Genomic DNA, 72,089 nt, shown 5'->3' with positions numbered 1-72,089 from the left:
TTGTGTCACTTCATGTGTTATCAATTGTAATTGGTTGAAAAATATATTTAAGTTAAAAAGATTATTATTTTTCTTATTAATCACAAGTAATGGTACATAGAGTAGCACAAATTATCGAACTAACAAAGTGTACACCCAAATTATTTGTATTGCCTAAAATTGATATGGATGTTACAAAAAATCTATTGAAGTGTGATATAAGTCAACCTTGGTGATTTTTAAGAAAAAATGTTTTAAAATAACATTGTATCATTTATCTTATTTTTAAATTTTAATATGATCTTTTAAGATAAAACTTCATTTTCGTCATCTATTTTTTCGATATTTATTGTTAATTTCACCATTTCATCATTACAATATTAGATTTATACCAAAATATATCAAACTTGTGAATTGTCAGAATCATCATTTTCCCATATGAAGAGATTGATTGTATGTTTTTTTGGGTTTAATTAAAATTCTTCAAAGGTGAGATGAAGAAAAGAAGAGAAATGAAAAATATGAGGTGAGAATGAAAGAAGGAAGAGAAATGTAGATTTTAGTTGTAGAAGTGGATAGCCGACAAATTTTGATATATTTTAGAGTAAATTTAACATTATTATGACAAAATAGTGAAAGTGATAAACATCAAAAATATAAAAGACTAAATTGACATTTTATTTTATTATAGTACCAAATTAAAACCTAAAAATAAGATGTCAAAAGAATATTTTAGCATAAAACATCACTCCCTCAAAAGAGAGAGAAAGGAAATATGATTTGTGTGATACTTTTGTCACTTTAGGATATTAAAATGTAGTGATGGATAAAAAAATCTATGATTTATTAACATTATAATTAAGTTTATATAAATTACACTGATATTTTGTGACTATAATTACACTAACCTATCTATATGGGAGATGAGTCTAATGTTTTAAACATATGAATGATAAGTATAATTGCACTAAAGCATATACAATGTTTGTGCAATTTACTCTTAAATTTACGATGTAAATGATCATGTTTTGTGAACACTTGATGAACATGAAAGTATAGATTTTGTTTCATCATAGTATCGAGATCAGTCAACATCGTTCGGCCACTATGAATGAGGATCATCATCGGACAAACAAAATCTGGTCCACAAAGCTATTTGTCATGATCGTGTGGTCGACCTAACTGTAAAAAAAGATGACAATGACATGGCATGGCATACTCAAGACCTCCAAACATGGAAAACCATCCTACACGCCAAAGGACAAATCATGCAATTTGACTAGTGCAAATTCTCCTTATCCATACGACAAGGATAAACTAGGTCCGCAACAATGACGGATTGAGCAAAGGTAAAGAAATGTAGTTTGTCATAATTAAAGCACGGATTCTCAGTCTAGACAAAGATAAATCAAGATGACCCATGATGATTATAGCACATACATGGAGTACACCCCATTCTACATCTCTATAAATAGAGAGAACCACCTTCAAGAGAAACTTACTTTCTCTCATACGATCTTACTTTACTTTATCTCTCTACATTAGACACTTATACTTATTCAAGCATTGAAGTCTATTTCCAGATACCCACTTAAAGTTGTTCAAAGTTATCAAGGGTCGAGTCTTACTCGAATCCACAACTAATGAACAAGTTTAATAACATATTTGAAGGTTTTCTCATAATAACAATAATATTGCTCTTCACCCTTGATATTTACAAATTATTTTTCATTTAAAAGAATTAAATCTGAATTTTATTTATGGGTGTTACATTTGTAACAATTTAACCATTTGTTTTAAATTTTAAGGTAGGTGTGTTAAAATAGGCTACTCGAATGGGTTTGGGATAGCCTATGTCAAGTTTAGGCTAAAAATCATGGATACAATTTATGTACATCAAATTGTAGCTCTCACCCGTCCTAAGCGGGTTATAGATTGTGGCGAGCCAACCTATATAATACTAAAAAATATTTATTTAAAATTAACATATTTAATCTATTTTAAATATATATCTATATATATATATATATATCTATATATATATATATATATATATCATTTGATATTAATATATAACTTTTCTAACTTAATTGTTATGCCCAATGCAATCAAACTCATAGATATAATGCCTTGAGTTTGAGTTAAGATGTGATAGCAAATCCAAGTATATGATTTTTAACATAACTCATTATTAAATCCATCATTTCTATTGGACTCTCACTCCCTAGCTAACACAATATAATTTGTGATTTCACTTTAATATATGAACCTTTGGACGCTATCAAAAACAATATTATGTTGATCTATAGTAATGATATAATAGACTAACTTCAGAATAAACTCTATGTGTCAAAGTATAACCACCATCATAGTATATGATCATCATTCTTTACTTTCTATATTAAGTTCTTGTATGATCTTTATCAACATCATCATTATAAACAATTATTTAAATTTGGTTGTATGAAGTTCTCTATGGTAAATAATTATGTTATCTTGTAGTTTTATTGTAAAAAAATATTATTTTTTATAATGTTTTTTTGTTGTAAAGGTTAAATCTAATTAAATGCACTATTAAGTCATGTTATTAAATTTGGACCGATCATCGACTTAGTCAAGATATTGGGTCAATGAGTCACTAGTCGGTCCAATGATTGAACTGGTTAACTCGGTTTCATTAATAAATTCCTAATAATATTAATAGCTAATATCATATTTGTAAAAGAAACACTTGTCATAGGGGTAACTTTTTCCAAAAACATTTTAATTATCAAATATTTCAATGTCAATAGTAAAATAATAAAGGTGCAATAATTAAAGTTTTTCATCATATCCAAAGAGACAAAGTTGCTTCTAAGGTAGACACCCCCTTCTTCAACAAATAAATCATAATCTTCTATAATATTACTTTCATTTTTATTTACATTTTCCATGATGTTATCTCGTCCATCATCATCATTCAAATTTAAATGACTTGTGACAAAACAACATTTTAAATATAATATAGCAATTAACATCAAGTGATATCAAATATCAATCAATAATTCATAAATTCTTAATCATAACATAATCAACGTACATATCAATATCGTCATAAATCAGTTTGATTGTCATATTAACAAGATCATTACATAATGCATTAACCTCCTCAATGGTTAAGAAATATGGTAATTCCTTCATTACCCAATTAGAATAGTCATCAACTACTTGAAAATTGGCAAGGTCATAACTTTGATGTCTTAGTCGGTTCAATATTTTGAAGAGGTTAACTTTTTTTTTATTGATTTATAAGTTTGTGATAAAAAGAGACAATAAACCTTATAAAACTCTTAATTTTAACGATGTAGTTTGTTATTAGTATAATCAATAGTATCCCCTCACATATGGGTCTATTTCCTTTTGGGATGTGTAAATGTATTACTAACATTATATTACTAGACCAATGTCTTTGTATTGTTAATGATATAGTTTAATATTGAATATTGTGTTTGTCAAGGAAAGTTGAGGATGATTGGGTAAACTACTTCATAGAGATTATAATTTGGGAAATGGTTAGAGATGACTTGAGAATGATCATTCTTCAAAAATTGTGGCATATTGTGGGTTAGGAGGTCCTATTATGGATGGGTTTAACTATAAGAATATCTTCATATAATTGTAATAAGTGCAATGACTCATATCTCTAGATAACAACAATACAAGTTATGGGCTTGGGCTGATGTAAGGGTTGGGGTATAGGGCTATATATATTTATGTTATGTAAACCTAACATAACAAGGAGAAGAATAGTCAAACACTAATCCTCATTCTCTAATACTATATAGTGGTAGCCGCTCAACGCTCTCGGGGACGTAGGCAGAATTGGCCGAACCTCGTTACCAAATTTCTTGTGTTATTCTTTTGTCTCTGTACTCTTTACAATTTGATTGTTCACTTGTTCCCAACAATTGGTATCAGATGGCTCTTAACCTAGGGGAAAATTTAAGGTGGGGAAGTTCGATAGAACTGGTAATTTCGGATTGTAGCAAATGAGGGTTAAGGATGTGTTGGCTCAATAAGGTCTATCAAAGGCGTTGCATGAGAATAAACCAGAAGGTATGGATCAACTAGATTAGGAAGAGTTGAAGGAGAAGGCTGCGGGAACCATACGTCTTTGTCTATCATATGAGGTGATGTATCATGTTATGGATCTGACGTCACCAACAGAGATATGGGAGACATTAGAGAAGCGGTTCATGTCCAAGTCTCTAACAAATAAGTTGTATTGGAAACAGAGATTGTATGGCCTGAAGATACAGGAAGGTGCTGATTTGCAACAACATCTCAACAATTTTAATCAAGTGATCAATGACTTGCAGAAACTTGATGTGAAGGTTGATGATGAGGACAAAGCAATAATATTACTGTGTTCTTTGTCGAATTCCTATGAACACTTGGTAACAACATTGACATATAGGAAAGACTCAATCAAACTGGATGAGATCACATATGCACTTCTGTTCCACACTCAAAGAAGACAGATTGTAGGTGAAGGGTCTCAGGGTGATGGTTTGTATGTAAAAGGAAGCCAAGCGCGTGGGAGGAGACAAGGTAGAGGAGGTCCTGCCAAAAGGAAAAGACCAAATTCCAGTGGAAGAACACTAGTAGAGTGCTATAAGTGCAAGGAGGTTGGGCATTACAAAAGGGATTGTCTCAATGAATGGAGTCCTAACAAGCAGGTGGGGAAAGATGGAGTATCTACATCTACAAATGTTGCACATATAGAGCAATCTGGTTACAACAGTGATGTTGATCTACTATTTGTATCATCAAATCATAGTACAGATGAGTGGATACTTAACACTGGTTGTTCCCACCACATGACACTAAACAGAGAATGGTTCATCACATACAAGGCATGCAATTTTGGTTTTGTGTATCTTAGAAATAATAAAGCATGTGAAATTATTGGTATGGGAGAACTCAAAATTATGATAGATGATGGTGTAGTGGAGACGTTATGTGAGGTTAGGCACATACCATATTTGAAGAAGAATTTGGTTTCTTTGGTGTCATTACAGGCTAAAGGATTTAGCTATAGAGCTGATGGGGACACTGATATTCTTCGAGTATGCAAAGGTGCTCCGAATGTGATGAAGGGTAAAAGGACTGCAGGGAACACTTACAAGTTGTTAAGGAGAACAGTTGTAGGTGGAGTTGCGGGAGTGGCTGAAGAGATCTGAGTGTGTGTGGCATGAGAGAACTATGCAAAAGAGGACTTTTGAGGGGAGTCATCAAATGCAAGCTAGATTTGTGCAAGTATTATGTGCTCGGGAAACAGACACGAGTTAGTTTCAAGGCTGGCCAATACAGGACTCGGGGCATTCTAGATTATGTCCACACTGATATATGGGGACCCACTCAGGAACCATCCTTAAGAGGTTCTAGGTATTTTGTTACCTTCGTTGATGACTTTTCTTGCAAGGTCTGGGTATATTTTCTGAAGCATAAGTCAAAAGTCTTTGCCAAGTTCAAGGTTTGCAAGGCGGAGGTAGAGAACCAGACTAGTAGGAAAATCAAATACATGAGGTCAGATAATGGTACGGAGTACAAAAACACACACTTTTAGAAATTTTGTGAGGAACAAGGCATTCAGAAACACTTTTCAATGAAGAAGACTCCTCAGCATAATGGTGTTGCAGATAGGATGAATAGAACTCTTACATAGAGGGTTAGATGTGTGAGACTGAATGCTAGACTTTCCAAAGGATTTTGGGCAGAGGCACTTAATATGGCATGTTATGCCATCAATAGATCACCACGGGCTTCATTGGATGGTAAAGTTGCAGAAGAAGTATGGATAGGTAACCCAGTCAGTTATAATATGTTACGCATATTTGGTTGTCCTGCTTATGTACATGTAACCAGTGATGAACGATCTAAACTTGATCCTAAGTCAAAGATGTGATTTTCATTGGATATACCAAAGGTGTGAAAGGGTTCGAGTTCTGGGATCCAGTTTCCAGAAAGGTGGTGTTGAGTAGAGATGTAGTGTTTGATGAGGATTTCATGATGAAACAATCAATTTTGACAGAGGTGCCCATGCCAAATAGAGAGACATTAGGATCACATATGATTCCAATGAGCAATGAAATGGTTCAGGTGAATAAAAGGAAGGAACCATGCACTAGTTCAAGTCAAGAACATGATGATTCTCAGGCGGAGAGTTCAGGTGTGCGGGAGTATCTACTTGCTAGAGATAGGGATAAACATCCTATCAAACCTCCAAAGAGATATGGCTTTGAGGATATGGCTTCAGTTGTTCTCCAAAGCTTTTTAGGAGATCCATGTAGCTTTCAAGAGACTATAAATAGTTAGGAGAAAGAACTATGGATAAGTGAAATGATGGAGGAGATAGAGTCTTTACAGAAGAACCAAACTTGGGAGCTTGTTCCATTGCCCCCAGACAAGCGTGCAGTTGGGTGCAAGTGGATGTACAAGAGGAAGCCAATAGTATTAGAAAAAGAAGGGGAAAAGTTTAAGGCTCGTCTTGTAGCAAAAGGGTATTCACAGCAGAAAGGGATCGAGTATAATGAGATTTTCTCCCCAGTGGTGAGACACACTTCTATCATGGTAGTGCTTGCCTTGGTAGCCAGCCGGGATATGCACTTAGAACAGATGGATGTGAAGACTGTCTTTCTCCATGGTGAATTAATGGAGAAAATTTATATGACACAACCAGAGGGTTTCAGTGCAGCTGGAAAGAGTCACTTTGTTTTCAAGTTGAAGAAGTCTCTATATGGGTTGAAGCAGTCTCCCAGATAGTGGTACAAGCAGTTTGACACTTATATGTTGAGGCTTGGTTATAAGCGTTGTGCGTATGATTGTTGTGTTTATGTTAGAAGCCTTGACGATGGTTCTTTTATTTTTCTGCTACTTTATGTTGATGATATGTTGATTGTAGCTAATCATTTGAGTGACATCAATGAGCTAAAAGTCATGTTAGCTAAGGAGTTTGACATGAAATATTTAGGGGGTGCTAGGAAGATTCTTGGGATAGAGATTCACGGGGATAGGGGAGCTACAAAACTATGGCTCTCCCAGAAAAGCTATGTTGAAAAGATCTTAGAGAGATTTGATATGAGCAATGCTAAAGTAGTGAGCACTCCATTGGCAAATCACTTCAAGCTTTCCCTAGATCAGTGTCCAAAGACAGATGAAGAGAAGAAATACATGTCAAAGGTTCCATATGCCAGTGCAGTGGGTTGCTTGATGTATGCTATGGTTTGTACTAGACCGGACTTGGCACAAGCAGTTAGTCAAGTATGCAAGTACATGTCGAAACCAAGAAAGCAGCATTAGGAAGCAGTCAAATGGATTTTCAAATATTTGAAGGGGACTAAAGGTCTCGATATCATGTTTGGCAGCCAACATAGAAAGCCTTCATTTATTGAATATTTTGATTCAGACTATGCAGGAGACTTGGATGATAGAAGGACCACAACTGGGGTTGTCTTGACCCTTGCAGGTGGACCAATTATGTGGAGATCATTAGTTCAGTCTGTTGTTGTTATGTCCACAACTGAATCAGAGTACATGGCAGTTGGTCAAGCTTCTAAGGAAGCCCTTTGGCTTATGGGGCTGATAAATGAGTTAGACACTGAGCATGTTGGAGTTCCACTTTATTGTGATAGTCAGAGTGCTATCTTCTCGCCAAAGAACCAGGTATATCATGCTAGGACCAAACATATTGATGTGAGATTTCACAAGATCAGAGAGTTGGTAGCTTGTGGGAAGATACTATTGTAGAAGGTTCACACATCAGAAAATGCAGATGATATGCTAATCAAACCGGTTATCGTCGACAAATTCAGGCATTGCCTGAGCTTGCTGAACATTCACTAATGCTGGACTATGGAGTGCCCCCAACCTAATGGCGGAAGATGGAGATTGATGATATTTGTCAAGGTGGAGATTGTTGTGCAATGACTCATATCTCTATATAATAGCAATACAAGTTATGGGCTTGGGCTGATGTAAAGGTTGGGGTAGAGGGCTATATATATTTATGTTATGTAAACCTAATGTAACAAGGAGAAGAATAGTCAAACACTAATCCTTATTCTCTAATAATATATAGTGGTAGCCGCTCAACACTCCTAGGGACGTAGGCACAATTGGTTGAACCTTATTACCACATTTCTTGTGTTATTCTCGTGTCTCTGTACTCTTTACTTTTGATTGTTCGCTTATTCCCGACACTTTGTTGATTCTTTGAGTACCTTGATCGGTGGAGAGATTTTAGACGATATGTTAAATCCAGAAGAGGTGACACTTTATATTCATTAATTTTAACTCATCATGAATGTTGGTTTAGAACTTATACTCCTAATTGCTTGTTTGAATGTTGTTGATGATATCAAAGATTGATATTGGTGAATAAATTGGATTAATATGCATTATATCATGAAAAGATAAAGCTAAAGAGATATGGATCTCTTCAAATAACATACACAGTCATGCATCATATGAATTTCCTTGACTTGATTATTAAATTAGATTGTCTGCTTTTCGAGGATATACATTGTTAATCCGCATGTCTACCCTGTTATAATTTCATACTCTTGTAATTCCACATATTTATGAATTTGGATAGGAATAAATTGACCTTAAATCAACGTGAGAGTAAACTTAAAGAGATGTAATTGTTGTGTTTATCAAAAAAATTAATATAATATGAACCTAAGCAAGTTAACTTGCTACTCAAGTAGATAGATGGTACACTAAATGCAAGCCAAATGCAGGACAGAATGTGCCTATACATCAACACGATATGGTAAGATCTAAACACAATATAATAACACTACCCAACTTTAATCATGTTTGTATGTAGGTTGTGGTTAAAACAGAAACCAAAGGCTAGAACCAGTGCAGTAAATACATAAATCAGTGGAGCAAGGACTTGGACCATTAGTGATAATTTTCACCATTTAATAAGAGAGAGACCAAAGCAATTGTTGGATTCTTTGATGAATGTATGTAATAAGGGGATGTTGGATCTTGTGCTGGATCTATTGTCAGACATGAAGGGATGATAGTAGACATTCTTGAATATAGTAGAGCTCTCTAAAGAGCTTTGATACCATTAAAAAAATAGGAACTCCCTTTGATGATGAACAAGAAACAAAGAAGGGTGTAAACAAACCGAAAGAAAACAAGAGCCTCAAAGAAATATGTGTGATGCTTATTATTGATTTAAAAATGACTAACTTGGGTTACAAAAGAAGAGTATCACTATAAATATATATACAATCAGAAGACTAACATCTAAGACACCAAAAGACAAAACAGAAAGCCTAACAACTTAACTAACTAACATGACTAACACATTTAACACATATTTAATATGCCTAAAACAGAAGAGTGAATGGCTAGCTTCTGAACTGCAAGCATTACACATAACAACCTCACAACCTTTGGGCCTAATGGACTTATGACTTAGATAAGTAAGGCTGCATAGACTAGGAGAGCCCAAAGGCATGAAATAACTTTGGCTAAGGAGGCTGCACTGAATCTGAACAAGACTGCAGTGAGAATTATAGTCTTGGCAATCTTGAATACTTGTATCCATATCCTTATTGCCTTGATCCATGTCCTTGCACTGGTTCGAGTCCAAGTCCTTGCTCCACTGATTTATATGTTTGTTGCACTGGTTCAAGCCTTTGGTTTCTGTTTTAACCACAGCCTGCGTACAAACATGATTAAAGTTAGGCAGTGTTGTTATATTGTGTTTAGATCTTACCATACCCTACTGATGTATATGCACATTTTGTCTTGCATTTGGTTTTCATGCATTTGGTGTAGCATTTGTTTGCTTGAGTAGCAAGTTAACTTTCTTAGGTTCATGTTGTATTAATTTCTTTGAGTAGCAAGTCAATGAAGATGAGTTTGATCTCAAAACAAAAGCTAGAATTTGTAGATGGAAGCATACAAGCACCTCCCAAAACAGATGCACTCTACAAACCATGGGTAAGGGCCTACAACATTGTGATCTCTTGGATCACAAGGTCTGTCACTCCTTCAATTGCCCAAAGTATCCTATGGATGGATAAAGCCCATGGTGTATGGGAGGAACTATATGAGAGATACTCTCAAGGGAACCTTCTCAAGATTGTAGATCTACAAGACAGTATAGCAAGATTCAAACAGGGTGATCTCAATGTTTCAAAATACTTCACCCAAATCAAAATTCTTTAGGATGAGTTGGATAGTATGAGGTCTATTCCATGCTACACAAGTGAAGCTCTTCTTGACATCAAGAAGCACATAATAGAGGATATGATTAATAGATTTATCAAAGGACTGAATGAATCATACTCAGGTGTAAAGTCTCAAATCATGATGATTGGTCCTCTTCCAAGTATGAGGAAAGTCTTTGCTTTGGTCATCCAAGAAGAAAGACAGTTATATGGTCCATATTTTGACTCAAAGGCCATGGTGGCTTCAGGAAATTGGAAAATATGAGGGAATCTTGGTAGGAACAGCAACCAAGGTAGGCCAAATAACCCTGGAATAGGCAACAATTATGGGAGAAACTCTTGGAACAAGCCTAACAATTCTGGAAAATACTGCACTCATTGCAAAAAGGAGTGGACACACAGTGGATACCTGTTACAAGCTCCATGGTTTTCCAACAACTACCAAAACAGCAAGAATCAACAATCCAACTCTATTATGGCTGCAAATATCACAAATCCTGATGACAATGATAATCAATCACCAGACAATCAAGAAGCTCAACACAATGACACCATTTTTGGACTCAACAAACAACAATACCAAAGATTAGTTAGTTTACTTCAATAGCAAGCTAACACAAAGACAACAAAGTCTGATGAAGCAAATGTACTAACTGCAACATCAGTTGCTCTTCGTGAACAGATTCCAGGTATCTCTAAACTTAGATATCAGTTTATAACTTGGATATTAGATAGTGGTGCAACAAACCATATAAATTCTAGTTTGTCTAATTTTTCAACACATAAGAAGATAAATCCAGTAAGGATAAAACTGCAAAATGGAAATAAGGTAGTGTCTCATATTGCAGGCAATATTGTCATCACATATACTCTCACTATTCATGATGTATTATACTTACCTACTTTCAACTATAATTTACTTTCCATAGCAAAGCTCATTTCCAAATCATGTTGCATCCTATCTTTTGACACTTCTTCATGTTTGATACATGAGAAGAATTCATTGAAGAGGATTGGTACAGTTAGGCTAACTAATGGATTATATGTGTTGAAGACCTCTAGATTTCACCAACATATTAATATCTCTATTGCCAACTATCCAAGTATTCCTAATTCAAGTCTTTAGCATTATAGACCTGGACATCCATCCTCTACTTGTATGGATACAATAAGGACTGGTTTTCAATTTATTTCTTTTAATAAGGATCATATATGTGATATTTGTCATCTATCAAAACAAAAGAAACTTCATTTTCCTTTAATTCATAGTAACTCTTTACAATGTTTTGACATAATACATGTTGATATATGGGGGCCATTGGCCATCCCCTCTGTACAAGGTCACAAGTACTTCATGACTATAGTAGATGATTATGCTAGATTTACTTGGATTTATTTGATGAAAACCAAATGAGAAACTTCTAACAACTTACAAAGCTTTATCAATATGATTCATACCCAATTTAATGCCTAGATCAAAGTTGTTATAAGTGATAATGGACCTGAATTTGCCATGAAATCCTTTTACTCTAATAAAGGCATATTACGTCAAACTTCATGCATTTACACTCCTCAACAAAATGGCATTGTTGAGAGAAAACACCAACATCTAGGACATCTTAGGACCAAGTTAAATTGTAGGGCTGACAAGGGTGTTTTCCTTGGTTTCAAGGAAGGTGTAAAAGGCTTCATAATTTTGAATCTGAAAACTAAAGCCTTAAAAGTTAGTACAACTGATATATTTTATGAGAATGTCTTCCCTTATAAGTCTGCTCAAGGCTCTGAGCTCCTAAAAAATCTGTCCAGTGAACTTCCTAATGAAACTATATATTAAGATGTCTTCTTCATCCCTAAGGAATTTGAAAATATGGATCAAACTGTCAATGACACCTCTTCTCATCAGAACTATCATAACCCTCAAACCTTGCCACATAACTCGGGCATTGGACACCCTGATGAAACTCAAAATGATTAGGAAAACCAACCTACTAGTGTTAGAAGAAGTAGTAGGGCCACTAGAATGCCTAATTATATGCATGATTATCACTATGCTCTTCTAAGTGATACCAGTATCCCTCAAACCAATACCAAGTATCACTTATCTTGATATCTCAATTATAAGTCTTTTTCCTCATCTTACAAAGCAAGGATCTTATCCCTTACCATTCAGAGAGAACCTAAAACCTATCACCAAGCCATTAAATACCCTTATTGGCAGGTTGCTATAGATAAAGAACTTTTAGCTTTGCAACAGAATAATGCTTAGTTTTTGACTGATTTACCTTATGATAAGATTGCTATTGGATGTAAGTGGGTTTTCAAAATAAAATATAAGGTAGATGGGAGCATAGAAATGTACAAAGCAAGGTTGGTAGCAAAGGGGTTCACACAAACAGAAGGGGTAGACTATATGGAGACTTTCTCATAGTTCCAAAGATCACCACTGTAAGATTACTCTTATCCCTAGCTTCTATTCATAATTGGCTTCTTAAACAATTAGATGTTAACAATGCATTCTTGCATGGTGACCTAATTGAAGAAGTCTATATGGTTGTTCCTCCTAGCCTTAAAACTCACAATTCCAATCAAGTTTGTAAATTAGAAAAATCTTTGTATGGTTTAAAATAAGCTAGTAGACAATGGTTTCCTAAGCTCTCAACCTTTCTTTTAAAGTATGGATATCACAAAGCCAAAGTGGGTCACTCTTTATTTATAAAGTGGACCTCAAAGAACTCTACTACAGTTATTCTTGTCTTTGTAGATGATATAATATTAGCTGGTAACAACATCGGTGAGATTGATAATCTCAAAATTGTCCTAGACAAAACCTTTAAAACAAGATTTAGGAGATCTCAAGTTTTTCCTTGGCTTTGAGATTGCAAGAAACCAATCTGGGATAACTATGAACCAGAGAAAGTATGCTTTAGAAATCATTTCAGATGCTGGAATGATTGGTTGTAAGCTAGCCTCAACCCCTATGGTTAATGGTACTCACTTATGTCAAGATAATGGCAATGCATACTCTAGTCCCTCAGCCTATAAAAGACTCATTGGCAGGCTAATATACCTAACCAATACTAGGCTAGACATAAGTTTTTCCATCCACTAACACACATCACAATACAGCCTTGAGAGTCTTAAGGTATCTTAAAGGATCACCAGCCTTAGGTTTATTTTTCCCTCATAGTTCATATGTCCATATCAAGGCTTACATTGATAGTGATTGGTCTTCTTGCCCAGACACTAGGAGATCTATTAGTGGTTACTGTATTTACTTGGAAGATTCTTTAATATCCTAGAAGGCTAAGAAACAGAGAATTGTATCAAGAAGTTCTTGTGAGGCAGAGTACAGAGCCATGACCATTACCTCTTGTGAAATCACTTGGATTACTTATTTCTTAGAAGATTTGTAAGATTCTTTTCATACCTCTGCCTTACCTTATTGTGATAACCAATCTGCCATATACATTGCCTCTAACCCTGTGTTTCATGAAAGAACAAAACACATAAAGGTGGGTTGTCACACAATAAGAGAAAAATGTTGTGTAGGATTTATCAAATTATTGTATATTCCTTCTAATATTCAATTGGTAGATGCTTTGACAAAGGCTTCAGGAGTTCAAGAATACCTCGCCATTCACTCCAAGCTGGGACTCATAGATATATGTGCCCCATCTTGTGGGGGTATCAAAGAAATTAATACAGCATGAACCTAAGCAAGTTAACTTGCTACTCAAGCAAACAGACGCTACACCAAAGGTTGTACATCACTACCTAACTTTAATCATGTGTGTATGTAGGTTGTGGTTAAAACATAAACCAAAGGCTCGAACCAATGTAGCAAAGACATAAATCAGTGGAGCAATGACTTGGACTCGAACCAGTGCAAGGATATGGATCAAGGCAATAAGGATATGGATACAAGTATTCAAGATTGCCAAGACTGCAATTCTCACTGCAGTTTTGTTCAGATTCAGTGTAGTCTCATTGGCCAAAGTTATTTCATGCATTTGGGTTCTCCTAGTCTATGCAGCCTTAGTTATCTAAGTCATAAGTCCATTAGACCTAGAGATTGTGAGGTTGTTATGTGTAATGCTTGCAATTCAGAAGTTAGTCATTCACTCTTCTGTTTTAGGCATATTAAACATGTGTTAAGTGTGTTAGTCATGTTAGTCAATAAGTTAAGTTGTTAGGCTTTCTATTTTGGCTTTAGGTGTTTTAGATGTTAGTCTTCTGATTGTATATATATTTGTAGAGAGACTCTTCTTTTGTAACCCAAATTATTCATTTTTCAATCAATAATAAGCATCAAGAATATTTCTTTGTGGCTCTTATTTTCTTTCGGGTTGTTTACACCCTTCTATTTCTTGTTCACATCAAAAGGAATTTCTATTTCTTTGAGTGTTTAATGAGTAAATGCAATATATAAGAATGGACGAGAACTGAATGTTTGAAATAAAATTTGACTACCTTCTATTGTACCCAAGTAAGAGAGTAAACAAAGGGAATAGTTATCCACTTACTAAAGACAAAAGAAGGCTAAGAACAAATTATAAGTAAACAAATAAAGAAAGACTTAAATATTAACAAACATAATTATGATTTAAACATTATAATTTTGTTTGGGTAATTAACGCAATCCAATAAAAATAAGGCTTAATTATTGTTATTATATATTTCAATTTTCAAGTGTCAATAGTTGTATAGTCTATAAACAAGACCATTAATGCAGCCGGTAGTTAATTATTTGATAAAATTGGGAAATAAGTGTATCCTGCTAAGGAAAATGTCAAGGTGTCCTATTTCTATTCGTGCATGAATCCTATGCATTGCATCAAATTAACCTCTCCGAGACCTCTTGTACTCCATCAATAAAAACTTTTGCTGATAAAAAATAAGAGTAATATAAAAAGAGGGGAATTGATGATAAAAAATAAACAAATAATAAATGATTAAAAAATGTCGTGTGGAAACTCTCTCCATTTTTCTCTATTTTTTTGTATGTTTTTTCTGTTTGATGGTCAACAATTTTTTCAAACAAAATTAATTTTAGTATTTTACCATCATAGAGGTTGCGGTTATTTCAATTTGTTAAGGAAATAAAGAGATTCTGAATTAAAATAGAGAGATGGAGAATAAGATGAAATCCATAGGAGAATGGCTTTATTAATAAATTGTAAATAACATATTTCTATTAATTCATAAACTGATATCTACGTTAAACTAACATGACATAAATGACATAAGGAGTATATATTTTACTAATAATTTAAGATATTTTGAAATTTTAACCTAAAAGTATTTCTATTTCTAAATTAAGAATGAATTGAACATTTTTTATATTTCCAATATACTGAATTTAATACTTCTTTTATTTAGTATTAACTGTTAAATAATTTAGACTAAAATATTTGAAGGATTTAACATTACACTACTCATGCATATCTCTAATTCTGTCATATTAAGTAGAAACTACAAATATCTTTTTTGGCTAATTTATTTATTCGCTAGAGATGAAAAAGACATAGGTGAATGAGGTCCTCTATAAAGGCTGGGCCATTATGGAGTTATGGTCACATGTTTCACTTTAAATTAAAGCAAAGTGCATATTAGCACACAATACTCTTTGAGGAGAAAAAAACACTTGTGTGTATGCTACCTCTTTTCTTCTCTCTCAAAAAATTCAAAGAATAAAAGAGAGTGAGATTTCACTAAAGATTATTGAACCAATGGAAGAGGGGAGGGTAGTGATGAGTGACTACACACAAGATGGAAGTGTGGATCTTAAAGGGAAACCTGTTCTCAAATCCAAAAGAGGTGGTTGGAAAGCTTGTTCCTTTCTTGTTGGTAATTAACCATTCTCTCTCCATCTTTCTATATTGTCGTTTTCACATGTTTCAATTCATAACTAATTTCCTCAAACCTTGGAAGTATGATGTTTTGATAATGGGTAACTCTGAAAAAAGAAGATAATATTAAAGATAAATTTGTTCTTAAAATGAATAAGTAGAATATGACAAATATTGTCTCGCGAAAACATATCATGTGAATTAAAAAATTTAAATATTTTTTATTTTTTATGTTTTTGCTTCATTATCATTGAGCGATAACAAGATTTGGGATAAAAGATTTATGTTCGAATGAGTAAATATATCTTAGTGTGAGATTTCAACCTTAGCCATGTTTGCTTCTTAGCATAAGCTCATGTGTTTTCAAAACTATATACACAAAGCGACATACATGCTTTTTGTCTATATTTAATTAACTTGGTACCTAAACTTCAGCTACTTTTGCAGCTCTCTTCATCATCTATAACACGTAGTTGAGAAGTAGGTTTTGTAACTTGCTCCATTTTTTAACCTCTTTCTAGTAATAGGCATGAACGAGCAAAAGTGTATTGAGTAACATCAAGTAGTTTAGAAGAAAGTCGTACACATAAAATATATTGGCTTGTGATTATGATTTTGTTATAAGAAAATAATGTGAAGGGACTATTTTCATCCAAATAGGCACATTTTCATGCATAAATCAAATATGGAATCCTTCCTTAGGATGTAACAATATAGTTTTAAACTACACTCCATAATTATAATTGTGTTGTAATATTATGATTTTAGAAGTCTCAATTACGACATAGTAATAGTAATTATGGTCTTATCGGATGTATTTCAATAAACGTAATGTAACACAATTGCAGTTTAGAACACAGTATGTACCTAAAATCTGCCTATTGATTTGGTAGAATGCTTTCATGTTGCAATGCAGTGTATGAGATATTTGAAAGAATGGCATATTATGGGATATCATCAAATTTGATACTATATTTGACAAAGAAGCTTCACCAAGGTACAATCACTTCATCAAACAATGTCACAAATTGGGCTGGTACCATTTGGTTAACTCCCATAATAGGTGCCTATGTTGCTGATGCTCACCTTGGTAGATATTGGACTTTTGTTGTTGCCTCCATCATTTATCTATTGGTATATTATGCCTTTCTCTCACATTTTAACTCTCTCTCTCTAATCCTTTTTGAAAATATTGAAATATCATAGTATAGAAGATTAACAACTACAGTTTTTATACTAATAACATCATTATTTGTGTAAAGAAGCAACTAATCTTTCATATACCAACAACGAGTAACCTAGTTATCGAGATATATTATCATTATATTGGTTCGAGTTGTCCTTTTTTGAATGTCTTTAAATTTTCTAACGAACATAGATTGTTTTTTCTCTTAATTTTATTCTGTTCATCAATGAGAAAAAATAATATTTTTTAGATTTTTGAAGGAGACTTAAGATTGTATAATTATAATGTTATTTAAAAAAACTAGGCAGAGTGAGACTCATCCCAAGTAATAGAAAAGTAAGTTCTTTTTTTTTTAGTTTTAATGGTAAAACTGTAATCTAAATTTAACTAATAAGAATATAAAATTCATTTTAATTTGTGTATTTTTTTTGTTTAACTATCTCTCCATTATTGAATATGAGTCTTCACTCTCTGCTTATTAGTATGTGTAATTTGGTTAAAGGGTCTTACAATAAAAAACAGAGAGACTATATGGTATCATATTTATTTTATTTTTGAAAATGATCTTCTCATTTATTTAGTACCTAAAAAACCATTGCATTTACTACATTCCTTCAGGTCCTTTTTGTAAGATCATCTTCATATTGATTTTTGTCCTTTTTATAGGACTCATTTTAAATTTCTAAGCACTTTAATTTAGTCTGTTACTAAATACGTAGAGAGAACATGGGTGATAAATATTTATGAAGATCTTTTTGGTGCACCTAATTTTAGACACATTAAATTAAAATTATCACATTTACTTCTCTTTCTAATCTTCATGAAACAACACAAAAGTATATTATAAAAATCAGGTCAGACTATTCTCTATTAATGCAGAGGGAATTATTATTTTTCTCTTTAATTTTAATGATAAAATTATCTTTTTATAATAGATATAAAAATATAAGTGTAATTGCATATGACTTTTTCTTTATTTTTTGATACCATTTCTTTCTTCAATATTGAAGAGAAGTCTCATTAATAAAAAAAAGGAGCAACTACTACTCTGACTTTCCCTCGGAGGTTTTCTAATAAATGTTTCTTCAACCAACACCAATAGTGAACAGATAAATTAGATAGGATTTAATGACATTTTTCTTTCTAATAAATGCTCACAATTGAATTTTGCAACCACCAATTGTGTACAGACAACCGAGATAGGACTTCATAATGTATTGCCTGATTTTCAACTCCATCCTTAAACTTATTAAAACCTATTAATGTTTTGAAAAAACACATTAAGAAATAATTATGTGATTTAAATTTTTGGTATATTCCCACTAAATATACATTAAATCATAACCGAATCATATTCATCATTTTATATTATATATTATACATAAAGTTTCTATAAAAAATTTATCTATGTGTATTAAAATTCAAAAGAGAATAATATATTAATTATAAGATTAATACTGAGATATGAAGGACTAAATTGGAAATAATATATTAGATAAAATAAATAAAGGTATAATTGAATAAAAAATATTTAAATATTAAGTTTCTAAAACATCAAGACATGTCAAAGAAAAGTTGCATGATAAAACATCAATCTTTGAGAAAAGATTAGAGTAATTGCATTATGGATGCAAAAGAACATCTTTAGCAATATAAGACACATGTTAACGAACTATAACAGCGAAGTTTCATTGAAGAATTATAGGTTTATCATTTTTTAAATATGAGACACTTTGTTTTTTTCATAAAGATATGTTTTTAATGATATTTTAGCATGTGCGTCATGGCACACACTATAAAAAGTTTGTAGAGATATTTGAATTTTCTGAGAAAGTTTGTAGAGATATTATTAGTGTAAATTATTTTAAACTAATAATATAATCAACACATTCAATAATTATTTTTGAGTTGTATATATTATGTTAAGGTGATAATTAAAATGGGGTTTCCTAGAATATTAGTTTTTCAAAATCTACATAAGATAGCTTTTGGTGTAAGGATCGAGACGGCGTGAGCATAGTCTGCATAGATAGTGTATACTTGTATTTATACTTGTACTATTTGCATATCTACTAATACCCAATAATTTTCAATTTTAATTATATTTTTATACATTTTATAATAATTAATATATAAAAATAATTACTACTTGGATAATATGATATGTATATGATAATTTTATAATTATAGTTCCATCACTAAAATTTATTATGAAATAATAATAAAATAGACAAAATATAATATTAAATAATAAAAAAAGTATAAAATATATGAAATATGTAATTAAAATATATATGTGGGTATCTACAAGGTAGGTAATATGATACTCATTTTTATTCCTAAGTTATTTTTGTGGGTATCCAATTTTAACTGATACCATTTTTCCATTCCATAGAGTTGTCAATAATTATTTCCCAATGCTTTCTTAAAATTTAATTGAATGACTAGTTAAGTCAACTAAATTTTCAAACAACTCATTAAATAATTTAGCTATATAACTATAGGTATTTAACAACAAACTCATAACTTTAGCTTCAAAATTATAAGTTATAATATGATTGATGATATACTATATACACAAAGCTTGTTTGAGAATAACATAAAATAATACTAGGACAAGAGTATCCACTTAACAGAGAATTTCAAGCTCATTTTCCTCTCAAATCTCACAAATCATAAAATATATATATATATAAACAATGAACGATAAATTCATAATATAAAAAAGATACACAGAAAGTATATATATATATATATATATATATATAAACAATGAACGATAAATTCATAATATAAAAAAGATACACAGAAAGTACATAACATTGCTTCTCCGTTATCAATTAGAAAATACTAGCATTGCATAATTTATTTAAAATTAATATAAACTCAAACTTTGAATTTACTACATTATTTAGAACTGAACTTAAATAATCACATACTTTTTAACTCATAATTGAATTACTTTCCAGTCTCTTTTTTGCAAAACTAATTACATTGAAAATAAGTCATGTCATATACTCATATTCTTAATTTCATTTTTTTATCACATTGAACTTCATTGTTCCAACTTTCAAGTCAAGTTAGGAGTAAAATAAAAGATTAGCAAATCTCAACTTAAATATTATTATTTTTATTATTAAATAAAATATAAAAATTAAAAGATATAAATTAAGTTCATGTTGTAGCGGAAGATCCATGAAGAAAATATAATGGAGAAAATGTAATAGAGAAAATGACACCGAGAATTTTATGTGGTTCAGCAAATTGCATACGTTCACGGCTGAAGAGCAACAAGAATATTTCACTATGATAAAAAGAAATACAATTGTTTTACTCACTTCCCAAAACTCAAGTACACTCAATTTCACTCTCACTCAAGTATTTCTCAAACATTCAAATATTTCTCACAATATTAGAATAAGAGAAAAAGAAGAGAGAATATGCACTAAGCTAAGTATTTGATATGTCTTACAATGGCTTGGAGCACTCCTATATATAGTCAAAGTTCTTGAAGATTATGTGGCCCAAACGAAAATAACATTAATGTTGATTTAACCATAACCACTTCCTTTTTTATTGGCTCAAGAAAGTTTTTTCATTATCTTTTTTCTTTTAACTAATATTCAATAAATCTCCACCTTGTCTGGACTTGGTAGTTGGAACTGACTTCATCATCATGTCCGTCGGATTATTTGCAATGGGTATTTTCTCCATTGTCACAATTCTTTTCTCCACGATATCTCTGATAAAGTGCATCCAAACATCAATATGTTTAGTTCTTTCATAATACATTGGACTCTTTGTCAGATGTATAGCACTTTGACTATCGTAGTAGATAATTGTTTCTTCGAGTTGTATATCCAACTCTTCAATTAGTCCATTCTCCCAGATGGTTTCCTTTACAGCTTATGTTACTGCAATGTACTTCGCTTTAGTTGTAGACAAAGCAACAATTGATTGTAGTGTTGCTTTCCAATTGATGGTACAACCACACAGTGTAAAGACATATTCGGTGAGCGGTCTTCGCTTATCAAAATCTCCGGCATAATCCAAGTCAATGTATCTGATGATCTTGCCTCCAACATGTTTGACTTTTCCATATAAAAGCCTTATATTGGAGGTATCTTTCAGGTAGCGCATAATCCACTTCACAACTTTCCATTGAACTTTACTAGAACTTGTCATATATGTGCTTATCGCACTTACTGCATGTGTAATATCTGATCTAATGCATACAATGACATACATGAGACTGTCAACCGTACTAGCATAAGGTACACTTTATATCTCCTCTTTTTCATTCTCAGTTTATGGACACAAGATCATTGAAATTTTAAAATGAGTCGCCAATGGAGTAGTGATTGGTTTAGCATTTTGTATGTCAAAGTGTTCCAATACCTTCTCAATGTACTTTTGTGACAGAATGAGTGTCCCCTCTTTTCTATCCCTCTGAATCTCCATTCCCATAATTTTCTTTCCAGCTCCTAAGTCCTTCATTTCAAACTCTGAGCTCAATTGAGCTTTCAAGTTTCTAATTTCTGACATATTCTTGCATGCGATCAACATGTCATCAACCTATAAAAACAAATATATGAATGACTTATCTGCAAGCTTATTTTAGTAGATGCAACTATCATGTTCACTTATGGAATAGCCCTTTTCAAGCATGAATGTGTCAAATCGTCGATACCATTGTATGGAAGATTGTTTTAGGCCATATAAAGATTTCTTCAGCAAGAAAATATGATCTTTCATCCCATGAACTTCAAATCCTTCAAGTTGTTTTTTGTAGATTTGTTCCTCCAACTCACCATGTAAGAATTTTCGTTTTGACATCTAGTTGCCCAAGTTCTAGATCAAATTGAGCTACAACGACAAGTAGGACGCAAATAGAGCTATATTTTACTATAAGAGAGAAAACTTCATTGAAATCAATGTCTTCTCTTTGTGCAAAACCTTTGGCCACTAATCGCGCCTTGAATCTTGCATCTTCAACTCCAAGGATTTCTTCCTTCTTCTTAAACACTCATTTATATCCAACAATCTTTTAAGCGTTCGACCACTTCACAAGAACCCAAGTATGATTCTTATGAAGAGACTCAATTTCCTCTATCAAGGCAAAAATCCATTTGGAAGCTTATTTGTTGTTAATAGCTTCTTCATATGATTGTGGTTCACAATTGCTGATATTATCAGCAACATTTAGAGCGTATGACACTAGATCAGCATAGCCATATATATCTGCAGGTTTTATATGTCTCCTTTGTTTAACCCTAGCCAAATGTTAATGCTGCAATTAGGAGATATCAGTATCAATACATACATCATGGACTTCTTCTTCTTGATCAAGTATTTTTTTCTTTTGTTGGCTCCCCCTCAAACTCCACCTTCTCCAAGATATTAGGATCTTCATTTTCATTTGATGAATATGTATGAGGCTTTAGCATTTCAGATTCATAAAAAGTAACATCTCTACTAATAATGAACTTTTTTTCTTTGGTCACCATAACTTATATCCTTTCACACCATCAGGATATCCAAGAAAAATATATTTCAATGCTCTTGCTGATTTTTCCTTCTTAGTTATGAGTATATGCAGGACAACCAAATATCCTCAAATTTTCATAATTTGCCGGAATACCCGGCCATATCTCTTCTGAAGTTTTGAAACTAATGGTCATTGATGGACATCTGTTGATTAAGTAACAAGTTATATTGGCAGTTTCCGCCTAAAATTATTTTGGCAATCAAACATTTGACAATATACATCTTGTCCTTTCAAGTAAGGTTCTGTTCATTCGTTCTACAAGTCTATTTGTTGTGGAGTGTGGCTCACGGTATAATACCTGACAATACCGTGATCCATGCAAAAATTTCTGAATTCCCACCGCAGAATTCTAGACCATTGTCAGTTCTCAGTCTCTTGATCGTTCTCTCAGTTTGTTTTTCGATCAAGGTTTTTCATTGTTTGAACTTGACAAATGCTGCACTTTTATGTTTCAAAATGAAGATCCACACCTTCCTTGAATAATCATCAATTAAATGTTAACATGTATCTGCCACCACCATGAGAAAGTACTTGGGGAGGACCCCACAAGTCAGAATGTACATGATCCAACATGTCTCTTATTCAATGAACTGCAATATTGAATTTTATCTGACACTGCTTTCCAAAAACACAGTGTTCACAAACATGACCATACAGTAATCCTTGTTTGGCCAACTCGGCTAGACCTCTTTCACTAACATGATCCATTCTCAGATGCTATAGTTTGGTGACATCATAATCAGATATTGAGGAGATAGTAAAACACTCGTGATTGTGTTTTCTTGTAACATATAGAGACTATTCTCTTTCTTTCCTTTCATTACAACCATATCGCCTTTAGATATTCTTATAGCTCCACCTTCACCTTTGTATCTATAAACTTTTGAATCTAGCGTTCCTAAGGAAATCATATTTTTATTTAATTCTGAAACATGTCATGCATCTCGCAACATCCTTACCATTCTGTCGAACATCTTGATTCTAATTGTATCGATGCTAATGACCTTGTAGGGAGCATTATTTCCCATAAGGACCTTGCCCCCATATAAGGGTTGGTAAGTGGAAAACCAACCCTTAATGGGACACATGTAATACGAGCATCCAGAATCAAGTATTCATTCATCTTTTGAGTCATGCTCTGAGACTATTAATGCATCTACATTATCATAGCCATTTGCTACAGCTGCATCTCCATATTCATAAATATTTTCCTTGCCTTTGGGCTCTGGGCAATTCTTTCTTATATGCCCCTCCTTGTGACAGTGAAAACATTTATACTTTCTAGGTTTCGCTTTAGACTTCGACCTAGATTTCCCTATTTCACCAAATTCATTTCGTCTATCTATTCTTCCTCTAGCAAAGAGACTTTCACCTGAGGCTTTAGATCTTGAATCTGATACTCTTTTCTTTAGTTCTTTCGAGTGCAATGCCGCCTTTACTTCATCCAAGGTCAGATCTTCTCGACCATACATCATGGTGTTGATGAAGTGCTCGTAAGAACTTGGAAGGAAATATAGTAGAAGAATTGTTTGGTCTTCATCTTCAATTTTAATATCGATATTCTTTAGATCAAGAATAATTTTGTTAAAATCAACCAAATGATCTTTTATGGGCTTTCCTTCCTGCATTTGAAGAGTATATATTCTTTTCTTCAAATACAGCATGTTGGTAAATGACTTCGTCATGTACAGGCTTCCCAACTTCAAATATAATGAAGCAGCTGTAGTTTCATCTAACATTTCCCGCAAAACTTCATCTCTCAAACACAACAAAATTGCACTATAAGCTTTTCCAATGTTTCATCATTCTCGTCATCGATCAGACTCTATGGTAGCTTGTTTCTACCTTCCAAGGCTTTGCTCAAGCCTTGATGAACTAGCAGAGCTTTCATCTTCAATTGCCAGAGGTTGAAATCATTTCCTCCATTAAATTTCTCCAAATCAAATTTAGCACACGCCATGATAACCGTACACTAGAACAATGTTGTAGTCCATGAATATACACCAGGAAAATTCCCAGGAAAGAGAGGTGGGTCTTAACAGACACACTTAAATATCGGGTCTTTCTTATGACAGAACTTTCCTAGACATACACTTTCACACTACTATACTTTTCTAGTAACAAGAATAATTCTTTTCTAGTGTGCAAGATCAAACAATGATGCGAACATAGAGTATACTAAGAATTTTCTTTTAGATTGTACGACTTAGCATGCAAGAGCTCTACAAGTTCTGATACCACTTGTTAGACCAGACTGCGACCGGGGAGCCTCCAACCACCAGGGAGTTCCATTGTTACCAGGGTATGGGAAGAGCCACATGTGAGACACCACATCTTGAACCAAAACCTTAAGGCATTAGTTTCATAGGTCATTCCTACTTATAAATTTTTTCACTCCTCCTTGCATATCCAATTTAGGACTTCACACTTGAATAAACTCAACAATCTCCCCCTCAAGTGTGGGTACCACACACTTTCCAATCTGCCCCATCTTAAGTCCACCATGTCCAAGCTGAACCATCAGCTTTGATACCAGTTTGTTGGAGCGAAAGACTCATAGAGAAAATGACACCGAGAATTTAATGTGGTTCAGCAATTTGCCTATGTCCACTATTGAAGAGCAACAAGAATATTTCACTACGATAAAAAAAATTACAAGTGTTTCACTCACTTCCCAAAATCCAAGTACACCTAATTTTACTCTCCTCAATTATTTCTCAAACACTCAAATATTCCTCACAATATTAGAACAAGAGAACAAGAAGAGAGAATATGTACTAAGCTAAGTATTTGGTGTGTCCTTTAATGACTTGGAACACTCCTATTTATAGTCAAAGCTAAGATTATATGGTCAGAGGAAAAGAACATTAATGTTGGTTTCACCATAGTCACTTCATTTTTGTTTGACACAAGAAAGTCTTTTCATTATCTTTTTCTTTTAGTCAATATTCAAAAGTTCCAATTTGAATATTATTAAATAATATCAATGATTTATTAAATTTAAAATATAAAAATTTTGAGTTTTGATGTTAAAAGTAACATATGGAGGATAGATAATTCCTAAAATTGCTTTCATTCATGAATGTCATCACGCAATTAATAAATTAGTAAAATATTAATTTGGTCCTCCAAATAAAATGACTATTAAATAAGCCTTGAAATTCTAAAATGGCTATTTGTTTTTCTATAGAACTTTTTCGCATAAAAATAATTGTAATTTGAAGGTTTTTATTAATATTATTATTGTAAAACTAAATACATAAATCTATTTATTCCTCAAATGTATTATTTCCTACTAAAACTAAGTTTGTTTTTTAATGTGCACCAATGTCATATTTTTAGTAATAAATAAAAAAGTCAAGTTTTAGTGAGAAAATTAAATAAATATAGCAGTTCTCAAAATTATAATCTACCACTTTTCAACGAAAAATTCCTTTGTATTGCTAAAAATTACCCTTTTGATCACACATTAAAAATCCCAAAAAATATTCTTTTTAATTTCTTATTTTAAGCCATTAGAATTGAGATAAACAATATCATATTTCAAAGAAACTGAGACTTGACCCAGTGAGCGAAAGTGTATTGCAAGCAATATATTAAAAAGTGTATTAAACTTGGCTGCAATAATTTTCCCCAGCTATGTTACTTGGATCAAGAATTGCTCTCTTAATTTTGTTCTAAAAATAATTTCGGTACATAATAGCCACCATTAAACAAATACAAAATTCCTTCTATATGGATTCTATCCTTTTTAAACAAATTTCAAACATGTAGTTAGAAACACTTTTTAAAATTTGGTTATGGTTGCAATAGTGATTACGGTTATTATAATTATGATCATGATTGTAATTATGATAATTGTGGTTATTGTAATGTAAATTTCTGTGATTAAAATAATATTTTTAAATTTGATACTGTTCGATGAAGTTTAGGAATAGCAACATGACAGATGAGGGTCGGGTTTGTATTTATCCAACTTTGAACCCGAAATCCAAAATACGAAATCCAAAACCAGAATCTGAATTAAGCAAGGTTAAAAATAATGTTATAATCCCCAAATCAATCGGATTTTGTGTAACCCGAACCCAATGACAACCCACCTGAAACATATATTTATATATATATATAGGTTCTACTTATGTGTCAAATTTCTACAGGTTTTATATATGAATTTATGTTACTTTTATAATTTAACATATATTAATTGGGTTTGGGGAAGGTTCGGGTAGAGTATCAACTATAATGAACCCAAACCCAAATTCAGTTACATCAGGTTCCTGTTAAATTCGAGTTTGGTTTAGACGGGTACCGTGAGTTCGGCTTTCATTTATAATCCCTAATGAAATTGTGTTGTAGTAATTGCACCATTGTGATCAATGTCACTCCGCAATTGTGGTGTGATTCGATTGTGACGATCACTGCAACTGTAATATTGTAAACAAGTAATGCGATCCGCAATTTAAAACAATGGTTACAAATAGTTAGTGTTTGATAAAAGTTAACTTCTTGAAGCTTTGTTAATGTTGGTTCAATGAATCATGTGTATTGGCATTGCAGGGTATGTTTCTACTCACATTATCAGTTTCCCTTCCCAGCCTAAAGCCACCTCAATGCCTAGAAGCTGATGTGACAAAGTGCAAAAAAGCCTCCACACTTCATCTTGCTGTGTTCTATGGTGCACTTTACACTCTAGCAGTAGGAACAGGTGGAACCAAGCCCAACATTTCAACCATTGGTGCTGACCAGTTTGATGATTTTGACCCCAAAGAAAAGAGCCATAAACTCTCATTCTTCAATTGGTGGTTTTTCAGCATCTTTATTGGGACACTTTTTGCAAACACTGTTCTTGTCTATATTCAAGATAATGTAGGGTGGACTCTAGGCTATGCTCTTCCAACTCTAGGCCTTGCAATCTCAATCATTATATTCTTAGTAGGCACACCCTTTTATAGACACAAGTTTCCCACAGGGAGTCCTTTTACTAAAATGGCTCAGGTCATAGTTGCAGCTTTAAGGAAATGGAAGGTGCCTGTTCCTACTGATTCTAAAGAACTATATGAGCTTGAGTTGGAAGAGTATGCTAAGAAAGGAAAATTCAGAATTGACCCAACTCCAACATTGAGGTATAAATTCTATCTCGCTTTCTTATATGTTTGGTGAGTTAAAATCATGGAAATAGTCTTTTTACTTTTTGGGGTAAAACTCTTACATCCGTCCTCCCCAGACCTTGCTAGTTGGAAGCTTCACTACAACATTCTTTATTTACAACAACAGTTAGAAACCGTTCCCAAATTTAGAAAAACTGTTCTCTTTATTATAGGCAATAGTTTTGTAACTGTGGTAATCTAAGGCGTTACCAAGTGACGATTTTTTTATCCACTTGATGTGAATATAATTTTGTTAATGTGCTTATAAATGCATATGTAGGTTCCTTAGCAAGGCCAGTGTCAATACTGGTTCAAGTAGTAAATGGATGCTATGTCCAGTTACTCAAGTAGAAGAAACTAAACAAATGCTAAGGATGATACCGATCTTGGTTGTTACACTTGTTCCTAGTACAATGGTTGCTCAAATAAGCACCCTCTTTGTGAAGCAAGGAGCTACACTTGATAGAAGCATTGGAAGCTTCAATATTCCCCCAGCAAGTTTGGGTGCATTTGTAACTCTATCCATGCTTATCTGTGTTGTGCTCTATGACAGTTTCTTTGTGAAGATTATGCAAAGATTGACTAAGAACCCAAGAGGGGTTACCCTTATTCAAAGAATGGGAATTGGACTCATATTCCACATAGTGATAATGATAATTGCATCTTTTACTGAAAGGTATAGGCTTAGTGTGGCAAAAGAACACGGGGTAGTAGAAAATGGAGGACTAGTCCCTTTGAGCATATTCATTTTGCTTCCACAGTATATACTTATGGGAACTGCTGATGCATTTGTAGAGATTGCAAAAGTTGAATTCTTCTATGACCAAGCCCCAGAAAGCATGAAGAGCCTAGGGACTTCATATTCAATGACTACATTAGGCATTGGAAACTTTTTAAGCACTTTTCTGCTCTCAACAGTTTCACACATCACTATGAAACATGGTCATCAAGGGTGGATTTTGAACAATCTCAATGCTTCTCATCTTGATTACTACTATGCACTTTTGGCAATACTTAACTTCCTAAACTTCATATTCTTCATGTTTGTTACAAAGTTCTATGTATACAAGGCTGAAGTTTCAGATTCAATAGAAGTGCTTGAACAAGAACTGAAGGAGAAGACAGCTATTGTGTCTAACCAAGTAATTCCAAGAGATTAGTTTATTGGAGGAATTGGAAAGTGTGAGCAATTTGTCTTACCCTGTTCAGTTTTTGAGAAATCTCATGCATCTTGAAAGAAGAACAAGGTTAGAATAAGAAATATAGTATGATGAACATGTGTTTTTGAAGCTAAAGTATTCAATTATTGTGTTAAGGTTTATGTAAGGAAAAATGTGGAAATTACATATGCAAGTTACTTCATTGATGTTCATGTAAAAGATGTCCAAAAAATAGCAGAAAAGGTATAAACAAAAATGTTTAAGGTTGGTTGTTGTTTTGGTAGTGACTAGGGGTCATGGGGTTAACATCCAAATGAAAATAAAGGAATTACCACATACAAGAAAAATGGTTAATTACAGCAACTAAATTTGGGAGTGGAGGATCCTCATAGCATCTTCATTCATTCTTATTTGGGCATTATTTTAAACAGAATGCATGGTGAACATCTCAAGAATATGCAAGACCAATTTCCATTTTTTATCTTACAACTTGAGTTTATTAATTATTCTGGAGGCATCATCTTTGGTCGAACAATGTGTGCCAATCCCATGTCATGCATTCCATGTGACCATTTAATTTAAATACCTAAGAGAAAAATTTGTATAAAGGCTTATGTAACACATCACTTTTGAAAACAACTACATTTTATGATGTTCGATGCTATCATTTAAGATTAAATTTAATTAGAATCAAAATAATGTGTTGTCAAGATCTTATTGATTGTCTCTACATGATTTCATCTCCATACAAGTCTTCTTTCTCAATAAGTAATACCCCCATAATGACAAATGTCATTTATTGATGTTTAGAATACATAGCAGTATAGCACATGATAGTATTATGGGGCTCCATATATTAACAATAGAAAAAATTTCTATTACTCTCACACTCAATAAGTTTCAACTTAATTACTCACCTATTTAAAACATTATTCTCACCTCCCCTTAGGGAAAATCAGTTCTTACACTCACCTCTCATAGAGTATACCCAGTGCAATGTACACATATAAACCTGAGATAGTTTGTATCAGGGTAAAAAAAAGAGATACTATAAATATATAAATATATATATATATATATATATATATATGGTGCTAGTATAATTTACTCTATACAATATGATAGCACCTACCAATCTTTTTAAAAGGTACAGGTAGAAGAAACAAAAGGTGGAACCTACTTAACAAATTTTGAGAACTATAAGAAGACAGGTGCTTAGAAAAGATAAACAACCGGTAATCTTAGTTAGAGCCAGAATAATAACTTTGAGCAGTTCTCAGCCCATACAAGGATGAACAGACTCTATAGAACCAGATTCAGGATGGTTTCAAACAATATCAGATGTTCTTCAATAAAACTTTATCCAAATGGACAGTTTAATGCTAGATCAAAGTCATGGCTATGAAGTGGACATTATCCATCATTATTCATTGATAAACAACATAACCCAGAAATTATTGATAAATTACATGAAAATATGCCCAACACATTTTATACTTGCCAAGGTGGTTTCTGTAGTACGAAACAGTCATAATTGCTAGAGTATATAATCAAATGGAAGTACACATTAAAAAATTGGACATAAACTTGAGCCACCTCTTTCCAAAATGAGAGACATTTCCTTATTATAATTCTTGATATCCACCTGTATGGTTAAATCCCTACACATTGTAACAAAATTTCATCACAAACCAAAATTAATAATACAGTTCAAACCCAAAGATAGCTTTCATACAATAAATGATTAAAACAACTTCCCTTGCTAAGATGAAAACTTTCAGTATTGTCAATATTGAAGTACAACTTTATTTCATGTTTAAGCATTTAGATGAAATCAATCTAACCCAATGGCAAATTAGCAATGATACCAACTTCTACAACAATTTGATTATTCAGGTCAAATTTTCTGGTCCATAAACTCTAGCACAGAAGACTGAAATCATAATGTTCTTCATATGTTATCCTAAAAAAAACTAGATAATAGAGGTCACATCCTACTAAAGAATACCACACAAAAATAGTTCTTTTAGCAATATATTTCAAAAATAACTAAATGAATTGTCACACAAATTAAGAGAAACAGATATCCAAATCAAATTTTAGCCACATTGACCTAAAAAAGAAATTCAACAAGCAACTTGTATAATATCGAAGTTCGGAACTCTAAACAAAAGAAGGGTTTTCTTATTCTCAGAGGTTAAGCATTAAATGTTGTTCTATTTTCAGCAATTCCTATAATATCTTTGTTAGTATTAATTAATAGCATTGAAACTCTCTAATTACGATATTTCTTTTTTAACTTTTCCATTTCCATGGTGCCTTTTATACCCTTCTGCACAGCTTCTTTTCCACGAGAAGGAAGTCTTGCTCTGCCCAATTCTCTTTAATAGGTGTTGGACAGCATAGTTGTTCAACCAAATGAATGGAAAATGGCATATCAATGATCATGGGGTTGGACCATTGAACGCATCCCATTAATTGTTGGTCAAAATGGTTTAGTTTAAGGTGAATGATAGTACGGGTAGAGGGAGAAAAGAGGCAGTTTTGTTTGTTGAAGGAAGGAATGGGTGATGGCTAGGATATGGCTTTTGCAAAGGATGAAAGTGTGATGAGTTACCGTGGAAGCTGGCTGCTTGTGAAGGGAGAGAGATGTAGCTCACTTTCTCTTTGTCTTTCTATTTTTTTCTTCTTCTTAATATTCCTACATACTATCACATATGATTATATAAACATGAATGAAATAGAATTCGTGAAAATATAAGAACAACAACACCGTAGAGCAACACATCCTTCTTGTTAAAAAGAAGCTATAAGAGCAACTTAAAAGGGTATAAAAGGCATAGTGGAAATGGAAGAGTTAAAAAAGAAATACTGTAATTAAAGAGTTTTAATGCTACTAATTAACACTAACAAGAATAGTATAGGTAATTGTTGAAAATAAAGCAACATTTAATGCTTAACCTCAGCCCTTGGCCAAGGATATGAAAAACCATAAAAGAAATGTCAGAGGCAAAATAGGTTATTGAAATTTCATGTTATAAGAAGTGGTAGTAAAAAACATACTGCAGAAGTAAGTTTCAGGAACATATTTCACTTTTACTAATAACTATTTCCTTTTATCAAATTACTTTCCAAAAAAAATGTAGTAAACATTGACATTTTCTTTAGACTAGCTTATGTAACAAGACATACCCTTGAACGAGGTCAGACACAAACTTTCTGTGTTTATCGCTATATTGATATACTGCCATTATAGCTGGTTAGGCGGCAGCAAATGCCAAGCTCATATCAGCTCTTAAATTTAAGTTTTCGCTCCCAAGAGTTAACATATTTATTTCCTCTACTTTCACTCTTATGTTTATATGCTATTTCAAGCCTAATCATTTATAAAATCAAGCAAGTGGCAAATAAAAATTCTATAAAAAATTAATTAAAAAATGAGGGAGGCAAATTTACGAAACAACCTTGGTATAAGCCTAAGCAGTAGCCTCCAGCAACTCCCTTTCTGCATGTTCTCTAATCCTTCTCTCAAGCTCTGGCCTAAAATGCCTGATAAGACCCTGCACAGGCCATGCAGCAGCATCACCCAATGCACAGATTGTGTGCCCTTCAATTTGCTTAGTCACCTCCTGAAGCATATCGATTTCTTCTAGCTTGGCATTCCCAACTTTCATCCTTTCCATGATCAACCAAAGCCATCCTGTTCCTTCCCTGCAAGGTGTGCACTGCCCACAGCTCTCATGCTTGTAGAAGTAAGAAAGCCTTGCAATAGCATCGACAATATCAGTAGACTTATCCATCACAATCACAGCTGCAGTCCCCAACCCTGACTGAACAGCCTTCAGTGCATCATAATCCATCAAAACATCATCACATATATGCTTTGGAAGCAGTGGAACAGATGATCCTCCAGGAATTATTGCAAGCAAATTATCCCATCCTCCTCTAACACCTCCACAGTGCCTCTCTATCAGCTCCTTCAGTGGTATACTCATTTCCTCCTCAACAGTACAAGGCTTGTTCACATGACCTGACACACAGAACAATTTAGTCCCTGCATTGTTCTTCCTACCAAAACTGGCAAACCATTCAGGGCCACGCCTTAGAATGGTTGGAGAAACAGCCACAGTTTCAACATTTGTTACAGTAGTGGGGCAGCCATACAACCCAGCATTAGCTGGGAAAGGCGGCTTTAGTCTTGGCTTCCCTTGCTTCCCTTCCAGGCTCTCCAAAAGAGCTGTTTCCTCACCACAAATATATGCACCAGCACCGAAGTGGATATGAACATCAAAATCATAGCCTGAGCCACACGCATTCTTACCCAATAAACCAGCTGCATAAGCCTCTTGCCTAGCTTTTTCAAGATTGATACGTTCATTTACGTATTCACCCCTGATGTAGATGTAAGCAGCACTAGCCCTCATTCCCACTCCAGCAATCAAACAACCTTCTAGCAATTTATGCGGGTCATGCCTCATAATTTCCCTATCTTTGCAAGTTCCAGGTTCACTTTCATCAGCATTAACAACAAGATAGGAAGGACGACCATCAGATACTTTTGGCATAAATGACCATTTGAGGCCAGAAGGAAAACCAGCACCACCACGTCCACGGAGGCCGGACTTCTTCATTTCACTCACAATCCAATCAGTGCCCTTAAGAACCAAATCTTTAGTTCGATGCCAATCACCCCGTTTCACGGCACCTTTGAGAAATGGATCATGCAACCCATATAAGTTAGTAAAAATCCTGTCTTCATCCTTAAGACCACCAAAATGGGTTTTCTCCGGAGGTGGTGGAGGAGGAGGAGGCTGTGGAGTACTAGCAGTTGAAGCACCCTGAGTGCTAAATAATCTGAAACCAATTCCCAACTTCTCACTATGTTGCTGAACCAAGGCTGTCCTCTTCAAAGAAAGAATGCCCCTCATGCTTGCCTGTCAGTCATTTCAAGTTTACAACAAAACAACTTGAGTTAGTGTTAATCAAATTGTTTATAACTAGATATCGTGAAAAAAAATAAAGCTTAGAGCAACTGGATAATAACTGTAAGGTTAACCAATAAAATTTGAGCATATGAAAACAACAACAATGACAACGACAAAGACTAACAACAATTAGGCCTTTTCCTACTAGGTAGAGTTTGCTACATGAATCAAACAACGTCATAATCTTCTATTGTTAATCATGTCCGTAGACAAAACATTTAGTCTAAGGGTTCATTTGAGTAAAACACACAGCTTAATAAAGCACTTATCAAATAAGATTTTTTAAATTAAGCTAAAAAGAGCTTATAGGGTGGCTGTAAGCAATTTTTATAAATTATTTTCATAATTTGTTCCCGTAAAGCCCAAATAGGCTATATATAAGTTCTTCCAGACAGCTGTAAACCTGTTTTAATGAATTTGCCAATAATTTTTATAGTCTATCTATACCTCTAATTTATTGGGCTTCTACCAGGTGCGATCATACCAGACTACTGGTACTAATACATCAGATCCCATTAGAACTCCGCAAAAAAGCATGTTTGGGCGAGAGTATTACTAGGAAGGTGTCCTCCTAGGAGGTCCTCTTGTTGCACCTCTTTTTAAAATGCAACACTAAGGTTGCTTACCTTGTGACATGGAGGTAATTGATACGAAGTTTCAAACCCTAGAAACAACACATTCGCTTACGAGGGTAAGGTTGCATACATCTACCCAACTAAGGTGAGATTTTACCATGTTTTCTACAACAGGTGTTCCCAAAACTTTCAATCTAACACATGTGAGTGTATGAAGGAAAACTCAAAATTATGCTTGCAATAGTCATAATCAGACCCTATAATGAATTACAAAGCAACCAATCAAAATACTAATAAGTAATTAGGCCATGCCAAAACCCACATAAATAGTGCAATACAACTCTATTTTTTATTTATATTGTTTACACACAAAATATGCAAAACACAATAAAACAATACCTTCCAATATACAGCACTCATCAAGTCACCACTAAGCTAGCTCAACCCAAATCAGATATAACCAAAAAACACTAAAAATAAAAATATTAAACCCATAAAAATTTTCAATTTAAATAATATCAAGGTTTTAGCACAATAATTTTACACATAAAATTGCAAAATATAAATCAAGATGGTAAGTCTCGGCACAACGGTAAGGTTACTTGTGACCCGGTCGTCATAAGTTCAAATCTTGAGAACAATGTTTTCGCTTGTGAGAGTAAGAATACATAAATCTACCTCCCCAGACCTCACTGTCCGGAGGCCTCCTACACTGGGCCGTCCTTTTACAAATATAAAAAAATCATGGCTTTTGCGAAAATTGACGAAATCCTAACAACGTAAAATCTCATTGCAACTCTAATAGGAACAAATCGATTATGTAAGGGTTCGCATTGAACGCAAATCTCAATCCGTACAACGTTTGAAGCTCAAATCTAATACAAATTAGGCCCAGATTCGATGCATACGATAACAATTTCAAGGAAGAAGAAGAGAACTCACCAGTGACGACGAAAATTAACGGTGGGATCTGGTAGTGGAAAATGGAACCCTTTTTTGTTGTGTGGTATTTTGGTTATTTCTTCTTCAATCCTCTTTTTTTTTGTTTTTTAATTATATAAAATTAATTTAAAGAAGTTGGGTGGGTTTTATTTTGGGCCTTTGTTTAGCCACGTTGCGTTTCAATACACCAAATGGTTGATGTTTTAAAAGTAACATGAGTCGTGTGAAAAGAGAAATGTATTAACTCAGCTGCTACTCTACTTTGACCCATCATCTTCACTCAACCACTCCATCTACCACCATTAGTAGAGGGAACGGGTTAGGCCTCCTAAAATGGGCTGCAGGATCGGGCTGGCACGACAAAGTCCTAAATTTATAGGGTTTGGATACCTTGTAATATCTTTTATTAAATATTGGTATATTTTAAAATTTGACTAAGACATCATTTACCCAACTAGGTTGAAGATGTCTTTTTTTCTTTTGTGACATTTGGATCGATAACAAACATTCTTATAGCATAGGTTGTAAGTATCTTCTTACATTGTTTGTGATATAATAAGTACCCTAGATTGTATTTGAGTACAATCAATTTCTTGCAATGACATGTTTGAGGATTTGGTTTATTCATGTGTTCAAGCATAGTCATATGGACATGTCTAGTTCATCTAATGAGAGTGAAGTGTGGCAATCACAAGTCATTTATGGGTTCAATGGAAGAAATAAATGGAGGATCGAAGAAGAAACCCAAAAGAACATCGTTTTGAGGTATTTTTATTTAAAAAACTCAAAACAATGTTATTTTAAAAAATATTTTTAAAAAAAATCAGACATCATCTAGTGACCTGTTAGACTCATCAACATGGACAAAAGATATTTGATCATGTTAGCATTTAACAACACACCTAGACCAAATCGTCCATGTAAAATTATTGGGGACTAAATTATTAATTAAAAATTATTAGGGACTAAGTTAATAAATCGAAAAAATATGAGATACTGAAATAAATAATTACTCATAAATTAATGATTCTCAAACTTTTAAAAAGAAAGACCACTATTCTCTATACTTAACAAAAAAGATAAAAATTAGCCTTAACCTATTTTGACTAGCCTTTAATCCTTTAAACATTTCCAATTTTATTTTATTTTTTCTTTATCATCACACCCCTTCTATTGTAGAGATAATGTTGAAGTGGCGACATGTTGCCGTAGCGACATGTTGCAGTGGCGACACGTGGTAGAGTATCCTACCCCTTTTCATTTTTTATTTTTTAATTTCCAGATCAATTTTTTTAAAAAAAATTGCAGAAAATATTTATTTAAATTTTATAACTTAAAAAAATAATAACTTTTTATGTCTCTTATTTAAAACCTTCTACCGTCCAATTATACCAATTTACATCCATGGACCTCCAACTTTATAACTCTCAATCACCAACCACCTAATTAATTACCTGTCACTTTAACAGGCAACACGTGTATTGCTAGTTGAAGTAGTGACACACTGCCGTAGCAACATGTGGCAGCGTGTCCCACTTTTTTTTATACTTTTTGTAGGTCAATCAACACCCGACGTGTGTCATGGAAAGTATTTTAATAATATGTTGACTTTGATTACCTCATTTTAGTAAATAGTTTATTGTGACTGTCATTGGTAAAAAAAAATGAATTACCCACAAATTAGTAAATATTTTATAAAATGCTCTATTTACATAATTATTTTTAAAAGCTAAATTATTGAGGTAAATTAACCCAAATTTGGAGATTGAATAAAAACCCTATCTTATTTATTGATTTATTTTTATTTAAAAGGCTTCACTTTTTTCCTCATAGCTAGGGCATATGATAAACTTGGTCAAAAGATATGATATATTATTGATGTGGTCATTCTTCATGTTTATATTATGGCTATGTGAAAAGTTAAGTGAATGTATTTCGACATATATTTGAAGTATTATGGCTATATGAAAAGTTAAGTGAATGCATTTCGACATATATGTGAAGAGAAGAGACGATCCTCGTTAATCAAAGATAAATTTGGTGTGAAAAGATAATATGATAATTATGATCATTCCTCATACTGATTTTGGTGGTAGACCGAGACTAATAAGCATATTTGTGCAAATAAAATTGAAGTTGTCTATGACACTTTTGTAAGTGATATAGTGTTTACCTTTCTATATGTTTCATCTCAAAACCAATTAGATATGAGAGGAATATTATTCAAGGGATATTTAAATCACGCTAGGAGAACCATAGATATATAACTTATTTTCCTAACATGCCCCAACATAGAAGTCTATAGGGCGAGACGAAGAAGAACTATCTTTGATCTATAATTAAATGATATATTTTAGTTTGTGACAACCGCAAATAAGTTGAGCTCTGACTCTGATACTATGTTAAGGTATTGTTGTGCAATGACTCATATCTCTAGATAACAGCAATACAAGTTATGGGCTTGGGCTGATGTAAAGGGGTTGGGGTAGAGGGCTATATATATTGATGTTATGTAAACCTAATGTAACAAGGAGAAGAATAGTAAAACACTAATCCTTATTCTCTAATAATATATAGTGGTAGCCGCTCAACGCTCCCGGGGATGTAGGCACAATTGGCCGAACCTCGTTACCAAATCTCTTGTGTTATTCTCTTGTCTCTATACTCTTTACTATTGATTGTTCGCTTGTTCCCAACAATTGGTATCAGATGGCTCTTAACCCAGGTGCCAAATTCGAGGTGGGGAAGTTCGATGGAACTGGTAATTTCGGATTGTGGCTCAACAATGTCTATCAAATATCAAAGGCGCTGCGTGAGAATAAACCAGAGGGTATGGATCAACTGGATTGGGAAGAGTTGAAGGAGAAGGCTGCGGGAACCATACGGCTCTGTCTATCAGATGAGGTGATGTATCATGTTATGGATCTGACATCACCAACAGAGGTGTGGGAGACATTAGAGAAGCGGTTCATGTCCAAGTCTCTAACAAATAAGCTGTATTTGAAACAGAGACTCTATGGCCTGAAGATGCAGGAAGGTGCTGATTTGCAACAACATCTCAACAGTTTTAATCAAGTGATCAATGACTTGCAGAAACTTGATGTGAAGGTTGATGATGAGGACAAAGCAATAATATTACTGTGTTCTTTGCCAAATTCCTATGAACACTTGGTGACAACATTGACGTACGGGAAAGACTCAATCAAACTGGATGAGATCACATCTGCACTTCTGTCCCACACTCAAAGAAGACAGAATGTAGGTGAAGGGTCTCAGGGTGATGGTCTGTATGTGAAAGGGAGCCAAGTGCGTGGGAGGAGACAAGGCAGAGGAGGTCATGCCAAAGGGAAAAGACCAACTTCCAGGGGCAGAACACCAGTAGAGTGCTACAAGTGCAAACAGACTGGGCATTATAAAAAGGATTGTCCCAATGAATGGAGTCCTAGCAAGCCGGTGGGGAAAGATGGAGTATCTACATCTGCACATGTTGCACATAATGATGACTCTAGTTACAACAGTGAAGTTGATCTATTATCTGTATCATCAAATCATAATACAGATGAGTGGATACTTGACACTGGTTGTTCCCACCACATGACGCCTAACAGGGAATGGTTCACCACATACAGGGCAGGCAATTTTGGTTTCGTGTATCTCGGAAATAATAAAGCATGTGAAATTATTGGTATGGGAGAACTCAGAATTGTGATGGATGATGGTGTAGTGAAGACGTTATGTGAGGTTAGGCACATACCAGATTTGAAGAAGAATTTGGTTTCTTTGGGGACATTGCAGGCCAAAGGGTTTAGCTATAGAGCTGATGGGGACAGTGATATTCTTCGAGTATGCAAAGGTGCTCTGACTGTGATGAAGGGTAAAAGGACTGCAGGGAACACTTACAAGTTGTTAGGGAGAACAGTTGTAGGTGGAGTTGCTGGAGTGGCTGAAGAGATCTCAATAGATTCAGACCATGGTGCTACAAAATTATGGCACATGCGTTTGGGACACATGAGTGTGCGTGGTATGACAGAACTATGCAAAAGAGGACTGTTGAGGGGAGTCAGCAAATGCAAGCTAGATTTGTGCAAGTATTGTGTGCTTGGGAAACAAACACGAGTTAGTTTCAAGGCTGGCCAACACAGGACTCGAGGCATTCTAGATTATGTCCACACTGATGTATGGGGACCCACTCAGGAACCATCCCTAGGAGGTTCTAGGTATTTTGTTACTTTCGTTGATGACTTTTCTCGCAAGGTCTGGGTATATTTTCTGAAGCATAAGTCAGAAGTCTTTGCCAAGTTCAAGGTTTGGAAGGCAGAGGTAGAGAACCAGACTGGTAGGAAAATCAAATACATGAGGTCAGATAATGGCACAGAGTACAAAAACTCACAGTTTCAGAAATTCTGTGAGGAACATGGCATTCAGAGACACTTTTCAGTGAAAAAGACTCCTCAGCAGAATGGTGTTGCAGAGAGGATGAAAGGAACTCTTACAGAGAGGGCCAGATGTATGAGAATGAATGCTGGACTTTCCAAAGGATTTTGGGCAAAGGCACTTAGTATGGCATGTTATGTCATCAATAGACCACCACGGGCTTCATTGGATGGTAAAGTTGCAGAAGAAGTATGGACAGGTAACCTAGTCAATTATAATATGTTACGCATATTTAGGTGTCCTGTTTATGTACATGTACCCAGTGATGAACGATCTAAACTTGATCCTAAGTCAAAGAGGTGTATCTTCATTGGATATACCAAAGGTGTGAAGGGGTTCAAGTTCTGGGATCCAGTTTCCAGAAAGGTGGTGTTGAGTAGAAATGCAGTGTTTGATGAAGACTTCATGATGAAACAGTCAGTTTTGACAGAGGTGCCCATGCCAAATAGAGAGACTTTGGGTTCAAATATGATTCCAGTGAGGAATGAAATGGTTCAGGTGAATAAAGGCAAGGAACCATGCACTAGTTCAAGTCAAGAACATGATCATTCTCAGGCAGAGAGTTCAGGTGTGCAGGAGTATCTACTTGCTAGAGACAGGGATAGACGTCCTATCAAACCTCCAAAGAGATATGGCTTTGAGGATATGGCCGTCCTATCAAACCTCTAGAGAGATATGGCTTTGAGGATATGGCTTCAGTTGCTCTCCATATCAGTTCAGGAGATCCATGTAGCTTTCAAGAGGCTATAAACTGCCAGGAGAAAGAACAATGGATGAGTGCCATGATGGAGGAAATGGAGTCTCTACAGAAGAACCAAACTTGGGAGCTTGTTCCATTGCCCCCAGACAAGCGTGCAGTTGGGTGCAAGTGGGTGTACAAGAGGAAGCCAGCAGTATCAGAAAAAGAAGGGGAAAAATTCAAGGCTCGTCTTGTAGCAAAAGGGTATTCACAGCAGAAGGGGATCGACTACAATGAGATTTTCTCCCCAGTGGTGAGACACACTTCTATCAAGGCAGTGCTTGCCTTGGTAGCCAGCCGGGATATGCACTTAGAACAGATGGATGTGAAAACTGCATTTCTCCATGGTGAATTAAAGGAGAAAATTTACATGTCACAACCAGAGGGGTTCAGTGCAGCTGGACAGAGTCACTTGGTTTGCAAGTTGAAGAAGTCTCTATATGGGTTGAAGCAGTCTCCCAGACAGTGGTACAAGCGGTTTGACACTTATATGTTGAAGCTTGGTTATAAGCGTTGTGAGTATGATTGCTGTGTTTATGTGAGAAGCCTTGACGATGGTTCGTTTATTTTTCTGTTACTTTATGTTGATGATATGTTGATTGCTGCTAATCATTTGAGTGATATCAATGAGCTGAAAGTCATGCTAGGTAAGGAGTTTGACATGAAAGATTTAGGGGCTGCTAGGAAGATTCTTGGGATGGAGATTCACAGGGATAGGGGAGCTAGAAAACTATGGCTCTCCCAGCAAAGCTATGTTGAAAAGATCTTAGAGAGATTTGATATGAACAATGCTAAAGTAGTGAGCACTCCATTTGCAAATCACTTCAAGCTTTCCCTAGATCAGTGTCCAAAGACAGATGAAGAGAAGAAATACATGTCAAAGGTTCCATATGCCAGTGTAGTGGGTTGTTTGATGTATGCTATGGTTTGTACTAGACCGGACTTGGCACAAGCAGTTAGTCAAGTATGCAAGTACATGTCGAAACCAGGGAAGCAACATTGGGAAGCAGTCAAATGGATTTTCAGATATTTGAAGGGGACTACAGGTCTCGGTATCATGTTTGGCAGCCAACAGAGTAAGCCTTCAGTTATTGGTTATGTTGATTCGGACTATGCAGGAGACTTGGATGATAGAAGGTCCACAACGGGGTTTGTCTTCACCCTTGCAGGTGGACCAATTATGTGGAGATCATCAGTTCAGTCTGTTGTTGCTATGTCCACAACTGAAGCAGAGTACATGGCAGCTGGTGAAGCTTCTAAATGAGTTAGGCATTGAGCAAGGTGGAGTTTCGCTGTAATTGTATTGTTTGCTTCTCATGAAACATTTATGAGAATGTGGTTGATTTTCAAAAAATATTATTCATTATAATTAAGACTTATCAACAAGGTATTAGTCCAGTGGTGTAAGGCCATATTCCCCAAGGTTAAGAGTTCGATTCTTGGAAGCGACACTTGTTGAGTTGAGATGGATAACCACAAACCTCGAAAAAGATTAGTTCCTTACCAAAAGAAATGAAGAGATATCATTGGTAATACCAAAAATAATTCTAATTAAGACTTTAAAAAAAAGGATAATATTCTAGTTATTTGTTGTGCAATGACTCATATCTCTAGATAACAGCAATACAAGTTATGAGCTTGGGCTTATGTAAAAGGGTTGGGGTAGAGGGCTATATATATTGATGTTATGTAAACCTAATGTAACAAGGAGAAGAATAGTAAAACACTAATCATTATTCTCTAATAATATATAGTGGTAGCCGCTCAACGCTTGCGGGGACGTAGGCACAATTGGCCGAACCTCGTTACCAAATCTCTTGTGTTATTCTCTTGTCTCTATACTCTTTACTATTGATTGTTCGCTTGTTCCCAACAGGTTTTATACCTAAACAAATTGACAATGAGAAGAGTATCATATACTTAAACCATATCTTAAAAAATAAGGGATGTGACACTTATGTTCATGTTCATACAAAGGATGAACAAAAATATTATTACTGACAGTGTATAAGTTTTATATATTGTCATTGCATTATTCATCTTCATATTTAATCATTATTGACTCTTCTAAAAAAATCAAATAAATAGTGGATAATATAGTAATTGTGTAAAATCTTTATACCGACAATACTCAAATATTATAATAAATGGATTTTACTATTTTATAATGATACAATCATGTTTGAAATTGAGACTCAATTGAGACCAATTGACTGATCATTACTTTACCCTTAGTAGTGGTGAGTTTACTTGGATTCAATTGTTGCTAAATATATCGTGTAGTTAGAGTTTGTCACTATAGAGTTGGTTGACAATCAAGGCTAATTAGTTAATAAACTTCTTAGCAAATATTTCATTAGGAATTAAAGTGGCTCCTACTGTGTTTATGTGATTGCCAAATTGCAATAACCATAATAAAGAATATTTCATTAGGAATCTTAGAGATTTTCTAAATAATTTTTACATGTATAAAGAAAGCACTTTTTACCCACATGAAGAATTTAACTCATGGTATCATGCTATATAAGTTCCTTCATATTAAGACAAAGTGTGAGTGGTACTATTTCCACCTCTATTGATATAGATGTTTTAACATGTTTAGTATTTAATTAATGAGTGTAATATTTATATATTGTTAGTGTCAAGATTTATATATAATTATTATATTATTTATCATTTATTTGAATTAATTTTTTTAAAGTTAATGATATTTGAATGAGAAATGATGTAGTAACAATGTAAGTGTATACATTATTTTTCTTAATTAATTTATAATTAGTGGATAGACTAAATCACTAGTTAAAATAACTATAAATAATACATCAAAAATGACTTAAATAGCCCCGAGTTTGGTTGGATATAACTATTGATTCCTAGTATTTAACTGGTTCAACTGAACTGATTGTATGAAAAGCAGCACCAACACCTCCTTTTGCCGTTTTCTCTGTCACTTTTTCCAAAAGGCAAAAAAATAAAAATAAAAAATGGTAACAAAATAAAGATAAATAAACTAACTATAGATAATGAGGAGAGTCCACTTACTCCTAGAATAACTATTTTAATCCTAACCATTAATTCTAAGAAAATTTAATAATTTCAATTAGTGATTAGATTTACACAATTCAATATTCATAGAATTGATGACTAGAATGAAGAGCAATTAGATCCGATCATACATAATTAATAATTATCATATACACACTACTCGTAATCTAAAAAGTTTCATCAAAACCTCAACATAGATCAGAAGGGTTGAAATCCACACACACCCATCTTTATACTACTATGCGCGAATATTGGAGGAACCATTAGATTCATTTTCATTTTCATCGTTTTCCTTATTCACCCTTTTACAAAACAATAATAATAATTAGTTAATGACCCAGATTTGCTTTTACTTGAATTCAATGCTCTCGATCATATTTCGATTAAAAAAACCAATTTTTGAGTTGTTCGGAGTAGAAAGCCTCGATTTTTATGAGTGATTTGAGGTAACATATTCAGAATAGTATATTTGTTGTGAAGAGGTAGAGTTTGGGAGTGAGTGTTTATTGGATTAGTTTTGTGATAATGGATCATGTAATTAATGGAAAATTCAAGCTTGGGAGGAAGATTGGGAGTGGATCTTTTGGGGAACTTTATTTGGGTATGCAATGCATGCACTTACTTTTATCAAAGTCAATAAGCGTTTTTGCTTGGTTTGACTAATTTGGAGCATCTCTTGTGTCTATTTTTGGTGTTTTTGCTTGTTTTCAGGTGTTAATGTTCAAAGTGGAGAGGAAGTGGCTGTTAAGTTGGTGAGTTCAGTTATGGACTCTTATGCTGGATGTTTTGCAATTTCTTGATTTTATGTTTTGATTTACTCAGTTGCATAGATTGGTTGTGTTGTTGTGGAAGTAAAAGTGTAAAACAATTGGTATTCTTATGTTTTGAGGTTTCTTGTTATTTTGTGTTTTAATGGTTTGTTTTTCACATTGCGTGGATGGATTGTGTTTTTTGTTATAGCGAATATGCTTGACCTTCGATTAGGGGAATATTTGGAGACCTTGTACATGCTTCTTGTAGTCTCTCTTCCTTAGCAGTCACCTTTTGAAGAAGCTGATTATGAGTTGGAAATTTTGTTTGATGAAGAGCTTAGAAGGTGCCTTGCAGATTCGCTTTGGACATTTGACAGTAAAGAAAATTCCATATAGAAAAAATAGATAGACTAGGAAGTGAAAGAAAGAGATCATATGCTTTACTAAGTGTGATCAGAAACTATTCCTGTCATTATATTATGTATAATGAACTAAGGAGCTTGATTCTCAAGCATTAGAGATTGGACCGTTGGAATGTTTTTTACTATATAAGGTATGCTACCAACACTGGCTTTGTTATTGGATCATGTCAAACCCTATGGGTAAGGAACTAATCCCATTCGAGATGTGTGGCTGTTCCTCCCAATAAGTGCAGCTCCCAGGAATCAAATTCTTATTCATGGGGCCTTACACCACTAGGCCAATACATTGTTGGCCTCTCCCTTAGTTTCTAGTTTTCACAGTTTATTTTCATAAACTGTTTATTGACTTTGCTAACCTTCAATTTTTTACTGCTGATTTCCTTTTTATGGTCTCTTTGTTTTTTGTTTTGGCATTAATCATTATTGACTCTTTTGGTTCATATTACATGTTTTACACACTTGCTTATTATTTTTTATTTTTAAATCATTATTTTAAATAAGGCATTTACTACAATATTTATTATATTCACTATCAATTTTCAGATTATGTTTTATTTTTTATTAAAATTATGAATTATTATGTTTTATAAATTTGTGAAACTTTTTAGTTCTATCCACTATTGTCTGTATAGCAGCTGCTACGTGATCAGCTATACTGCTATATTGCTTTTGAGAATTGTCCGTCCACGCTACGATATGCAATTAACTATTATGCTGTAAGCTTTTAGTGCTATGAGAATGTCTAAAATTAGAGTGCTTTTAAATTTTTATTGTATGTTTTAACTTCATGCTTTGTGATTGTTCTTTGTTACTTTGTTTAGATATCATATCTTAACACACACTGTCATTTCTGTATTCAATCAGCATTAGTTTATGGCCAATACTTACCTAACTATTTCATTACTCCATTGCCAATACTTCCCCTCATCTCTTCCTTGGTTTGACAGGAACCTGTGAAAACAAAGCATCCTCAACTTCACTATGAGTCAAAATTGTATATGCTTCTTCAAGGAGGAAGTAAGTTTTCCCCCTCTTCCTAATTTATACCTGTTCAATTTCTTTTTATGCAGCCATGACATGCACATTTCTACTCTATTGAAGCAAATTTAATGTTTTTGAGCATATATGCTTAATGTGTTTGTTTTTACTTGAAGCTGGCATACCTCATTTAAAATGGTTTGGAGTTGAGGGTGACTACAATGTCATGGTCATTGACCTTCTTGGGCCAAGTCTTGAAGACTTGTTCAACTATTGCAGTCGGAAGTTCTCTCTGAAAACAGTTCTGATGCTTGCGGACCAAATGGTAAATATGACTTCAATTTGAAGGAAACCATAGTATTTACAGACAGTAGGATGTATTTTTTACCTCAATCTGGTTTATCTAGATAAACAGAGTTGAGTACATGCACTCGCGGGGACTTCTGCATCGTGATATAAAGCCCGACAACTTTTTAATGGGTTTAGGCCGCAAGGCAAATCAGGTATTTTTCCTTTCATACATTTATTTTGCTCTCAGCACTGTTTATTGCAACGAGTGAAATGTTTTCTGGGTTATTCTGTATCCTACATCAAACTTCCTGATTTTTTTTATGCTTATAGGTATACATAATTGATTATGGCCTTGCAAAAAAGTATCGCGACCTTCAAACACATAAACATATACCATACAGGTACCAAATTTAAGATCTTGTTTGGGAAGTCTTTAGCTTGTTTTCTTTCAGTTCCTTGTGCACGTTGTCCTTGTCTTGCCCTTCTATTGTTACTTTGAAACTTTTCTAGTTTGTTTTACCCAATGTGGTTCCTTCATATATTGTCCCCTCCTGCATTTGTGACTTTTGGTATGGTATAATCTCCAACCATTACTGTACCTGGTCCAACTTCTTTGTCATTCTCCGTCATTTTCAAAGCTTCTTTCACGTCAAACTCTCGAGTTCTATGATAAAATGTATACTTTTGATTTTTCTCTTTCATGTTTAGTCTATCTTCTTTATTTATTTTAATTAAAATATAATTATTGTCGTACTCAATCCATTCATTCTTTTCCATGAATGGACACTTTACTTTTCAAACAGGGAAAACAAGAATCTCACTGGAACTGCTCGGTATGCTAGTGTTAACACTCACCTTGGAATTGGTGAGTAAAACAAATTATCGAAGAGATAATCAATTTAGAGGGTGAGTCCCGATGCAATGGTAAGGTTGCTGCCTTGTGACCTGGAGGTCATGTATTCAATTTATGAAAACAACTTTTCCACTTGCAGGGTAAGACCACATAAATTTACCCTCCTTAGACCCAACCGGGTGAGAACCCCGTGCTCTAGGGTGCCCTTTTAACTAATCAATATGTTCTTCTATTATAAATTTCATATTCAGAATGGGTCCAAAGGGGTGTACGTTTACGTATCTTGCTCTGTTTGTTCTTGCAGAACAAAGCAGAAGAGATGATCTTGAATCGCTTGGTTACGTGTTCATGTACTTTTTGAGAGGAAGGTTGATTGCGATGCTGAGATTCTTACTTCTTCGGTAGTCTTTTTATCATATTTTCTAATATGTTTTAGCAATACATTTCCAGTCTCCCTTGGCAAGGCTTGAAAGCTGGCACTAAAAAGCAAAAGTATGACAAGATAAGTGAAAAGAAGATGCTTACTCCAATAGAGGTACTATGACTTGCTCCCAATCAGTTTTTTTTCTGCAAATACTTCATGATTTGAATCATTGGCCATGTCAGGTTGATAACTGGTTTCCCGGTGAAATTTGTTTCAATAGTATAATTTGACAGTATTTCTCTTCATTATATGCAAGTATTTCTTTTTGTCAGAATCATATTTTGTGCTGAAACTCAATCGTACAAAGAACTTATTGCATGGATTTCTCGGACAGGTCTTATGCAAGTCACATCCATCAGAATTCACATCATACTTTCACTATTGTCGTTCATTGCGGTTTGAAGATAAACCTGATTATTCATATCTTAAGAGACTCTTTCGAGATCTATTCATTAGAGAAGGTTGACTTGTAGATATATTAGCTTTATTGTTTGAAGTTCTTACAAGGCTTTGAATGTAACTAAAAAATGTTGCTTTTGCAGGTTATCAGTTTGACTATGTATTTGATTGGACTATATTGAAGTATCCACAAATTGGATCAAGTTCTATAGTTCAAGTGAGTACTTATAATAGTTGTAATTTTCATCTCTGAAGAGATATTTCGTTTCGTTTTGTCTTCAGTAAACTACGGGTACTTGTTAAGTAAATCCTTTCTTGCATTTTCAACAGCCAAGTGGGAAACCTGTCTTAAATCCAGGACCATCTGGGGAGAGATCAGAACGGATTTCAGGTCTACTTCTAGAGCAGTATCTTCATACGGTTTTATTCTGAAGCATTTCACTGCATGGTTATAAATGATTTTGATTTCGTATAGATTCCTTAGCCTTTAGTCTTTTATGTCATGTGCTGTATTCTCATATCAGGTTAAAGAATCAGTATTATTTCCATTTGTTTAAATAATTTGGATTCTTATGATCCACACTACAATGTTCACGTTATTTCAGTTATACAAGCTGTAAGTGGAAGAGATTTTCATCTGCTAACATCTTTTTAAACTTTTATTTTAGTTGGAAAAGAGATTCGGGATAGATTATCAGGTGCAGTCAAGGTATTTTCAAGAAGGAATAGCTCTGGGCGTGGTCCAAGTACTGATCGTTCTAGGCATAGGGCTTCAGATGATGTGCCATCTTCCAAAGATGTGGTTTGTACATTCCTCTTAAGACTATTTTGTTTGTGTATATAGAGGGTGAGTTTGGCGCAACTATAAGGTTGTTGCTTAGTGACCATGAGGTCACGGGTTCAAATCTTCGAAACAACCTTTTCGCTTGCAGAGGTAAGGCTGTGTACCACGTACCCTCCCCAAACACAACTAAGTGAGAGTCTCGTTCAATTGGCCGCTCATTATATATTTTATGGGTTTTAATTTTATGAATAGTTAGTTGGCTAGTTACAGTTTTCTTGTTATCTAACATGTTCTTTGCAGCAACCTGATATTGAGAGAGCTCATAGTTCTTCTCAGAACAGCAGTGCATTAAAAAGGCCTGTCATTTCAAGCAGCCGACTAAGCTCCTCTGGTGAGCCTAGTGAAAATCATTCGAGCCGATTGGTCTCAAACAGTGGTCGCATATCTACTACTACTCGGAGGATTCAACCAAGTTTTGAGTCCAAATCATCTTTCACCCGCATTGCAGGGACACAAGGTGGCCGTCATGATGCACTCCGGAGTTTTGAGCTCTTATCAATTGCTTCAGGGAAAAAGAAATGAAGAACTTTATGGTCAGAAAGCTTGATTTTGGGCTCCTTTCCCTTACATTTTCTTCAGACATCCACTCTCTCCAATTACTGTGTATATTTCATTCTTATGTTGGATCCATCCATTAAAGGCTAAAAGCTAATGGAAAATCCTTCATGAGGCTTTTTCAGACCCCTCTTATAACCCTTTTCAGATATTCTTCCATTAGTATTTGGACATCGATCCATTCTTGAAGAGATTCTATCCTTTGGAATTTGTTTATATGAGAGATGGTGGCTACTTGTAATGAATAAATTTGGTATCTTTATGTTGCAGTAAAGGAAAAAGAAATTGCAAAGATTTAATATGCTTTGCAACTTTTGTACCCTTTATGCTTCCTTTGGTTGAGAGAACAAACTAAGAAGAAAGAAATATGTGAGAGAGAATGAGAAGAGAAGTAGAGTGAATTTTAATATTGTTTGGTTGTATAGAAAAAGAAGAGAAATAAGTGATAGTTTATCTTCATTCTTTTCCGCACAAGAATCTGAACTATATCCTATATCGGTTAAAATTTGTTATGTCAATTAAAAAAATTAAATATTCATTATTTATATTTTTTGCTTGAATATCTTTGGTCCGGATTTAGGATACAATTTGGAATAATAGATCCTAGTCCCTCTTCTCCTATTTTCTCCTTACTTTGGAGGAGAAAGAAATCTCATGGGCCTCACTCCATTTTCATTCTCTCCCCTTGAATTCTCCCTTAAACCAAAGGAGAGAAAGATCTCATTTCTCTTCAACTTTTCTCCTCTCATTCTCTTTCTCTTCTATTTATACTTTACCAAACAAAGGCTTAATGTGCATTGACTATTTTGCCCTTTTGCACATTGATGGAATCTTGTTTAACAAGTTAGTTAAAGTTAGGTGGCTCCTTTATGAAGCTTTTGTTGTAGCATAGTTTTGGGCCTGATTAAGCTTATTTGGCATCTTACTATATACTTTTAATTAATTTTTTAATTCGTCCTATTCTGATTAAGAACTCCATAACGATGATACAGTGTTGTTTAATAGTAAATGTGTTTTGCACAGGGACCTAGTTTTATCCTGTGGGTTTGTGTAAATATTTTAGTAATTGTAATATTGTTTGTCTTGATTAGATGCTGCAATCAGACTATTTGTATACGGTGGTTGGACTATGTATATGTATCATCTTAGGATCTTACTTGCTAGAAGCTTCGTGTATTAGGTTACTCTTTTCAAATTACCTGGTTCAAATATGGTCAGGTTTTATCAGGTATATTGTTGAGTTTTGGTTCAAAAATTAGACCTGTCAATTTTTAGAATTGAGTAAGGAACAAACGTGACCCGATATGACTCATGGTCACTTATTCGTTATATTTGTATGTGTATGTTCAATTTTTAGTGTAATTACATCTCTTTGGCATTAAATATTGTTGATTCTCTAATTTATTCATCATATATGCATATGTGTAAATAATTAACAAAATATCTACCTATATATCCATTTTATATCAAATTACATAACCATAATAATAATTAATTGAGAATGTTTTATCTAAAAGGGGTATACATTATATTTAATTGAGTCTAGGATCATGTTCAGGTTCAAAAGCTATCTGACCGACATTTGGAATTAGATTAGTCTTCGAGTTTAAGTTTGAATTCGAGTTCAAAAAATAATTCAATCAATATTTAGGGTCCGATAAGGGACAATCCTTACCTATACATGCTAACCTCTAGTTTTTAATGTAGAAATTTTCTTAGATTAGTTGAATACTTGAGTTTGTTTTGTCAATACACTTGAGCAGCATTCACATGTTGCTAAGGGTGCCTTGTCATCCTTTGGTGTAGTGATTAAAATGGGTCATTAATATGGGGCAGTTGGGGACCATTAATTTTGTCTATATAAGCTTACTAGAAAGCTATGATTCATATAACCACTATGACGTTTTACAAAAGGATTAATTTAGTGATGCACAATCCTACTATTATGTCTAAACTACATGGTGGATAATTATGCTTCCCTCACAATCAATACAATGGAGACAAATTTGCAAGTCGAAGTCATAGATTTACTTTTGTGGGATACCCCTATGGGCAACAGGATTGGAGAATTTATGATCTAGAGACTTATGAATTCTTTGAAAACCAATTTTTATATCAGTGTTCTAAAAATAAGAAAGAAACCTCTCATTCTTTGCCTATTGACGATGTGGTGGGCACTGACCTTAATAACATGCAAACACCAACTGACCTTACTTTCGACAGGGGGTATAAGTAATGCAGCGACCATATGCGAAGCTTCAAAAAATCAAGACTCTGAACATTAACATGCAAACAGTCCCATAGTTGACATCTCAGATGTCAGTTTCGTGATTCCAGACACTACAATGTTCAACAATCCTGATGAAAATCTATACTTGGATGCAGACATCGTGTAAAACAACCATCAACGAGACTTCAAGGGTATATAACAAACACAGTACAAAAGTTGAGTCATTTCCATAGTAGATCATCTTTATTACATCCTTCAGGTAGTCCCTATCCTATTGCTCACTATTGAAATTGAGACAAATTTTCTTTGCCACAAAGACACTTCCTTGCAGCAATCACTGCAGAAAAAGAAACTTTGTATTTTCATGAGACGATAAAAGATGCTAGATGGAGACATGCCATGTAGGATGAGATTAATGCTCTAGAACGAAATGATACATGGATCACATAACAATTGCCTCTAGGAAAGAAAGCTCTTGGATGTAAATGGGTCTATCGCATCAAATATAATTTTGATGGCACCATTGAGCACTTTAAAGCCAGTTTAGTTGTTCTGAGAAATCATGAATAGGAAAACATAAATTACACTGAGACTTTTGCTCATGTCGCCAAGATGGTGACTGTGCTCACTGTTCTTGTTGTAGCTGCGACTAGGGATGGCAATGAAAACCGAACTTGTGGGTACGCGCTCGAACCGAACCCGAAATTAATGGGAAAACCCCGATGTGATTGGATTCGGGTTTGGTAGAGAAAAGACCCTAACCCGAACCTGCCCCGAAGTAATGTAATTCAATTTAAAATTAAAATTTCTATCATGTGTCCATTGTTTTTAATTTCTAATTTTATTTTACATACTATTGGATATTTAAACATAAAAAAATGAAATAATACAAGAGAAAATAGAAATATTAGAGAAAAATGAAACGAAAATGATATTGTACTTTCCTTAGTACATATATAATTTTCGGGCTTTTTTCGGGTTCGGGGATGATATCTTTATTTTCAACTCCATTGAGTTCGAGTTCAGGTTTGGGTTTTGAATTTCGGGTTTGGGTATGTGCAAAGTCGTCCCCGAACTGCCCCGTTGTCATTCCTAGTTGCGGCTAAATCTTGGGAGCTCTATCAAATGGTTGTCCATAATACTTTTCTCCATGGTGATCTCCATGATGAGGTGTTCATTCGCATGCCTCCTGAGTTTTCAGTTACCTCCTCAAATATGGTGTGCAAACTGCAAAAATTATTGTATGGTTTGAAGTAGGCTCCACATTGTTGGTTTACCAAGTTGTCTCAGGTCCTTGTTTCCTATGGCTTTCAAAAATCAAAATTTATGCTTGTATCAAGGACGAGTTCAGCTTACCATTCTAGTTTATGTTGACGGTCTAATTATTGCCGACAACAATTCTTCAGCCATCACAAGACACAGTCTGACTAAAATCTCTGTCTTCATGGGTGATACGATTTTGACTAGGTTGGTTGTCCTCTCACCCGTCGATCTGTGACTGGTTGGCTTGTCCAACTGGGCCAATATCATATTTCTTGGAAAACAACAAAACAAAACACAGCCTCCCACTCCTCGGCTAAAGCTGAGTATCGTTTGATGGCCACAACTACTTGCGAACTCAAATGATTAAAATGAATTCTTTCTAATCTTGACATTGCTCATGCCCAACCAATGATCCTTAACTGTGATAGTCAGGCGACATTGCACATTGCCAAAATTTCAGTATTTCATGAATGCACCAAACACATTAAAGTCGATTGTTATTTTGTTCGTAATGAAATTCTAAATCACAATATTCTTCCAACCTATGTCTCTACTGCTGCTCAATTCGCATATATCTTCACCAAAGCTTTGGGAAAACCACTGTTTGAATTCTTCCTAGGCAAGTTGGACATTCTGAATCTCCATGCTTCCACTCGAGGGGATAATGTGGTAATAACAAACCAAATTTATGTAAACATATTTGGTTAGATTGATTAGGTTGTTATTATCCTAACATTAAGCCTGAGAGTCATATGTAAACAAATTTGTTTAGTCTTTTGTTTAAGATTGTAAAAAAATGAATTAAGATGTTTTATTCCTCCCATATTTTATATACACAAAAAATTGTTTAGATTTTATGAACAATTTTTGTGTATATAAAAATGCAATATTAAGGAATAAAACATCTGAATTTATTCCTTTACAATCTTAAACAGAAGAAATTGTCAAGCATAGAAGGCAACTTGGTATGGAACCTTGGATGCTGAAAATAATACAAATTATGGCCACCACTATTGATGTTGCTGTAATATTACAGTTACAACAGTATCACACCACAATTGCAGTATGGTAGTGAATCATATTTATGCACCACATCGGTTGTAATGGACCCACATCGAACAACATTTTGACCATATTATAACGCATCAGATCATATTGAATTAAAAAATATTTTTTAAACAAAAAAACTCTCTTCACAACACTGCAATCCACATCGCGATAACCATAATTGCAATCATGAGCACAACTGAAATTTAAAACACTAGTTGTAAGAATGAGATTGCAACTAAGAAAGAGGGATGAATTAGTTGACTTAAAATTATGGCTAGTTTTTCTGCAAAATCAAGAATTAAAGTGCAGTAGAAAATATATGCAGAAATTAAACAAATAAATAATCAAAGAGATAAGGGAGAAGACAATACACAAGGATTTTTATATTGATTCATCTTCTTGTCCACCGAAGGCTATGTTCAATACTCTTGCAGCACAAGAGATTTCTTCACTAAAGATTATGAGTTACAATTACAATATCTTACCCCGAGATCTCTATTTACCCTACACACTCACTAATCCTTATTCACTCTTGGAAAACACATTTCCAAGTGATTCTAATCCCTTTTCTTATCTCACCCTTGTGAAAGAAAGTATTCTGCAATAAAAATGAAGAATGTACAACAATGGCAGATTGCCTTTACAAGTTTGAAAGTAATATAACTTGCAATCCAATCAACTCTTTTGTATACTTAGTAATAATGCTCTTTATAAGTTGGTAAACTTTGAAACACTTTACTTTAAGAAACTTCAGAAAAATCAACCTTGAAAGTTTAAGGACTAGTTGTCAAAAGTGTAGAAAATAATTTCATAATGTGCGTAAGAGCTTTTAAAATTTGTATGAGAGTTGTGTTTTTGTGTTGTGAGATTAAATAGACTTTCCAATCACCCATAGTGCCTCTACGAAAAGGTAGGAATTGATTGGAGTGAAAACATTTCGTTTGCGATGAAAACCTTTCATTTTGAAATCTGAAATCTGATGCAACAACTCTAAGTAATCGATTACAACTAGTTGGTAATCGATTACCCAAGCATTTTGTTCACTTGGCATTTAAATTTGACTTAGAGTAATCGATTACAGCAAGTGGGTAATCGGTTACTCAACTTCACTAAAACTGGTAATCTATTACTCAAAGATAGTAATGGATTACTCTGATCAGTTTTTAGTTGGATAACTCTTTTCTCACACACGTAATCTGTAACTTAGATGCAGTAACCCGTTACACACTATTTTTGAATTTTTTTAGTATACTTGAAGTGTTTCAATGTTATTTTAAAATAGTTTGAGTATTACTACTATTGTATATTCGAGAATATAGGATAGAAGTACCTATTTAGACGTAGATTATTTTGTCTTGAAGCTTTGTCTTCATAAGTATTCTTCTTTTTGGTGATGTTGGTGTCTTCATCAAAACCGTGTCAAGGTCAGGAGCAAATATCTTATTCACAATCTCCCCCTTTTTGATGATGACAAACCAGTATCTTCTTTAATAGTGTAGTTTTTTGAGAGCAACATACTTTGAGATATGTTAAGATGACTTGAGTATGCTCCCCCTTTCATTTGGAGTTATGTGCCTGAAAGAAATTTGACAGAAAATACATTTCTCTCAACTTTTCTCCTCCTTTTGACTTCATCAAAAAGTAGAAAAGTCAAGCGTCTAGCACAATATATATATAGCATACATATATATATGCTTTTGTCCAGCACAATATATATATAGCAATACCATAAAACATAAGATGTTCAGACATTTGTTCAGAAATAACAAAATAACATAACATCAAATATTGTTCAAAATCATGAAAACATTAGAAACATAAAAACAGTAAACTGTTCAGAATCATGCACCAATCCAAACAGAAATCCTAGACAAAATCTAAGACTCAGGCTTAGAGTTGTCGTCATCGACGTCCATGCTACTCAGCTTAGAAGAGAGACGATGAAGTTCAAACTGGATTTGTTGATTCTGAGTATTAAAGGCATCCATTCGGTTAGTGATATAGCCTCGAAGAGAAAGCAACTCATCCATAATCATCTGATTGGTAGGCATGACAACATATGAGGAATATTGAGCATGAAACTCATAAGGTTGAGGTTCAGGAGGGTTAAGATTGGTAGGTTCTGGTTGATCAGCAGGTGCAGTCGGTCTATCAAATTGATGCTTATAGGCGCGGCGGTCACGAGGATCTATGGAGAAACCCATTTTGTGGACAACTTCCACATCAATCTTGCTTTCGTGAAGATTTATAGCGACCTTGGTTTCACCATTAGTAGAAACACGGAAATGTTCAAAAATATTGGTTATAAAGATTGCATAGTGCAAGGGGCTTTGAGTTCCTCGAACATTCCACATTTGTCTCATTATCATCTTAGTCCAATTGATTTTGATGTTAAACTTCATAACATACATCAATTGGAGTTCTATGTCACTAATTTGAGAATGGTTTGAAAATTTCGGTAAAATGACATAACTCATAAGGTAATGAAGCAAATGATCTTCAAGTTTGAGATACCTAGCAGATAGGATATCTCTATTTTTAACAGTCTCACCAAAGCCCTGTTGCTTACGCATTTATATTTCCTCTTTAGAAATTCTACACAAAGAATAGTAGAATTCCATGTGATCATAGTTATCCCATTCACACTGAAGGCCAAAACTCGTTGTACTACCTTGAGTGGGTATGTTACAGCACAATGAACTAAACATTTTTGTATCCAAAACAATGTCTTTACCTTTCACATAGGAAGTAAGACGATTATTCCGAAAGTTCATGTTGCAGTAAAATACTCGAACAAGTTCAGGATAAAAGTCATTAGTTTCACAACATAAGTCAAAAAGATTTTGTTGCCGTAAAAGATAAGGAAAAGAAAATTTTCAAACTCAAAATTCCCTCCATTACCGTATTTCGGAGTAAAGATGGTTCGACCATGGAAGTGCTCCTCAAAGACTTTGTGTTGCTCATCATTAGCAAGAAGCCTCGTCAAATCCAGAGGGTTAGACTTCAAAGATGAATTTCATTGGTTCCTTTAAGTCACATTTGAGTGTTGCTTCTTTGATCTAGAAGTGGAAGCCATGTATTGAAGTTTTTGAGTTTTTAGGTTTTTGAGTTTGGGAGATTTAGGGTTTTTTTATTTAAGTCACTAAACACGAAAATGATGGTGTAGAATTGAAAACATGATATGGATGGACACAAAAATCACTCAAAATAGATCAAAAACGATTTGAGTGTTGCTCCTTTGATCTAGAAGTGGAAGCCATGTATTGAGGTTTTTGAGTTTTTAGGTTTTTGGGTTTGGGAGATTTAGGGTTTTTTTATTTACGTCACTAAACACGAAAATGATGGTGTAGAATTGAAAATGTGATATGAATGGACACAAAAATCACTCAAAACAGATCAAAAACGAAGATTTTAGATAAAGATGAGGTTGAACACGAGTGAGAGAGTTGGAGGAAAACGAAGAGTTTGAAAAATGCAGAAAAATCACATATAACTGCACAGAGTAACCGGTTACTCACTTTTGAGTAATCAGTTACTTAGTTTAAAAAATTTCAAATAGAAACTTTGTGTAATCGATTACACATAATGCAGTAATCGATTATTGAAACTCCTTATTTCACCCTGTAATCGGTTACTCTCCAGAGTAATCGGTTACTGACCCAAAAAAAATTATTTTAAGCATACTGATTCTATGAAAATGATTTTTGACCCAAAATTTGAAATTTTTAAACATAAATAATCATAATTAAGGACAAGTAGGCATGAGATAAACATAATGAAGCACACATCTAATCAAATAAACATGTTAAGATAGGTAAGCTTCATCAAGAATACCTAATTCAAGTCTAATTTTATAAAAATGTTCTTTACCCAATGGTTTAGTGAAAATGTCTGCTAGTTGGTTATGAGTATCAATAAATTCAACGGTCACATCCTTCTTTTGGACATGATCTCTAAGGAAGTGATGTCTTATATCCATGTGTTTGATTCTAGAATGCATAACTGAATTCTTTGTGAGGTTTATAGCACTAGTATTGTCACATTTTAGAGGAGTGCAGCTTAAGTCTAAGCCATAATCTTGTAATTGTTGTTTAAGCCACAACACTTGGGCACTACAACTACCTGCTGCTATATATTCAGCCTCAGCAGTGTTTAGGACAACACATGCTTGTTTCTTGCAAGACCAGAGACTAAAGCATTTCCAAAAATATGACAAGTACCACTTGTACTTTTCCTCTCAGATTTGCAACCAGCAAAATCTGAATATGAATAACCAACCAAATCACATATAATTCCTTTTGGATACCACAGCCTAACGTTAGTTGTACCTTTAAGATATTTCATGATTCTCTTAACAACAACTAAGTGTGATTCTTTTGGTTTAAATTGATACCATGCACACAGACATACACTAAACATGATATCAGGTCTACTGGCAGTTAAATATAAAAGAGATCCAATTATACATCGATACTTTGATATTTCAATGTATTTTCCCGCTTCATCTGTATCGATGTAAGTACCAAAACCCATAGGAGTAGTTATCCATATCAAATCTTTTCAGCAAATCTCTACAATACTTTGATTGACTTACAAAAATGTCATTATCAAGTTGTTTGATTTGTAATCCAAGGAAGTAATTCAGCTTCCCCATTATGGACATTTCAAATTCTCCTTGCATCATTTTGCCAAAATCACTACACAAAACTTCATTAGTATAACCAAAAATAATATCATCTACATAAATTTGAACAAGAAGAGTATGCTGATTTATTTTCTTTATAAAGAGTGTAGTGTCGACCTTCCCTTTGGTGAATCCTTTTTCAAGTAGAAAATTGGTTAGACGATCATACCATGCGCATGGAGCTTGCTTCAAGCCATAGAGAGCTTTCTTTAATTTGTAAACATGAGAAGGATGTTTGTAATCTTCAAAACTAGGAGGTTTTTTCTACAACCACTTCTTCTTGAATATATCCATTTAGAAAAGCACTCTATACGTCCATTTGATATAGCTGGAAATTTAAAGAACATGCATATGCAAGTAATAGCCTAATAGCTTCAAGTCTAACAACCAGAGCAAAGGTTTCATCAAAGTCTATACCTTCTTCCTGATTGTATCGTTGGGCTACTAGTCTAGCTTTATTTCTAACAATAATACCATTTTCATCAGATTTATTTCGAAATACCCAACGAGTTCCTATGACATGCCTATTTTTAGGTCTATGAACAAGTTCTCAAACTTCATTTCTCTCAAACTGGTTTAATTCTTCTTGCATCGCAAGAATCTAGTGTTCATCCTCGATTGCATCATCAATCTTGGAGGGTTCTATTTGAGAAACGAAGACCATGTTTAGACAAACATTTTCTAGCATTGAACGGGTAGTGACACCCTTATTTATATCACTAATGATGTTATCAATATGATGATCTCGATGAATTCTTCATTCTTTTGGTAAATCATAATGAATATGCTCTTCTTGAGAAAATAAATCATCATCCATTTTCAAATGCTCAGAATTAGTTGTAGAATCATTAATAGAATTTTCTTTAGCAGTGGAACTTGACAAGTCCTCTTCATCATGGGTTAACCCAACCTTTATCACAGGATTGGCTTCATCAAAAGATACATGAACAAATTCTTCCATGGCTAGAGTTCTTTTATTAAAAATTCTATAAGCTTTACTCGTAAGAGCGTAGCCTAGGAAGATACTTTCATCAACTTTTACATCAAACTTGCATAAGTTATCCTTACTATTATTTAAAACAAAACATTTACAACAACATGCAAATGATAAATTTTGGTTTTCTACCTTTAAAGAGTTCATAGGGGGTTTTCTTAAGAATTGGTCTTATAAGAACTCGGTTTGAAACATAACATGCAGTACTTACTGCATCAGCCCAAAATTATTTTGGGAGGTTAGTTTCATTTAACACTGTACGAGTCAGTTCTTCTAAAGACCGATTCTTTTTCTCTACAACATCATTTTGTTGTGATGTTCAAGGAGCAGAAAAATTGTGATTGATGCCAAGATCATCACAGAATTCTTCAAATGAAGAGTTTTGAAATTCTCCTCCATGATCATTTCTTATAGTAGCGATTTTTAGTGATTTTTCATTCTGAACTTTTTTAGCATAAATGCTAAAGGCTTTGAACGCCTCATTCTTATGAACTAAGAATAGAGTCCAAGTATATCTCAAAAAATCGTCTACTATAATAAGAGCATAGTAGTTACCACCATAACTTTTTGTCCTTGAGGGGCCAAATAAGTCCATGTGTAGTAATTGGAATGGTCTATCGAAAGAAATCATGTGCTTAGGTTTAAAAGAAGTTTTTGTTTGTTTACCCATTTGACAAGCACTACATAGTTTGTCTTTAACAAACTTCATTTTGGGTAAACCAACAACTAAATCTTTCGCAATGAGTTTATTCAAATGGTCCATATGCATATGAGCAATTCTCCTATGCCAAAGACATGCATCATGATTATCATTAGCAACTAAACATGTTATTGGTAAAGAGGAGTCTATGTCAACCATATATATATATATTATTTATCATCTTACCAATGAGTTTAGAGTTTTGAGAATTCTTACTTTCGATGATACACTTATCTGGGTAAAATGCCACATGAAAGCCTTTATCACATAATTGACTTATGCTCAGAAGATTGTGCTTGAGTCCTTCAACATATAATACACATTCTATGGTTGTTGAGGGTGGCTTGCCAATTCTACCAACTCCAAGTATTTTTCCTTTGTTGTTATCACCATATGTGACATAGCCTTTGTACCTTGGAGTAAGGATAGAGAACTTATTTTTATCGTTTGTCATGTGTTTTGAGCAGCCGCTATCCAAGTACCATAAGTTGCAGGCGGCTCTCAAATTATCATGCAAAACAGTTTAAGTTTTATTAGATACCTAATATTCTTTGGGTCCTACATAGTTAGTACCGTTCTCAACCTATCTAAAATGACCTAGGGGTACACCATATTTTCTAATTATACAAGTATTTGGTGTATGTCCATTGTTTTTACAATATGTACATGTGGGTTGATGATTATGTATCCTACATTTATTATTACTATTTTCAAATGTATGGATACTTTGTTTTTCAAAGTTTATCTTAGTTGAGACACTTTGTTTCTTAGAAACGTGACTTTTTGAATAGCCGAGACCTCTTCGATCTGTTGAGTGTTTTTTTTTATCATTAATGATCTTTTCTAAACTTTTACTAATCTTGTACATCTTATTAAGTTCAAGACTTAAATTGAAACTTTATTTTCAAGAATAATGCAGTTTTGACATAAAGATGATGAGGGTTTGTTTCTAAATGCATCTAACTCAGTTTTTTGTTTTAGAAACATTTTTTGTAAGTTTAACATATTCATCATGCAAGCCTTTAAATGCAGTTTGTAATTCAGAAGAATATAGTTGATTATTATTTACCTCTTCATCATCAGAATGATGAGATGTCATTAAGGAAAGATGTGATTGTTCTTCATTTTCTTGTTCAGATGCGGAACTAGTATCATTGTCTTTCCAAGCAATGTAGGTTCTCCGTCCAGTCCTCATTTCATTCTTCCATTTGAAGGAGTTCTTTTTCAGGTTTGGACAGTCCTTCTTCATATTGTCAGACTTGTCACATTCGAAGCATGTGAAATTTTGGTTTGAAGTGGAGGCGTCATTATTCTTGGTGAATTTCTTCATTTGTCCAGTTTTATCAATCTTGTTCCCTTTAAGGAACTTGCTGAACTTCTTTACAAGAAGACTCATGTATTCCACCTCTTCCTTCTCAGATTCATCTTCTGATGATTCATATTTGTCTACTCTTGCCTTGAGAGAGATATTCTTCTTTTTCTTTTCTTGCTATTCATGTTGGTCAAGTTGGTTGAGTTCTAATTCATGTTCCTGCAATTTACCAAACAAAGCAGCCAAAGACATTTTCGATAAACTTTTCTTCTTTAGAAATGGCCATTACCTTGGGTTGCCACGTTCTGGTGAGTAATCTTAGAACCTTCAAGTTCAAGTCACTGTTTGATAGTACCTTACCAAGTGCAATGAGGTGATTTGTAAGATGAGTAAACCTTTTTTGAAGATCCATAATTTTCTCTCCAAGTTTCATACGAAACATTTCGTATTCCTGGGAAAGAGTGTTGAGTCTTTATCTTTTTACCTCTTCAGTTCTTTCATGTGTGGTCTCTAGAGTATCCCACATTTCTTCGGCAGATTTTTAGTTTGATACTTTAAAGAACTCGTCAATGCCAAATGCTGATGTGAGGATGTTCTTTGCTTTGAGATCATACCGCGCCTTCTTTTTATCTTCATCATTCCATGAAGATTTTGGCTTTACTTCTCTTACGATGTTGATTACAGTGAAGGGTTTATATGGTCCTTCTTCAATTGCATTTCATATGTCCAAGTCTTGAGATTCTATGAAGATTTTCATTCTGCTTTTCCAAAAGTCATAGCATTCTCCAACAAAGCTTGGAGGGCGGTTGATGTTGGAACATTCTCTTGGGAATGATCTTGAGGCCATCTTCGATATAGGATCAGATTTGAGAATAACTTACTCAAAAATAGCTATGGTGTCAATTGTAAGAATGAGATTACAACTAAGAGGGAGGGGTGAATTAGTTGACTTAAAATTATGGCCATTTTTTATGCAAAATCAAGAGTTAAAATGCAGCGGAAAATATATGCAGAAATTAAACAAATAAATAATCAAAGAGATAAGGGAGAAGAGGATGCACAAGGATTTTTATACGGGTTCATCTTCTTATCCACTGAAGGCCGCATTCAGTACTCTTGCAGCACAAGAGATTTCTTCACTAAAGATTATGAGTTGCAATTACAATATCTCACCCCGAGATCTCTATGTACCTTAGACACTCACTAATCCTTATTCATTCTTGGAAAACACATTTACAAGTGATTCTAATCCTCTTTCTTATCACACCCTTGTGGAAGAAAGTATTATGCAATAAAAATGAAGAATGTACAACAATGAGAGATTGCCTTTACAAGTTTGAAAGTAATATAACTTGTAATTCAATCAACTCTTTTATATACGTAGTAATAATGCTCTTTATAAGTTGGTAAACTTTGAAACACTTTACTTTAAGAAACTTCAAAAAAGTCAACTTTGAAACTTTAAGAACTAGTTGCCAAAAGTGCAGAAAATAATTTCAGAATGTGTGTAAGAGCTTTTAAAATTTGTATGAGAGTTGTGTTTTTGTGTTGTGAGATTCAATGTCTTTAAATAGACTTTCCAATCACACATAGTGCCTCTACGAAAAGGTAGGAATTGATTGGAGTGAAAACATTTCATTTGCGATGAAAACATTTCATTTGTGATGAAAACCTTTCATTTTGAAATCTGAAATCTGATGCAATAGCTCTCAGTAATCGATTACAACTAGTGAGTAATCGATTACCCAAATATTTTGTCCACTAGGCATTTAAATTCGATTTAGAGTAATCGATTACAGCAAGTGGGTAATCGGTTACTCAACTTCACTAAAATTGGTAATCTGTTACTCAAATACTGTAATGGATTGCTCTGATCAGTTTTTAGTTGGATAACTCTTTTCTCACACACATAACCTGTTACTTAGATACACTAACTCGTTACACACTATTTTTGAAAATTGTTTTGAGTATACATGAAGTGTTTCAATTTTCTTTTAAAATGGTTTGAGCATTACTACTATTGTAGATTCGAGAGTATGAGATAGAAATACCTACTTAGACTAATTTGTCTTGAAGTTTTGTCTTCTTTATCTTTATAAGTATTCTTCATTTTCTTCTTTTTGATAATGTTGGTGTTTTCATCAAAATCATGTCAAGGTCACGATCAAAGATCTTCATTCTAGCCACCAGGGGCATTGCATAGTGGACTGATAACCAAAATAGGTCATAAGCATTGTCTATTAACTAATTGAATACAAAATATTCCAATGATTAATAAATAAAAATCCAAGGTAATTCTTCAACTCAAGTTCACATACTTGCTGTTTGGCATCATATATGCTCTTGAAGGGAGATAATATTACAGTGACTACTACCAGCGCCATAACAGAAGCTTTAAACCCAAACAGATACAAAAACTAAATTAGATAAATGACCAAAAGTATATTTAAGTCATAGTTTATTTAAATATTTTATACATTACCATCTAATCTATTTTTTGCAATCAACAGGCCAATGTAAAACTATGAAAGGATCACTTTAAAAAAATTGTTGAAAGTACAGTATAGTGAGCAAAAAATTGAAGAAATTATATCTATTTGCTAATATTGACTAATAGGTTATATATAAATATGAATTCTAGATAATCTTGGGAGGCTTGCACCTCTCTTGCCCAATTTTCCACTTTCAGTGTGAATTAATGCCATTAAGTAAAGAAGAAAAAAGGAAAGAAAATTAAAGAGTGAGAAATGTAAAGTTTGGACTTTGAAGTCAAATATGACAACTTTAGCTTACAAACAATCAATCTATATATAAAGTACTGCCCACTCTATGAAACTAATGAGGTATGAAATGGTAGATGTACGCACTTTCACCCTTATAAACCAAAGAGAATGCATACAAGATTTGAACCAATGACATCCAAGTCACATGAGAAGCAAACTTACGATTTACAAAAATGTGAATTGCACATCCTTCTTAGCACTTTACATTAAGTAACTTGAATATTTAACACATTGCAGCTTCATAAAAGGTGTGAATTAAAATGAATATACACCTTGAGACAAATATCCCAGTCAGCTCAAAACCCAGCCATCCCAAAACCAGAAATTTCAGGGCTTTCATTCCCAAGAGTATCAAAACACCAAGCTAACAAAAGAATGTTGGGGCAGAGTGAAACAATCAGTAGTGTCATTCAACACCAGTTCATATCTCCATGGCAATGTAGAAATTGTGTAAAATACTAGTTTGGATCAGTGTGATTCACTCTTCTCATGAACTTCTTCTATTTGAGTAGGTAAGAGGTTTATGAAGCTCCCTTTGGCTTGTTGATTGGAAGCCATAGCTGATTCATCATCTGTATCATACAATAAAACTAAATCATTAAATGATGGAACAACCTAAACCATAAGATATATCAAGTTTTTCCCTGTGCCTCAATGTTAAGTGTCAAAGAATATGTTGACATCCTATGATAAGACTATAACACTCTTATCAGCAATGAACTTTTGATGCAATGTAACAAGAATATTAGGGGCATGGCAGTGTCAAAAAGTAGTATACTCATGTAGATGATTTGAGCTAAATTATTATTGGATTAGATTAGCATTTCTTTGGTATAACCAAAGGTATCCCATCACCCTATGGGTAAGGAAATAATCCCTTTCCGGTGTGTGGCTATCACTCTTGGAATCGAACTTTTGACCTTTGTCCTAGTACGATACCTTAGGATTCTTTGAGGCCTTAAACCACCTGACCAACGCCTCGTTAGTGATTAGGTTAGCATTTGTCTCTATATAAACATGTTTCAAAAGGCTGTTCATTGCTATGTTCACATGCCACACCATGATACAAGTCAACTAAATAAGGCCAAGCAGATAATTAGACATATTTTCCCAATGTTTTTTTTCCTGTTTTTCATTGCCATAAATCATGTGGGGATAAATAAGAGAAAAACTTATGTGCAATGTCAACACATGGAAACAAACCATGCTCTTTAACCTCAAGGTAGAATTAATAATCCTACACTAGACCTTTTTGTCTGATGAAAAGGATTATAATCTAGTTCCTTATAAATCCCCTTAGGCAGTATCCTAGAATTCAAAAGAATAACATTGACATATGGAATCAAGGATGCATTTATGTGTACAATGATAGAATGGGAAATAATGAAAACATTCATGCTAATGGCGTTCACTGCTGCAGAATAATAGAGTGCTATTGTGGCCGAAAGAAAGAGAGAAGGAGGCGAGGTATTCGGTTGGAGGGGCAGGAATATCGATGAGTAGCGAGGAATGAGAGAGGAAGAGAGTCATTGAGAAAGGTTTGGAGCCTTTGGCAGGGAGGAATCAGAACCACCAAAGAGTTCAGTTTCTCTATCTTTTCTATTCTTAGTTTACTTCTGTCCTTGAAGTAATGTACAGATCTACAAGGGAACCATTTGGTATCCCAACACTACCCTTTAAGGAGGTGAACCATAAACCATTAGATCTAAAACAAATCATCAAAACTTTCAATGGATAAAAAGACGAAAAATCAAAAGAACAGGAAAAAATATGGATACTCTTACCAAATAGGGCCCTGATAGATGGCCTTTTAGGTTTCGTGCTCTTTTTCTTCAATTCAGCTGATACATTAGCACATACAGAAATGAAGATCAGCATAATGATGTATCGATAATAATATAATATAAAGAATAAAGGTAATGACTGCACAAACTACAATAAATGCCGAGATAGAGATACATACTGATTCCATGTATTTCATGATCATTCAAAATTTCAAAATTCTTGTATGTGTACCCAACAAAGTTAACATCCTTAGATGGCAGCATCTACAGAAAATGACATGCCAAAGTTAAAAACCCAGACTTCAACAAACTACAGGAGTAAATGGTCATTGTTTTACTGGAAGAATAAATGGACATTGAAAACACTGATGATCCAAGCTTCTCAAATCAAGAGGCAATTGTATTCAGAGTTATTGTTAACAAAACTGTCAAAGTGTCACTGGAACTAAATGCCTTAATTTACAGTATGCTACAAACAGTGTTTTAAATTGCAGTCGAGGTTACAATGTGTTTACCACAATTGTGGAAAATTGTGGGAAAATGCAGCCGAGATGCTGTTGCGGAGACTCCCAAAACCGCAATATTGCAGCTGAGAAGTACAATTTAAAACACTGACTACAATCATAATAACAGAAGTATTCCAAAGATAACTGTTGAATTCCAGTAATTGGTATTAAGTGGTGTTGCCCAACAAGATAATTGTGAGACTTTTTTCATCGATAACTGCTGAGGATGATTGAAATAAACTATATTAGCAAGCCTCACATTGCCTGGAATTGGAATGTAAGAGGGAGGCCAGGGTTTTTTTAGGCTCAAATTTCTTATTACAAGATGCACCAGTTCGAAACACTCTAGGCCTCGGGCCCATGGTATCGGGTTGAGGTACTTGGACATATGTGTATTCTTTAAACCCTAATTCGATATCCTAATCTTAAATAATATATTGGGATCCGTTCAACAATTCAACGCTCCCAAAGACATAGGCAAAATTGGTCGAACCTCGTTAACGATGACAATCTACTGAAAAATAATCAACTGATTCAGAGGAACTTACTTTCTCGATTACATGGCATGTTAAATAGCCAAGTTACTTAGTGTTACGTCATAAAAGAAACCAATGCAGATAAGTAACTGACTGATTAGAATATAGCTGTTAGCTATAAATTTAAAACCAAAATAAGATATAGAAGGGCATATGGCAGCAGCTTTACTTTTTAAAAATAACCTCAACAATATGACTACGTGCATGTACCCTTTGAGCTTCAAAGAAGATCAAATAGACTAATGTAAGAGAAAACATAAAAAAAGTCAATGTTTGAGTTATAATTACAGAAACTCTTGTAGACCAACTATATACAAAATTTGAGTAACAAAAACCAACCTTTTTCCATGGGCCTGCCTTTGAGGATGGTTCAGTTTTCTTGTCCACCTACACATCATTAGTTAATCAAGAGAGAGTGATACTTCTTCACAATATAAATAAGTATATCTTCTATATCCTTAAACATAAGGACATACACTATACGTATATACCTCATCAAACTTCTCAAAATTTTGGGTATCTAATTCATCATTGACCTCAGGAATAAAAGCAGCCTTCATTTGGTACAATTTATCCCATTCAGTACCTTTGAACCATGGGTGAGCCTGGAAATGAAATGGCCAATCACTTATTGGTTACTATGCGACTGAATCCCGAAGTAAATTATACAATCTAGAAAAGAACACACCACAACACCTTTATTTCATGAGCTCCTTTGGTTCCAAGCCTCTGTTCTACATTACATAGGAGTCTACAAATAAGATCCTTTGCCTCTGCTGATAGTTTAGCTTCTTCTGGAAATTTTAAATACGTTTTCCAATTTACTATCTGCATATTTAATTGTAGGAAATACAAAATTAGCATAATCGATAATGAGACCAAAATGATAGATAGAATCAAAGCAAGACATGCCAGCAATCAACATGAATTGTTCGTAGCTATGAGATATCATCTGTTACTATAAAATTCCAAAACTGGAAACAGAAGCATGGTCCAAAAATAAGCATCAAGCTACAGTTCAACAGTAAAGCCGATCCTATTGTAAGAAAGTAAGAAGCAATTCTTTACTTTGCACAATTGGCAAACCACCCTATTTCTTTTACCTGAAACTTGTTCCTAGTAAACTAATGACCAGTTAGTTATAAAAAAACTAATAATCAGTTGCAGCATGCAAACAAATTCAATAGTTCTAAGACTTCAGGAATTGTGAACTTTATGCAGTTTATTAGATTATTTTATCTAAAAGCTTGGCTACAGTCATGTTTTTCTTGCCTTTTTAACATTTTCTGTAAGACGTCCAAAAGATAATGTTGTAAATAATAGTTATGGTTCAAACTTCAAATAGTAATGGGGCATTGCCATTTACGAAACACAGGTATATAAACCTCTATATTATGTATTATACTGAATGCCAACCTGACCACCATAAGAAACAGCAACACGCCCGCTTTGCAGGTAGGGCATACATCCATGACTCAACTAGAATATGTTAATGGGGATTTGTTAAATAACCTAACATAGGGACTATGGCCTAATTCTGCTAATAATAACTGTCACTGTCAAACTGGCTTCCAACTGTAATTGAGTGAAGTAATTGAATATAAGTCGGGAGAGGTTTCAATCGGGGTTCAGGTCAGTTTTGGAGTTTAGAGAATTGGAAGAGCCAAAAGAGTCTCATGTCCTGATCTCTGACTCGGATTTAGGAAGAGGAGAATCCTATTAATAAAACATCATCTTTTACAATCTTTTTTGATCCAGTTCTAATAAAATAAGAAAAATATCAATGGAAAGGTCGTATAGAAATAATATTAATTTCTATGTATCATACTTCTAATATAGCAAGATGAGCTCAACAGACTCAGAGTTCTAAAACATGTGCTAAAACTCAGCCCATACAAATGCATGATGTATTGCCATCTATCAATAGGTGATCCAGAGTTTCAGACATAACCTTTTTACAAGTTGACATTGGTTCATCTGAATAAAATGGTGGAAAACCTACAAGCATTTCATACATTATAGCTCCCAGAGACCACCTGGAAGCATTTACGCGATGTCATCAGAATATATTAAGGAATGAGTAGTTCAAAAAAACAAGGAGGGATTAGTGGAATTTTTGAAAAGGAAAAGTCGAAAAACATATTCTATAATACCAATCGCATTCTACGCCATATCCTTTCTTCAGTAGAACTTCAGGTGCAATATAATCAGGTGTTCCAACTGTAGAATAAGCCTACAGTATGGCAGAGAAATGAAAGCTTAAAATGTCATACCTGTTATCTATATAGTCACCATACAATCATGAAAAGACTTTCCTTGAAAGAAGCAAAAATTACAGGTAATGGAATTTCGTATATGAAAAAATTCGGCATTTTAAAATTTGAAATATTCATGATCATTGAAACACAAATTTGTCAGTTAATGTGGTTGCAAAAAAATGTCAACCTGAACGTTTGGGAGGGATAGAATAGTCATGCTTGTTTATGTATACTATTACTGAGGGACTTACAAGCATTCGCCTATTTTTCTGCCAATGTTGCAGCTGTTCTTGTTGCGTTCGTGTAGGAGCCACCGGACGTCCATCACTCCGAAGGGCTCCACTTCTGTTAGTTCCAGTAGAGAAGTCCTTTTCCTGAAGAGTACTGCAGTCCAGCGGTTTGCACAACCCAAAATCTGATAATTTCATGTGACCATGTCTATCTAAGAGCAAGTTGTCAGGCTTGATATCCCTGGAATGCATTTATGAATCAGAATATCAAATATCTATTGATATATACCACGGCAAATATCATTTATTCATGTCATATAGTATACTAAATTTTTTCATCATTTGATGTTATTGTTTATTATTGTTTACTTGAGTTTACCTATGAATATAATTGTGCTTATGAATCGACTCTATGGCTAGCACAGTCTCCCCAACATAGAACCTGGCCTCATCTTCTGTTAGTATGTCCTTCCGCATCAGCAATGTCATCATATCTCCACCAGGTAGATACTCCATGATGAGATATAAATACTCTTCATCTTGAAAGGAACAATAAAGTTTTACAATGCAATTGCTGTCAACTTCAGCAAGTAGATTCCTCTCAGCTTTTACATGTTCAACCTAAAAAAGTTAAAAGTATGCAATAAGTATAACAGGAAAATGTTTATTTTAACAACAACATGATTTCAATCAATACTTGGCCTCTGCGAAGCATCTCTGATTTCTTAAGCTTCTTCATAGCATATACATGACCATTTGCCTTCTCCCGGCAGACTCTAACCTGTAAAAAGATGAAAATGGAATACCATTATGAAAAATCTTATAAAATGGGCATTTTGGTCACTTATCTTCATTTCTTTTTTGAATTTCACAACATTTCATTTATTTTTTCAATTTGGTCATTCATCATGAATACTATCAATCAATGTGGTCTTCCCATCACAATTCTGTCATCTCCCTAAAATAACTACGGCATGTCACACATCAGTTGTGCCATGTCATCATCATGTCATACCTACATCATCACCATGTCAATGGCACATTATCTTTGTTAGTGACACATCGTCACTTCCATTAGAGTTTGTAACAGAACCGTGATGGAGGACCACATTGACAGATGATTTACAAGATAAAGGACCAAAATGGAAGAAAAATAAAGATAGGAGACCAAATTGGAAACAAAATGATGATAAGGGACCAAAATGTCTAGTTGTCAATAAATATTTGTTTAAGAAAGATAAACATAGTAGTTACACCTGTAACAGAAATTTTAGTTATTTAAGCAGAAGATAAATTTAAAAATATAAATAAAAAAGATTACAGGAAAAAAAAAACAATGCAATATATACATTAGGTTTACAATCCAACATCCTCATAAAGCTCCATTGGCTATCTATGATGGAAATGGCTAATATGAATATCACACATTAAAGTTCTCTTTGCAACTGGAATAATTCTTAAAATCCATTGTCGCAGTACAAACTTAAACCAGAAAAGGGTCAAAATACCGAGGATATTCCAGATTGTTAATAAATCAGAGGTTCTTGATGATAAACCTCCATTACCACTACTAATTTTTAAATGAAAGATTAATTACCATTAACATTAATAATTTTTAAGGGAAACTTCTCCCTGGCGTGCACCAAGCTATATCCTTTCTTTATAATAAAAAAAGTATCATTAGATGAGAAGTGAATACTACAAAAGAACGGAGTAACACTTCCTCGCAAAGAACAGAAAAGGACAAGAATGATACAAATGACAATAAAGAGTATGTTTTTGTTTCAATCGACATCTCCATAGATAGTTACATGCATATCATACAAGTCCTTTTAGTTACTGGAGGAAACAGTAGCTTTACCAACAAGATAGGTTAGTATAAAAATCATTAAGGTCAAACATATAGAAAAACCATAAACATGGTCTTATTTGGATGTTAATGAAGGTAGACTATACCTCTCCAAATGCACCCTTCCCGATCATAGTGAGGGGTTCGAAATCATCAGCCCCCATCTTGTGTCTCATTAGGCGCATGTATTCTGTCTCCTTTTTCTCCAAATACTTAAGCAAGTTGTTCTGCTCTTCCGCAGAGACTTCAGCATCAGCCAACTTTTTTTCTAGCATATTACGTCTGCAATGAATAGTGTATTTAGACCTTAGTAAAGATGTCAGCAATCAACTTTTGCAGTAGGTATTTACGCATAAAAGAAAGGAAGCCACATCAGAGAAGATATAAGACATAATAGCAAGAATGCCATAAAAACGCAGTGACAATGCAGAAATGTCTTATTTCAATTGGCTTGGAGAATCTTGAAAATAACTAATTTACATAATACCAAACTCAAATTGTTGGGAGGGGTAGCCACCAGCCCCGAGGGGATTAGTTATCTACCCTGGTAATAGGACGGAGGGAT

The 72,089-nt window shown here is 34.1% G+C and overlaps 4 protein-coding genes across 6 annotated transcripts in view; 2 read left to right on the top strand and 2 right to left on the bottom strand.

Annotated features, from left to right (window-relative positions):
* LOC109352428 (protein NRT1/ PTR FAMILY 5.2-like) lies at positions 15,809-29,319 on the top strand. Its single transcript, XM_019594411.1, has 4 exons — positions 15,809-16,064; positions 16,983-17,200; positions 27,358-27,923; positions 28,228-29,319. The coding sequence occupies exons 1-4, from the start codon at positions 15,947-15,949 to the stop codon at positions 29,105-29,107; spliced, it is 1,782 nt and encodes a 593-aa protein (XP_019449956.1). The 5' UTR covers positions 15,809-15,946; the 3' UTR covers positions 29,108-29,319.
* On the bottom strand, positions 30,430-35,742 carry LOC109352426 (NADH dehydrogenase [ubiquinone] flavoprotein 1, mitochondrial). The gene is made up of 3 exons (XM_019594410.1): positions 35,610-35,742; positions 32,572-34,041; positions 30,430-30,768 (listed from the first exon to the last, which is right to left on the bottom strand). The coding sequence occupies exon 2, from the start codon at positions 34,033-34,035 to the stop codon at positions 32,584-32,586; it is 1,452 nt and encodes a 483-aa protein (XP_019449955.1). The 5' UTR covers positions 34,036-34,041; positions 35,610-35,742; the 3' UTR covers positions 30,430-30,768; positions 32,572-32,583.
* LOC109352425 (casein kinase 1-like protein 10) lies at positions 44,004-49,664 on the top strand. Its single transcript, XM_019594409.1, has 14 exons — positions 44,004-44,428; positions 44,539-44,579; positions 45,949-46,018; positions 46,156-46,304; positions 46,387-46,482; positions 46,601-46,671; positions 47,074-47,135; positions 47,428-47,491; positions 47,574-47,658; positions 47,882-48,008; positions 48,090-48,163; positions 48,277-48,337; positions 48,615-48,748; positions 49,031-49,664. The coding sequence occupies exons 1-14, from the start codon at positions 44,353-44,355 to the stop codon at positions 49,310-49,312; spliced, it is 1,392 nt and encodes a 463-aa protein (XP_019449954.1). The 5' UTR covers positions 44,004-44,352; the 3' UTR covers positions 49,313-49,664.
* Positions 64,324-72,089, bottom strand: part of LOC109352424 (serine/threonine-protein kinase tricorner-like) — a 9,259-nt gene continuing 1,493 nt past the window's right edge. For 2 of the 3 annotated variants that reach the window (XM_019594407.1, XM_019594408.1), the window contains exons 3-14: positions 71,632-71,806; positions 70,373-70,456; positions 70,055-70,296; positions 69,697-69,916; positions 69,341-69,420; positions 69,139-69,223; positions 67,884-68,015; positions 67,679-67,792; positions 67,527-67,574; positions 66,327-66,409; positions 66,146-66,204; positions 64,324-64,933 (exon numbers count right to left, since the gene is read on the bottom strand). In XM_019594407.1, the coding sequence (XP_019449952.1) occupies positions 64,830-64,933; positions 66,146-66,204; positions 66,327-66,409; positions 67,527-67,574; positions 67,679-67,792; positions 67,884-68,015; positions 69,139-69,223; positions 69,341-69,420; positions 69,697-69,916; positions 70,055-70,296; positions 70,373-70,456; positions 71,632-71,806 (1,426 nt within the window). In that variant the 3' untranslated portion in view covers positions 64,324-64,829. Of the gene's footprint in view, positions 64,934-66,145; positions 66,205-66,324; positions 66,410-67,526; positions 67,575-67,678; positions 67,793-67,883; positions 68,016-69,138; positions 69,224-69,340; positions 69,421-69,696; positions 69,917-70,054; positions 70,297-70,372; positions 70,457-71,631; positions 71,807-72,089 lie in introns of all 3 variants that reach the window. The other variant, XM_019594406.1, reaches the window with a different exon arrangement.

The sequence above is a fragment of the Lupinus angustifolius genome, chromosome LG07 (assembly GCF_001865875.1).
Source record: "Lupinus angustifolius cultivar Tanjil chromosome LG07, LupAngTanjil_v1.0, whole genome shotgun sequence".
NCBI lineage: Eukaryota > Viridiplantae > Streptophyta > Magnoliopsida > Fabales > Fabaceae > Lupinus > Lupinus angustifolius.
The sequence above is the reverse complement of the archived record's forward strand: the minus strand, read 5'-3'. Positions and strand labels throughout refer to the sequence as shown.

Coding starts and splice junctions, on each gene's coding strand:
- LOC109352428 (XM_019594411.1), top strand. CDS start 15,947: ATGGAAGAGGGGAGGGTAGTGATGAGTGACTACACACAAGATGGAAGT. Junction 16,065..16,982: donor AGCTTGTTCCTTTCTTGTTG/GTAATTAACCAT, acceptor GTTGCAATGCAG/TGTATGAGATATTTGAAAGA. Junction 17,201..27,357: donor CCTCCATCATTTATCTATTG/GTATATTATGCC, acceptor TTGGCATTGCAG/GGTATGTTTCTACTCACATT.
- LOC109352426 (XM_019594410.1), bottom strand. CDS start 34,035: ATGAGGGGCATTCTTTCTTTGAAGAGGACAGCCTTGGTTCAGCAACAT.
- LOC109352425 (XM_019594409.1), top strand. CDS start 44,353: ATGGATCATGTAATTAATGGAAAATTCAAGCTTGGGAGGAAGATTGGG. Junction 48,164..48,276: donor GATCAAGTTCTATAGTTCAA/GTGAGTACTTAT, acceptor CATTTTCAACAG/CCAAGTGGGAAACCTGTCTT. Junction 48,338..48,614: donor GAGATCAGAACGGATTTCAG/GTCTACTTCTAG, acceptor CTTTTATTTTAG/TTGGAAAAGAGATTCGGGAT.